Source organism: Oryza brachyantha, chromosome 9, assembly GCF_000231095.2.
Source record: "Oryza brachyantha chromosome 9, ObraRS2, whole genome shotgun sequence".
Classification (NCBI taxonomy): domain Eukaryota; kingdom Viridiplantae; phylum Streptophyta; class Magnoliopsida; order Poales; family Poaceae; genus Oryza; species Oryza brachyantha.
Genome location: NC_023171.2, coordinates 13,995,034 through 14,058,075, shown reverse-complemented (window position 1 = coordinate 14,058,075; position 63,042 = coordinate 13,995,034). Strand labels below are relative to the sequence as shown.

Sequence of the window (63,042 nt, the reverse complement as noted above, 5' to 3'; positions counted from 1 at the left end):
GAGGGCTCTAATTCCCGTAGGTTTTAGGCCTTGTTTAGTTTTAAAAAAAAAATTTAAAACCATCGCATCGAATTTTTGGACACCTAAATAAAGCATTAAATATAGATAAACTAAAAAACTAATTGCATAGTTATGGAAGAAATCTTAAGACGAATCTTTTGAGCCTAATTAATCCATGATTAGCCATAAGTGCTACATTAACTAACATGTGCTAATGACGGATTAATTAGGCTCAAAAGATTCGTCTCGCGGTTTCTAGGCTAGCCGTGAAATTCGTTTTTTCATTCGTGTCCGAAAATCATTTCTGATATCCGGTCAAACATTTGATGTGACACTTCTTCCAAAAATTTTCTCAATCTAAACACCATCTTAATATAGTAGATAGATTGGAGCTCATCTGCTCATGTCAACGTAATGCTGGGAGATTGTGATTGGTAAGTATAACAGTGCTGCTCATGACAAAGGGAAAAATTATAGTCCGTGGTTTGCTAGCATTAGCCTTCCTTTTGGATTTTGTCTGCGACTCGGATGCTTGCTAACGTGACCATGAGAGCACGTTAGGACTTCAGCGTGAACAAGCAAGGTGTCACTGTCCACATGAATTCACTTTCACGCCCATGACCCATCCCGCACATCTTATGTAAAAGCAAAAGAATATATTATATTGAATCGTAATGTAATTGTTTTTGCGCTTTATTTAGTTCTAATGTATCTTTCCTCTGCTTTCAGAAGCTATATGTAATGATTGTTAAAAGATGAAATTACTTTAGGATAAATAAGATGAGATAACCATGTTTTGGAACAGAATGAGAATGGCAAGGGGTTCATCTTTTTCTTTTTAAAGTAAAAGTCAAATGACATATTTATAAACGAACAATAATTTATAAATAAAACTTTTATATCCATAATTTATGAATAAAACTTTTATATCCATGTCATAGCTATATAAAAAAAGCTTAGAAAATAAACTATAATAAAAAACCCTTAAATTAACTTCAAATCTAAGGTTAAAATTTTAAATTTTAACTAATAAGCCTAAATAAAAGCGAGAAGACAGGCGCCGGTATTCTTTACACCTATCCTTGTTGAGAAACAAATCTTTTGTTAACTGCAGACCCCCGTTCAAGCAAACAAGGCACGATTGGTAGAAGAGGCATCTCTGATCTCTCTTGGCTACAGAATAAGCTGAAGTCGACTTCAGGCTCTAGGCTTTGCATCAAGAGCCCGAAGATGAGTAACACTTTCTCATATCAAAATATAGCAAGATTAACAGGAGCAGTAGGAGTTTTTAAACTGAATGTCATTATAGCCCATGATTTACTTTCTGCTGACATGAGTGCCTCACTCAGGGCATTTTCAACCCATAACACTAGATATGGTTTTTATAAACTTTTTATCATTAAGAAACTAGTACTAGACACTACTCTTACAATGCAAACATCACTATTCCACACTTAAGTTTAATGCTACTTATCTTACATGATATCTTGGATGTTGTGTAGAAACCATGTCTCATGCAAGACATGGTTTCATTCTCTTTACTTATTTATTCACTTATCACATTATTTTTTATCCTACGTGATAACTTATTTAATACTGTAGAAACCATCCTAAGTTTAGGAATGCCCTCACCGCGAGCTAGCAGCCGAGGAAAACCCCATGATTCTGTCCACAAGCCCAGCAGCACGCCGACGGTACAAACGAAACCGCACGAGCCCCAGGCGTGCTTCCCTAGCTTTTCTTCCCTGGGTCACACAAAACAAAACACCCTCTTGCATTTGTCTCCCTGTTTAGTAGATTAGAAGCTAATGTATAGTTAGGTCCCTTTAATTCGTATAGTCAAAACACAATAAATTCAGAGGATTTTAATTCCGAAGGGAAAATTCCTATAGAACTATTTGAAACAAAGGATTAAACTATACCATTTCCTTCAGAATTACTATACATTGAACAATCCTACGAAAATTTAGAAGGAAAATAAGTATGAGGTTGTTTTTAATTCCTAGTATTAGAATTTGACGAGCATGATATTCTCTCTTTACATTTTCTTTTTCTTACTCTCGTATTTTCGCATCCTTCTTGTTCAAATAGCCCTTAATCTAATGGAAAACAGACCATCGCTCAAGTTAATTTAACCCCGATCTATTTCTCCGATTGCATTACGGTGAGACAATTTTTATCAGCAACTAAGCAAGATTCTGAGACAATTTTGTTGTTTCTGCTGTGTAACTCGAGTGACTCTGCAGAGACGAAAAATGGTGGTTTGCCATTGTCGGAGAAAATTCCCCCGACAGCCACTCGCACGAGCTGCACTGCTGTCGGCGCGGCAGGCGCGACACCCGCTGCCGCCATCGATTAGCTCGAGCTTTTCGGTGTCCGGCCAGCTAAAGCTACTATAGCTAGGACTGCCTAGGAGTAGCTAGCTAGCTAGCTGCTATACATATAGCCGAGTGGAGCAGAGGCGGGAGAGTGGTGGAGAGGAGTGGCGGAAGGGAGGGAGGGAGAGAGTGAGCGAGCTAGCTGCTGGTGGCAGGGGAGATCGATCGATGGCGGAGGGGAAGAAGGTGAGGAGGGAGGAGGAGCTCGTGGAGGCGGCGCTGGCCGCGGCGGCGGCGGCGCTGTTCGTGTCGGGCGTCAAGAACCTGGTGCCCGCCGTGCTCGTGGCGCGGTGGTGGCCGGCGTCGCTGCTCGCCACGGCGCCGTCGCCCGTGCTGTTCCTGCTGCTCCACGTCATCATCGCCTCCATCGTCGTGGCGTCCCTGCAGCCGATGCGGGCGGCGGCGACGTCGGCGTCGGCCGCCGTCGCCGGCCAGGACGACGACGCGCGGTGCGGCCGGGAGGAGGGCGCCAAGAAGGTGAAGAGGAGGAGGAGCAAGAGGCGGGAGGGCGCCGAGGGGACGGGAGCGACGACGCTGGCGGTGGAGCCGGCGCTGGCGCCCATCGCCGACGCTGACTGCTGCATGGCGCTGGCGGTGGTGAAGAGCGGAGCGGAGACGCCGCCGCCGGAGCCGCAGCAGGAGGAGGAAGCGGATGGGAATGCGGCGGAGGAGGTGAACAAGCGGGCGGAGGAGTTCATCTCGGCGTTCCGCCACCACCTCCGGGTCGACTCCTTCTCGTCGGCGAGCCGGCGAGGCGGCGCCAGAGCCGAAGCCTTCTGCTTTTGACTGAAAAGATGCACCGTGCCAAGTGCAAAGTGCAAAAACCACGCTTCTTGGTTTTTGCACATTTTCTTTCAGTCTCTTGCTGTTTCTCTCTCTTTTTTTTCTTTTTTTCCCTTTATAATCTGAGAGACTGAGATGTAGTTACTCTTTTGATATCAGTTTGATGACAACTTAAGACATGCTTGGAGCCTTGGGAGTTAGAGCACTTGATAATCTGTTGAGAATTGGTGTGCATTAGGTTGTTTCAAATTAGAATTGTGTTTTATACAACCCTGCTGTTAGTGGATTTGTGTCAAAGACACAAAACCTAAAGATAAACAATTGCAAATGTTTCACGATAAATGAAGTTGAGATAACTCTATATGCCTGTTTTTTCTAAAAAAATAATTATATTATCTATATAACTATACTAAGCAATCAATATTAACTAAAACATGAAGGGATGAGCATTTAGGCTTCGCTAAGTGAACGGGGGTTATGATGATGTGGTCTACAATTTTAATCTTTTTTACTGAATCTCCAAAGCCATCTGCATCTTTGCTCGTCATCTTACGTAGTCTTGTATCACTATTTTGGTTTGCTTTGCAGAACTACTGTGTAAAGCAATATGTTTTGGCATTTATGGAATATGGGTTAGGCGACTTAGCCCACACTTTCTATCAAGATCCTCTCTCTTATCATCTCATGTTGTTGTGTTTGTTTGTGAAACTGTTGCAACTTGCAACACAATGCATTTTGGCTTTTTTTTGCACAGTATGCATGTTGATGATTTGGCTTATAGTTTCCTCTCATATGCAATGTTGACATATTATTGATAGCTCGTGAAGTATCGAAGGAGGTTGTTGGATGTGGTGTGTTTAGCACAACTAGTGTATCATCCATATAAAATGAGTGTGCAGTTATCAATTGGCATGTGATTATTTGATATAGTTTGTATCTTTACATCTTGGAAAGGTTTTAAAAACATCAGTCTCCATATAAGAGTGAGAGGGAGGTAACATAGCTAGATGGTCCATCATCTCTCTAGTGGAATTTCAAGCAAACCTTTATTGACGACAACATAAATTTTCTCTTGTATCTAATGGAACCGAGATCAACAACCCGATGAGCATGCAATCACTTTCATTGAACACAAACTTAGAATATAATTAAACATGTAGCTAGCTATTCGAATGCATGTGTTGTTTATGTCAATTGATTGAGGGGATCTTGCATGGAAGAACAAAGGCAAGAGATAAAATGGCCACCTTTATCTTTGGAGTTGGATATGTGACTCGGCTCGAAAGAAACACAAATAAGATAAAAGGAACCAAAATAATAGTGAGGAAAAGTACCATTATATCCTAATAAATCAATGGCTTAGATCATTCATAATGCTAGTAGACACAACCGTAAAGGACCTAAAGGTGCTCAAAACTTAAGGCATGCCTGGAGTTGTAGCGTTTGATGGTCCGTTGATTCGATGTGCATTAGAAGATGTCTAAGTTTGTATAAAAGAATAATTGTGTTTTCCACAAATCTTTTTAATTAATGGATTTGTGTCAAAAACACAAAGGCCCAAAGATACATAATTGTAAATCTTAGTGATGTTCTTTTATAAAACTATAATTACATTATATATATAACCATATCAAACAATCAACGGTAGAAACTAAAAAGTGTGAAGGGATGAGAGTTTGGGCTCCACAAATGAGTGGCGGTTACAATGATGATGCATTCCACGGTTTTCATATTTTTATGTTAAAATTCCAAGGATCATATGGCCTCCCCAGTAATCTCACATAATTTTGTTTGATTTCCTATGTAAAACCATTGCAAAATAATGCATTTTGGGGATCAAGATATCTGGGAATAAGGATAAAGAAAGCAACTATCCGGTCCTCACCCCTAGGAAAACAAAAAATGATTTGCTATGGCTGATTGGGATGGATTCCTAAGAAGGTTCATGTTCAACACAATAGACCACTTTTTATACAGAACGTGTGTCGGTGAGTTGGGGTTTTTTTTGTTTTTTCATGGAACATGTGTTGGTGAGTCAACCCACAATTTCAATCATGGTTCTCCCGCTTGTCACCTCACATAATCTCGTATTATGTTTGGATTGTTTTGGAAAGTTGTGGCAACACAATGTGTTTTGGCTTTTTTTCATAGGACTATGCTAGTGACTTGACCCATGTTGCTTGTTATAGTCCTCTTTTGCCATCTCATGCGATCTCGCAAGGTTTGTATTATGAAACAACCGTAATGCATTATATTTTGGCTTTGTTTGCATGCAACATGGGTCATTGGCACAACCCATTATTTTCTTTATCTACAAAATGGCATGTTGGTAATACCATGCTACCTTTACGAACGGACTGCACAAGTACTGCTTTTCTTGCATTTCACGGAATACACCCATGGCTAGTAGCTAGGCCTTAAATAGGAAGAGTGTGTGTCCCATCTCCTTTTATTTTTTATGATACAATAAGTACATGGAAGAACATATCTTTTACCCCTTAAAAAGTGGTAGGCACACAATTTTGATGCATATTTTTTTAGATAATGGATTATATAATTTTGATGCATATTTGGATATAGAATCAAGCTAAACACACAACCAATTGCCAAATTATGTATGGCTCGTTGAAGGTAGGTAGTCGTTGGTGCGCTTAGCACAACCTCTGCATTGTCCATACGGAATATGCATGTAATTCAATTGCCCTTTCTGAATTAACATAATCTATATCTTTACATATGGGAAAAAAATAAAGCTAGAAGTCACATACAAATGTGACTATGTGAGGGAGAGTTAACATAGCCAAATGACCAATCTTACCTAACAAAACATCTAGCAGAATCATGCCCTTTATTGTTTTACCATCGAAGAGAGCCACGTACACACACATTAACCCACAAATAATCGAGGGATTTGATCATATATTCTAGGGAAATTTTGCACATCCTGACTGCGTGAAATTAGTTGGAGGACAACTCAAAAGCCATGTTTTTTTTAGGGGGGGAGACATTACCGAAAGCTAGAAATTAGTTGTAGGACACTGTTTGTCAATGTGCAGAGGGAGAAGGGAAATTTTAACGCGAATGGACCAAAATGCCTCTTTCCTGATTTAGTTGCCCCAACTCTCCTAACTAAATCGGACAAGGGTATTTCCGTTTATTCGCATAAAAAATTCTCTTCTCTGTGCACATCGGCAAGCAGTGTCTACACTAATTTTCAGCTTTCGGTAGTGTCTTCCCCCAAAGGGAAAACTTGACTTTTCTTGGTGTCCCCCAGCTAATTTTGCTAAGTCAGGATGTCCGAGCCATAGTAAAATTTCCCTATACTCTATTTTAGAAGCAACATTAAACCCTCCCATCTACAAATACGGGATTGCCAAACTTAATATTACGCACATTAAGAGGATGAATCCTCGATTTAAATGCAAAGGAGGTGTATAATCAAATTTGATAGAAGTATTCTCATTACTGTAAAGAGGGAATTTATTAGACCCAATGCAACACATTTATTGTTCCAACGTGATTATCACAAAACCGGGGAAGTTACTACTTGCCCGCAGTTTCGGGGAGACCAGATATCACGATAACAGGAGATATTGTAGACACTACATCGGTTACCACTTCTACACACTTCCCAAGTTGATATGACCGGCTACCGCTTCTAGAGCCTTCCTATCCCCTGCTGATTTCGAGCATAAAAGCCCCCCTTTCTCCCCTAAGGCAGCCCACTCCAATTCACCCTATCATTTCTAGGGTTTGTTCCATCAGATCTATCATCGATGGCTGACGCGGCTGTGTCGAAGGCGAAATCAATCACCCTCCGTAGCTGCGAAGGTGAGGTGTTTGAGGTGGCGGAGATTGTGGCGATGGAGTCACAAACCATTAGGCACATGATTGAGGATAAGTGCACTGACAACGGCATCCCGCTCCCAAACGTCTCCGCCAATGTCACGCCCAGAAATTTCTCACATGAATTTCTAAACTTAATTGTGTATTAAAATCCCTGTCCAGGACCAGCCATGGTACACAAATAGACAATGTTGATTACATAACCATCGTTCTTAGAAACAACTGAAAATGACACTTATTCTAACGAAAATGCAGCGGAAAAAAAAGTAGACTAGCTCCAGCAGGTACAGCTCCAGTCCACAGGCAAAGCTTCGACGGCAGACCAGCTCACTCCTGAGAATCGCCTCCATCGAACTCAACTTCTAGCTCTGGAGGGGGAAAACGGCTTTGGCCGGGCGGGGAAATGCGGCGGTGCTCGGGCGCAGAGGACGGCGAACGGCAGAGGGCGGCGACGGCGTGGCTCGGCGGCGGCAACGGCGCGACCGGCGGTGGCGACGAAGAATGCGGCCGCACCAAGAGGAGGGCGACGAAGGACGGCGTCGGCTCGGGGAGAAGGCAGCGACAGCGTGCCGGACCCGGCGACGCTCCGGCGGCGGTGGGGTCGCTTCAGCAACGGCGAGGCGAGGGTGACGGCAAGCGGAGAGGCGACGGCAGTGACCGGCGCGCACACGCGTGCGGCGACGGCGGCAACCTTGGCGACAGCGCGCGGAGAGGAAAAAGGGAGGGTGAGGAGGACGACGGCGGCTTACCAGCGGCGAGAGCGGGTGCAGCGAGTCGGCGACAAGGTGGAACGCGAGATGACGGCCGGCGGCGGGTTCGATCGGCGACCGTGGAGGAGATCGGGCGCGGCGGCGGCGAGTTCGGGTGCGACGTCGGCTCAGAAAAATGGGCGGCGGCGCGCGGGAGAGGGGGATTTATAGGGGAGGAGGCGCCGGCTAGGGCGGGACGGCCGTTGGAGACCGGGTCGGCCACGGCGTGGTCTCGGCGGCGGCCATTGCGGGCGGCGGTGGCGCGTAGTCCGGCTCGGTTCCGGCGCGGGGAGGAGAGGCGGACTTCGGCGCGGTGCGGACGCGAGCGCGGGCGAGCTAGGCCGACGGCCCAGGCAGAGGGAGGAAGGCGCGCGTGCGGAGAGGGGGCGGCCGAGCGGGGAGATGGGCCGGCTTGGCTGGGCCGGCCCGTGAAGGAGGAGAGGAAAAGAAAAGAAAGGAAAAAGAAGAAGGAAGGAGGAAAATTAGACTTCGACCCAATTTGGAGAGGAATGGAACAAGAAAGAAAAAAGAGGAAAAAAAGGAAAGCCCCACTTTTACCGAATTTTAAATTAATTTTTGGGCAAAATTTTATACTTCTGTAATTTGAGTTTAAATCATGTTAATCGATTTGGAACTTCGATTTAATTAAATTAATTTCTGTAGGGAGATTTTTTATGAGTTAATTAAACCAATTATTATTTACGAATTAAGGTTTAAGATAAAACTCCGGGTGTGACAGCCAAGATCCTGTGCAAGGTAATCGAGTACTGCAACAAGCATGTTGAGGCGCGTAGAGGCGTGGCCGCCGACGGGCGGGCCTCCGGTACTGCCGTGGAGGCAGACACCGGGTTGAGCAAGGCCATCAAGGAAGAGCTCAAGACGTTTGATGCCGAGTTCGTCAAGGTCGACCAGACCACACTCTTCGATCTCATCCTGGTGAGAATTTTACCGTGCACTCCTTACTCCCTTCAGCTTTATTTCATCTGTATCAACTGTGTGATGTGATGAGGGCTAAATTGTGCATGTTTTGTGGTTATGTGGATCTATTAAAGGGTGATGATCATCTGATTGCTAGTCGATAGTTCAATGGAAATTTTGGCTAATGCCAAGAAAGAAAAGAAATAGAGAAAAAATTGGGAACGACTTCATGTTTTTATATAAATAGTAATAATATGTGATGCTACCGGTGTAACACTTGTAAGTGACATTATGGTTTATGAGCTTGGAAGTGCATATGTTAGGTTTGCGGATATCATGGCTAGATATTAGAGGTTTTGTATTTAACCTTTTTTTTTCATTCAGTTGGCAATTTAGGGTTTTCAAATGATGTGTTGTTATCATGATTTTGCTTCATATTCTACTTGATACTAATTGTTTGCCTAGGATGAAGCTATTTACCTTTGGAGGAGTTGCTAGAGTGATTAGAACTTCTTTTTGTTTGGATAATTTAATTTTATTGTGTTATAGGAGGTGGTGACTAATTATGGTATTTGAAGGGTCTTGGTTACTGTTAATCATCTATAGTACCATGTTATAGGAGGTGGTTTTAATATGTTTTGATGCTTCCAAGTTCATTTGTAGCTTGTTGATGTCCCACCTTTTTCAATTTATAGCTTGTTGATGTCCACTTTTTTTAAGTATGTTGCAATCATAAATCTATATTTGCAACTTAGGCATTTGAAATTCCAGAAAGGTTGAAACGTGTTCACTCCTATTAGCAGGATTGGTTGTTGTGAGTTGTGACATGCTTGGAAGTAGAAGGATGTGTTCATAACTCTGTACTTAAAGCAAAATATTCATATGTTAAGACAAGTTCAAACTAGTTAGATGGTGTAGATGTTTTGGTTTTCTTAGTTTTGTTTGGCTCATAGCAAAATGTCGAGATGTTAATACAAGTTCAAACTGGTTATGGTAACACGAGTTGGTTGGATGGTGTAGACGTTTCAGTTTACTTAGATTTGTTTGGCTCATACACCTATTGTGAATCTGAGCTTTTTAGGTCTCTTTTGTTTAGAAAATGTCTTGCTATATATCCAAATATTTTAAATGTGGGTCTAACATATTTAAAAATGGTTAAATTGGTGTTTGTTTTGCCACTTGATAGAGTTGTTATTTGCCATGCTTGTTCCATATGCAGTTTATTGGCATGTACTCTGTGGTGATATATACGTAGAAAACATGTGCATATTATTGGTATGTACTATGTAGTAGTGTATTTCTGTTGATAGTATTTTAGTAATTACCTATCTTTTTTATTTTGTACAAAATAATTGGGAATGATTCTTCTGCATCGTATTAAAGGTATTCAGTTCTCAACTGGATGTAATGTACCATATTGCTATGCATGTCAAACTAAATTATGAGCCCTTTAGTCCTCTCCATTACTTAGCTAGTGGAATATATTTTTCACCTTATTTTGTGCTCACTGATGCTTCTGTTGTATCCATCTTGGTTGCTTTTAATTGTTAATGTACAAAGCCAAAATACCCTTCAAATTCATTTGCCTATTCATGTTGACAGGCTGCCAACTACCTCAACATCAAGGGGCTGCTGGATCTGATATGCCAAGCAGTGTCTGACATGATCAAGGGGAAGACACCAGAGCAGATCCGCGAGACATTCAACATCGAGAACGACTTCACCCCCGAGGAAGAGGAGGAGATCAGGAGGGAGAACCAGTGGGTCTTCGAGTGAAGCACCCCTAGAAGCAAGAACAGTCTCATGCGAATAACCAGCAGGAAACGAAAGCATCTTGAAGTTATGAAATGTCTCTACCTGAACTGTTTGAAGTTGTAACAGGTAGACTATGAGTTTGCTCCATTCTCTTTTGTGCACTCTGGAATGATAGGAGATTTGCTGGTTATTCTGCTTTAAAGTTTTGCCATATTCTGGTGTTGTTGCCTTCAGTGCTCATTCTGAATTAGGCGACACCCCGGTTCAGTTCAGCTTTCCAGGTGGGTCTCAGCATGTTTTGACTTGACTGGGATCCTAGGGAGTTCTACATTTGGATGACCTGCCCCAATGCATCTGGTCCAAATTTGTCTTGAAAAGACAATTTGTCATATTAGGTTATTAGTCATACCAAATTTTAAGTATTGAAACTTAATTTTCGAATTGAGTTTGCGGTTGTTTTATCAAATTGGCTTTTAAACCACTAATAACACATACAAAAGTTTTAACCATGAATTATTTTTGTTGCTTCATTCATTTTTGCACGACTTATCAGTCATACCTTAAACAATCAGAGAGAACATAAAAGGAGCATTTCAATAATTCCTTTCCATAGTACTCCCTCCCATCGTGTTTGTTTGACGTTTCAGACAAGTATTTTACCTTGTTTTCTTTGTAATTTCCTTGTCCTAAACATCAATTAATTCTGCCCGGATGGAGTATTTCAGAGCGTCCAATGAATTTCACTCCATGTACAACCATGCTGAAAAAGAGGCTCTAAAATACAGACATGTTGTACAGCTAGTGTAATCCACTGTATATCACTCGACAATGTAACTCGTTGCTTGAGTACAATGTACAACCAGTGGAATCCACTGTATATCGTTCGACAATGAAACTAGGCTATCAGCGTCTCAGCACTATACTGATCTCATCGTCTGAGCTTACAACGTCAAGCTCAATTGTTTTCTTTGGAGAGCAAGCCATCTTCATTTTCTTGGTATCTTGCTCTTGCTTATGCAATCCAGGTTTGGGTATTACTTTGGTGCTACAAGATGCAGGTCTACATATAATGAAGCTTGCTCAGTTTAATATCACTGGTTGAGGAGAGCATAAAGACTACAATAAGCAGACCAAGGGACACATGGTGAGTTTGTGGCCCAACCTTTTGTTTGAGATGGAACTCGATGTCTGTGGATTGGTGGAACCATTGCTGGACAAATTTGATTCCACATTACCTGATCAAATGCAGGAGAAAATCAGTTTGGAGTGCAAAGCAACCATAGCATTTATCTTTCATTTAGTTGGTGCTACTTTCGTTTAATTATAATAACTGGAATGGGAAAAGGCAGATTTGTTCTACCTGTCACATGGGAAAGGAATCTTATACCCTGAGACTGGTTCTTAGTAGTCACTCGATCTGCATTACTGCAAAACAAAGGCAGAATCCATGCATAACATTACTTAGATGGTGACTGCCGTCATTTTAAACTATTCATTTGGTGATTCTTCTAGGTACCATAGTTCCAGGCCAAAGTTATTTCCTGAAACAAGTCTGTTTATATACCATTTTAGAACCAGAATTAAAACATAACATATTTAGCATGGTAATTGATAACTGCTAATCAGCCATCATTCTAAACTATTCATTTGGGGATTCTTCTAGGTATCATAATTCAAAAGTTATTTCCTAGAACAGTTCTATTTAGATACCATTTCATGCCAGACATGACCTCCAACAGATTTTAGCGACAATTGAAGTCTGTTTATTTTGTCTAGGAGAACAATTGTTTCATTCACCATTGAGGTTAACTTTTGTGAGTTTCCATATTTCAACGTTGTTTCATTCACCATTGAGGTTAACTTCTGTGAGTTAAGAGGTCAATTTTTGTCAGGAGAAAAAACAGGAAAAACGTGAACAGACAGAACATTATGCAAAGGTGGCAGCTGGGACAGTACTTTATACCTCAAAGCTCTTTTTAGCCCGTCTATTGACATCACTTTTACTGGTTGCAATGGATTTCTTGAATTGGATCGTTCTGGGGGAGGATTGACCATGTAAATCCCTTCTGAACGAAGTTTGGAAGCAAATTTGAAGTTTCTGAAAAATGTACAGAATCATGCAAGGCTCAACAAAGATATCTTAGTAGTACTGCATTAAGGGAAAAGGATACAATCCTTTGGGGTTTTACTAAGTCACTTACCCACCCTTAAGCTCTACTCTTCCAGTAGAGTACTTCTGTGAGGTTTTCTGCCAACAGGGAATAAGCGAAATGCATCATGTGACATGTTCATCCATTTTGAGTTTCAAGATGCTGGAAATTACAATGTCCTTACCGATGAATGAAATTTGCAGTATGATCCTTTACGCCTGAAAATGTACAGTAACATATTCAGTAAGGTCCAGAGCTACATCCATGAAAACCAAGCATGCATATCCAATTTGGGGTTCAGATGTAAAATTATTTCGCTTGGGCAAGTGTAAAATGCTAAGTATAACCACATGTTAATAGAAATCTATGATAAAAATGGGTGTTCAGTTGCAATTTGCTTTCATGGATGAAAATGCATCTGAAATAACAAGAGGATAACCCACCCAGGTGAAATGAAATTAGCTTAATTGTGTATATTAAAATTTTGTTAATACCCAATCCATCCAGAAAAACATTTCACATTTCTGTCTGCGGTCTGTAGTTTCTACATCTTCCTTAGAACTATAGGTAAAGCAGATAGTATAAACCAACAGGTTCATATTTTCAGACAAGTTGTCATCGTTGCATACTTGTTAATGGCCATGGTGCAGCCCATCCCATCTTTCCTCTTCCCCTTGCAGATCCCAAAATCCGCAGAGACTCCCATCTTCATCATCTGCCCCACGGAGGCCACGCTCACGGAGAACCCTCTCCCCTGCGAAACATGCAGACCAGCATCACTCTGATGAGCACAAAAAATCGTTCTTCAGATCAAAAATGAAACGAAAAGGCAATGGAGGAATTAGATGCTACCCCATTGTCCATGCGGACATTGCCGTTGAACAGCGCGAACACCGCGCCGACGGCGGCGCCGGAGTGGTGGGCGTGGGCGTCCCCGAAGAGGAACACCGACACCTCGGAGTCGTCGAGCGCGCCCATCTTCCAGATGCTGTACTCCTTCCCCTGCGCGCTCACCCGCGGCGCGCCCTTGTCGAGCACCACCCCCGCCGTCGCCCAGCAGCCGGAGAAGCTGTCGCCTCCGGCCAAGTTCCTGCGCACGCACGAATCGATTAGCACCAACACCCAAGAAACCGAAGCGTGCGGGCTGGAGCCCAAAAGAGAGGGGAAAAAAATCAGTACTTGATGGCGGAGATGCGGACGAATCGGATGTCGGCGAAGCGGTTGGTGATCTCGAGCGGCGAGGCCGTCAGGTTCCTGATGCGGAGCCCGGAGGAGGCGTCGACGATGGTCTCGGTGGATTTGGGGGGCTTCTTCCCCTTGGGAACAGAGGCGGGGGCGGCATCGAGGTAATCCTTGACGGCGTCGCGGAACACGGACATGTCGGTGCCTCCGGGGCGCACGGGCCTCGGAGGGGTGAAGGCGGCGGCAGCCGCGTCGGGCGGGGCGGCGGCGCGGCGCGGGGAGGAGGGAGGGGTCTCGAGGACGGCCTCGCTGCCGTCCGCGTCCAGGGAGAGTAGGAGGTCCAGGTCGTCGCCTGCGGCCGCCATGGATGACGCAGAGGCGAGGCGAGGCGCCGCGTGGAGCAACCGAGCAACACTGGAATCCGCTGCGCCCTGCCGATTGCACAGAGGAACCGGATCGGATCCAGAGAAGATGAGGAGTGGAGCAAGCGAGCAGGGGGGGATTGGGAGGGAAGAAGATTTCGGCAGCAGATGGAACCGTGAAATTTTGGAGGGAGAGGGTTGGAAATTTCATTTAGAAATTAGTATATTTTAGTTTCTAGATTAAAATATACAAGGGCGTTTGGTCTAGTGGTATGATTCTCGCTTTGGGTGCGAGAGGTCCCGAGTTCGATTCTCGGAACGCCCCCATTTTTTTCTACGTAACTTTAGTTTTTCACCCTTAGTTTTCTAAACGTAATTTTTTTTCTAAACATAATTTATACGAAATTCAGATATTTATTTTAGCGGTAGGATTTGGATCTGTATCGATAATTGTTGCTGCTGAGCTTATTTAATATTAGCATCGCCGTATGATACAACAGCAATACATATTGGTCGACAACCTGAAACACAGTCCTACATCCATTTTAAAATATAATTATTTTTAGTTTTGATACAGTAAGGATATCTAATCATTGTCTGAATTGATTGTATTCTATTTCTAACCATGTGTTTTTCTATGAAATTATTGAAATGATTAATTATATGAATTAGTACAGAAAACTTATCTTAAGGGAGGAAAAAAACTTTTTGGCAAAATTTTATTGAAATGATTTAATTATATGAAATTATTGAAATGATTTAATTCTATTTCTGCGTGAAGGCTGATTGGACTTCTCTGCGTAAGTGATCAGATTTGACCGGGCCCTCATGTCAGCGAAAGCGCAAGCCGCCACCGGCAACTCTCCGGCCTCCTCCAACCATCCCCGCCACGTCAACCACCTTCCACCCCATGGCCGCGCCATCCCACCCACCAACCCCCGCTCCATCTCAGCCGTCCAAACTCTCGATCCAACGGTCAGTATGGAATCCACACCTCCTCCCCTCGGCTTCCTCTCCCACCAACTCCACTCTCCGCCCGCCTCAAATCGCCCGCTCCGTCGCACATCGCCACCGCCCGCCTCCCGCCGCCGTCGCCTTCGCCTTCGTTGCCCAGCTCCGCCACCCACCCCATGGCGGCCGCGGCATCCTCTCTGCTCGCCGCTGCCGCGTCCTCCTCCTGCGCTGCGGCTGCGCCGTCCGCCCGCCGCGCCGCACGCGCGAATCCGGCTGGGTGCTCCCTGCCCTCGCCGTCTCGCGCCCCCTGCGCCCCTCTCCGCGCTTCCGCGGCGAGGGCCCTCCGGAGCCGTGTCGTCGTCGCAAGCGCGGCTCCCGCTATGCAGCCGCCGTCGGCGTCGAGAGTCTCCACGGTGGTCGACGTCGACCTCGGCGACCGGAGCTACCCGATCTACATCGGCGCCGGCCTGCTCGACGAGCCTGACCTGCTTCAGAGGTACGCGAAATCAGAAAGGTTTTGAGCGGCTGCTGAATTGAGTGTGGCCATTTTGTGATCCCTGATGCGTGTTGTTTGCTGCGCAGGCATGTGCATGGGAAGAGGGTTCTGGTGGTGACCAACACAACCGTCGCGCCGCTCTACCTGGAGAAGGTGACCTGGGCACTCACGCATGACAACCCAAATGTGTCGGTGGAGAGCGTGATCCTGCCCGACGGCGAGAAGTATAAGGACATGGTGCGTGCTTGGTTCAGACTACAGCGTTCTGAGAGACTACATGTGTTCAACTGCTTGTGGTTTGCAGGACACACTGATGAAGGTATTCGACAAGGCAGTCGAGTCCCGGCTGGACCGCCGATGCACATTTGTTGCGCTGGGAGGTGGTGTTATTGGGGATATGTGTGGTTTTGCAGCTGCTGCATTCCTGCGTGGTGTCAATTTCATACAGATACCCACTACTCTGATGGCCCAGGTCCTAAGCTTGATCTAGAGCTTTACTACAGTTGGGTACATCTAGCTTGATGCTAACGGCCAGCTGCATTGATTTCTTTAGGTTGATTCATCCGTTGGAGGGAAGACCGGCATTAACCACCCACTGGGGAAGAACTTAATTGGGGCGTTCTACCAGCCACAGTGTGTGTTGATAGACACCGATACACTGAACACATTGCCTGACAGGGAACTGGCTTCAGGCATTGCTGAGGTGGTGAAGTATGGTCTCATAAGAGACGCACCATTCTTTGAGTGGCAAGAGAAAAACATGTCAGCATTGTTAGCAAGGTATTTGGCACTTTTGGAATTCCATGTTGTCTAACTTTTTTTTTCAATTTAATAACCAACATATAAAAGTGTGCGACTTGCTTGTGGTTTGTTTGAACTTTTATGTAGTTAAGCTAGTTGAGCTTCCTTATCCTCTCATATTAGAACATTTGGTTCTGGGTGCATCCCTAATTTTTGAAGCATGTTTTATGTTTTGTTTATATTTGTTGAATTTGCTCATTATTGAGTTTAAGTAACCATATAAAAACACATGTGTTTGTGACAAATTTGGGAAGTTTTTTTATCCTTGAATTGCCATTAAGTTAAATATGCATCATGTCGTGTGTTAATGGCTTGACTGGATAGAGTATCTCAGGTGTTGTGTTACCCTGCTAACTTAGAAACATCATTGTTGTACATGTCATTCCTAGCTCAGTTGTTTAATTTTCCTGTCTGCTTCCTTCTGTTGTTTTAGGTTGCTCAATAGGCAAACATAGATCAATAGAGTTACCCTATTCTTACATTACCGTGTTAGCTCAGAGAATTATGAACTCTAATTAGGAAGAATATTTGCACAGTCTAGTTCAGCTATACATTATCATGCATAGAAGGATAATGCTGAAATATGCATAATAGCTTTTCCCCACTTATCAATTGTAATTCCTACTTGTAGAGAACCAAGTGCTCTGGCCTATGCTATTAAGAGGTCATGTGAAAACAAAGCTGAAGTGGTTGCTCAGGATGAGAAGGAAAGCGGTCTTCGAGCAACACTTAACCTCGGTCATACATTTGGCCATGTATGTATTATAATTAACTAAGGTTTATTTTATTCTGAAGTAATGTCGATAAACATTATAATGCATTGCATGTTTAATGCTCGTATGAGTTGCTAGGCTGGTAAAAGTACAGATTTGTTTCTTCTGCTTAAATGCTGATGGGGTTATCCTGTGCTCCATAAGTGACACTGGCACATTATAAAATGACAAGAGGCCTTGAAATCGTTGTTTCAGTCAGGGACATGTTCGAAATAGTATATAACACCTTCCCAAACTATGTTGCTTTATCCTAAAAGTTCATGACTGTAATAATCAGAAAAGAGTTTGTTCACAACAACTTTGTTGTATCATTTTCATTTATTCGAACTACATATTTTGAGTTATGTGTGGCATCAAAATATGAAATGAAAAACTAAATAAACTAAAAATCACTATTCAAATATATGGGTGCAAAAACTAGTAACTTTGATTTGACTGTGTGTAATATAGAGTGACATGGTATTGTGGCCATATGTTTGAGAAGAATAAAGTATTCTCAATTCAAATATTTGGGTGCTAGAAACTAAATAGCCATACCTCAACAGTTTGTTTTATGAAGCACACAATATTTCCTGATCACTTTATTGGATTGCCAGGCTATAGAAACAGGAATTGGCTATGGAGCATGGCTCCATGGGGAGGCTGTTGCAGCTGGAACAGTAAGAACACCTGAATATTTTTATAAAACCTGAATTTCATGATTTTGCATCATTTCATTACTTATATTTTGATTCTGTTTCTATGATGCCACCACTCTAGGTTATGGCAGCTGACATGTCTTACCGCCTAGGTTGGATAGATGACTCAATCAAAAAACGGACAATTGACATACTAGATCAAGCCAAGCTTCCAATTACACCTCCAGAGGCCATGACAGTTGAGAAATTCAAAAGTATTATGGCTGTAAGTACTTTCACACCTTGACGTTTTACAAAGTGGGTCACCTTTTGTCACCAAACAAATCGTTGGATATCCTATTTTGTGCCGTTTATGCATTGGTATAGCAGAGCTGTAAGCCTGTGAGCTTGGACATCTCAAGTTGTTTTCTCCCATATTCAAAAACAGCCTTATTGAATTCTTGAATGACTGTATCAGGTCGATAAGAAGGTTGCTGATGGATTGTTGAGGCTCATCCTCCTGAAAGGACCTCTAGGAAGCTGTGTTTTCACTGGCGATTACGACAGGAATGCCCTCGACGAGACCCTTCGTGCATTCTGCAAGAGCTGATTCTTCCCGGTTTGGAACTTCAGTACTGTATACTAATAGGCTACATTATCATTTCAGAGAGGAGACTGCATTGTATATGTATGCTTGGGTTTTTTTTTTGACAGAAATTAATGGAGAATGTGGATAGGGGATGGTTTCTGGTTGTAGCGCGTAACGATTGATCACTCGTGATACGGCTGTCCCCATTGACAAGGAAGGTTTTACTGCATTTTCCTTGTGGTTGCCAATTCTTTCACCGGATTTAATAAAGATGTTTCTGTTTTCTTTGAAGGGATAATTTGATCATCTGCCACTTTTTTTTTAAGGTATACACGTTTAGAACACCTTGCTTCATGCATGCTTGATAATCGAAACCAGAATTCGGAAGTGATTAATTCCTAACGTGACCTTGCTTTATGGTATCCTCCACGTGCACTTTATCTTAAGGTGAAGGAACTGCGAAATACGAAATCTGACGCTACTTGCTTGTTCTTTTGGGACGAGGGACTTCTTGTCTTGTTTGGATCGCATCCATTCTCAACTTTGCGAATTGGATTGTTTCTGTTCTCTTTTGAGATGAGGGAATTGTTTGAATCGTTGCCCCTCGGCCGCAGGAATAGTACCGTACCGCCAATTTTAGTTATACAGGAGCCACATAAAATAGGGTACACGTGCATCTCTCCTGCCGGGTCTGGTGGCGCGGGCCTTTGAACCCCACGCTTTGGGGGGCTGGAGTTGGATTGGGTTTGCTATGCTGAGCCATGCAAATAGCTGAATCGGCGGCCTCACACAAAACAAAAAATTGTTTGGCGTCGAGGTTCAGTCCACTAACTCTACTTTTTTTTTCATTGCGCTATACAAATATATTTTGGACAAAAAAATTGTTTGGCGTCGAGGTTCAGTCCACCAACTCCACTTTTTTTCATTGCGTGAAGGATGGACAACCAGATCTAATTTTCTATTCAAATATCTTTTTGCAATCAGCCCCAAATCCTTGATGTGGCAATAAGGATTCTCCTCCGGGACTTTTTTAGGCCTCTCTGATTCATGACTTTCTAGGGTTTGAATTCTCATTCATAATTCACACAACTCTAACCCTCCTATTATGTAAGATGTAGGACGTGGTAAGTAGGAGCGGCAGTCCATCTCTCCTAGGCTTCTAATTGCTCGTGAAAATATTTCCTATACTAGGATTTTTATTATTGCGCAACTGTCGTGTTTACCACGGTAACTGGTGTCTCTGTGGGGACACAACATCAGTTAACGGTGGTAGCACCATGTGAATTTGAACCAAATTCAAAAAATTGAAAATATTTGTAGATTAAAACATAGAAGGTTCTTGGAATAGATATGTATTTGTAAAGTAGTTCAGTGATAAAGTTCTCTAAAAATAACAGTTCAAATTCAAATTCTAAATCAAAACCGACTAAATAGAGAAAATTGAATAAATGTTTGAGGAGACTATCATAAATTGTCCATAGTTGTTTATAAATTTTAGAAGACCACTGGTATATGAGACGTGTTATCATGGATATTTGTGACCCTCCACACATACAGTATATCTCTATACGTGTCATAGATAATATTTGGTTGTATCCAGGGACGGAACCAGAAATTTATTAAGCTTATGGCTTAACAATGAAATATATATCTTTTGAATAAGTTTTAACTAAAAAATAGTAATTTTCCAATGCGATTTTTGGGCTAGGCGTGGGGCTCCAGCCCAAGCTGCCCCACGCATGATACTGCCTCTGGTTTATTATTTTATCATGTGCACTATAATATTTGTATAGTAGATACTATAAGCATTCTATCAATTGATATCTTATTATGGTACATGCATTCTTAATTTCAAATGTGTTGTATATTTATTGGGAATTGTTATTTATACTTATTTTAATATCAATTAGCAGAGGTCATGCCACATTTTTCTATTAAAAGCTGATATTGGTACACTTACCAAATACATTATAGTATTTATTTATATTTTTTCCATATTTTTCATACTTTTAAGGTTTTTTCTCATTTTTACTTTCCTCATACCAAACAAACCACATTTTTGCGCCTAAATTGCGCGATAATCGTCTAAAACTGCCCGGTATGAGTACCGAAAACCACAAAGAATTTGCACGGACAGCGGAGTTTGAATTTAAAATTTTGAAAACAGATCTGTCACGGATTCCATGATTTTCATCGCGATAACTGCTCTACCGGCCTACGGCGGTAACGACACAACTCATAGTTATGTAAAACCTGGGTTAGACAAAAATATATGAGTGTCTTTGTGTTGGTAAGAATAAATGGATTAATATTTATCGCAAGTATATATATTTGTAAGTTGTTGCCTTAAATTGTCTTTTTTTTTGCATAAATCTCTTATCTTTCCCTTATTTTCACGTAAGTGTGCATACTTTATAGTCTATGCATAGACATGACCACCGAAGTTCCCCGCCGCCCGACGAAGATCTCGTCGTTTTCATAATATGTTATATGTAGAGTAATTAATTCACATACGCACACAATTGTGTAAATATATATTTTAAATGTTTTGATACTCTTCATAAATTTTTACTAAAGGTTAATGACTTATTTATAAAATAACTTTTAATAAAGTGACAAATCATAAAATTATATGCACATACCACCTTTATCTATTTGCTTCTATAAGGTTATTTTTAGTTTTTTTTCTTTCATTTTTTCTAGTATCTTCTCTCTTTTTTTTCTTTCATCTTTATTCTAGCAGCTTATTCTCTATAAATCTCATGAATGTTTCTTTTTCTTCTAGTATATTTTTTCTCTAGAAACCACATGAATGTTTTTTTAACCACGATCCAATAATATTAATTCACCCACTTTTGTCTCTATCTTGTAGGGAATATCACCACTTTTTTTTCATTTATTCTTATGCTTATAAGCCAAATTTGACTTTTATTTTTTTCACCAATATTTAGTTTTTAACATTGACTTTTAGATTGCTAGACTTAGACCCTGTCAGCTTAAGATTATTATAATCTAAATTATTGAGTCAGATTATTATAACCTAGATTGTTATAATATGTAGTAGAATAAGTGACTGTTTGGATCCAGAGACTTTTTTAGTCCATTATCAAAATTAGAAGTATTAAATATAGACTGATAACAAAATTAATTACATAAATAAATGCTATTTCATTTGATAAAATTCTTAAGCATAATTAAGCCACGATTAGCAAATGTTTACTGTAGCATCATATTCGCTAATTATGAACTAATTAGGCTCAATAGATTCGTCTCGCAAAATAGTCCAGAGTACGAAATGAGTTTTATTAATAGTCTATATTTAATACTTATAATTAGTGTCCAAACATTCGATGTGACAGGGACTAGAAAAAGCCCCTGTGGATCCAAACAGGGTCCATGTGGATCCAAACAGGGTCTAAGTTGCGAGTTGTTTATTTTCTAGATTATTATAGCCTAGATTGTTGGGTTTATAAGTCTAAAGAGAGTGAGGTAACATGGTGGGTAATTTTTCACCCAATAAGCTAGAAAAAGCTCACCTAAATGAGTTTATCATATTATAATAAATTGAGCTCTAGATTATAATAAACTACTTTTCATATTATAATAAATTGAGCTCTAGATTATAATAAACTACTTTTCAAAAGTTGTATGTTTCTTTAAGCTTACTCCCAATAATCTAGATTATAATAATCCCGAGCTAAAAAAACTATGTACATAAAATTTTTATTTAAAATTATTTTTATTTATAAATATGCATTATTCATAAAAAGACAAGCAACCATCCCCTCGAACCGCTAAATAGTGAATCCGACGGCTAAAATGTATTAGATAGTTTAGCATGTTATGGTTGCATTTTAGATAAGAACTTTCGCTTATGTAGATGGACATGCCAATGGCAACCAACCAAATGACCCCAAAAGAGTTTTGTCATTACCATTTTTTTGGGGTATGTTTGGGCACTAAACCGGACACACCCGAGATCTGCCAAACCCAGAACCCAAATTGTCCTTCTTGCAACCTTTTCACCTATGAATACTGAACAGGTTTGCATTCAGAGCTAATCAACAAAAGATGAACAATAAATCTTCTGGTTTTCAGGAAGACGGTGACACAACACAAACATCGTGCTCATGGTTATTTCGGGCACGTTACACGCTGCACCAACTGCAGAACAAAGAACACACCTCGATGGCATATTGAGATGCATGGCTAAAGCCGGAGTAGCCGCCGGAGCTCGTCGGTGGCGCCGACGTCCACACCCCCGCCGCCGCCACCGCCACCGGCCACCTCCACGGCGCACGCGGTCGGCGCCTTCCTCCCGGCCGCAGCACCGACCAGCAGCGACGTCGGCATCGGGACGCAGCTCGGTGGCGGCGACACCGAGTACAGCGAGTCCGTCGTCGTCCATCCCGCCGCCTCTTGCTCACTCACCGGCGCCGCCACAGGGATGGGCGACGTCTTCTTGGGGCTCGGCGCTGCTGCGGCGGCGGCGGCGGCCTGCCGCGGCTTCTTGGCACGTTGCACCAGCCGGCCCGCCGGCCAGGCGACGTGCTGCGGCGGAGCATGGAGGCTCACCGGCAGCGGCAACAGCGGAGGCTGCGGCGGCGCCGGCGGTTGCAGGGACGGAAGTGTCTTGGTTGGCTGGTCCTTGATGCTGTAATACTGCTTGGACGCCATGAAAGAAGGCGACTTTGCTGACGAGTTCATCGATCTAAAAGCGCTCTCCATCGACATAGACCAAAATCTAACAAATTTCTGGCTCTTGAGTAGAGTTAGCTAGAAATATGAATGAAACGACCTGATTTGTGCGAGTAGTTCAGATAATCTCGGAGAGTAAATCGAATCGAAACTCTTCAAGACTATACTAACAAAAGGTAATTAAATAAAACTCCAACCAGCAAAAATTGGCAGAGTTGTATCGAATCGAAAGAAGAAGATAAAAAAAAAGAAAGAAACAAAGAAGATACTTGCTTGGTGATCTCAATCGACCAAAACAGATCGAGATCGAAGCAGCTTAGTATTTCTATATAAAAAAGGAAAAGGAAAAAAAAGGTTAGTTGAAGGAAAGAAGATGAACAAAGCTGAGCCTATAGCATCATGTCAAGACACCATCTAGCATAAATGAAATTTCTGTGAGAACGGGAGGGTCTCTTCTCTCCGGAGTATAAATAGCCGAGAGCCGTGTCGTTAAATGCAAAGAGAGCCGTTGGGTAAAGTTCGCTGGCGTTGTAACGGACACCTCCGTCGCGTACTCGCGTGGTAGGCAAGGCAAAACGTACGTTTCTCACGGTACGTACCGTGATGCGTGCGCGGTCACCTTTCCCTCCTCTGGTCTTCTCGGCGCTGACGATTTGTTTGGTTTTTCTGCAGGCCGACAGGTGGCGCGGCGGCCGAGGCGGGGCGGCGGCCGGCCGAGGGGAGGGGGCCGTCCGATCGATCGGGGATCGCCGACGCCGCGGGGGCAGGGCTGGCACGTGGTTGGAGGAGAAAGCCAAAGCAAAGGCTTAGCCCTCGTATAGTTGCCAAAATTTTTTGATAAAATGATCACGTTAAATGTCTGATAAGATGTTGGAAGAGGTTTTTAGACACGAATGAAAAACCGAAATTCACAGCTCGCCTGAAAACCACGGGATGAATTTTTTGAGCCTAATTAATATGGCATTAGCACATGTTGGTACTGTAGCACTTATGACTAATTATACACTAATTAGACTTAAAAGATTCTTCTCACGATTTTCTCTATAACTGTGCAATTATTTTTTATTTTTATCTATGTTTAATGCTTTATTTAAGTGTCAAAAGATTCGATGTGATGTTTTTAAAAAAGTTTTGAAAAACTAAATATGGCCTTAGACCATCCCAATAGCTCATTTATCTCATTCTTCATCCTGAAAAATAGAGGATAAAGACTATAATCTGAGCTCCAACAAAGCAGCCATTCTATTATTTATTTTTGGATGTCATCCGTATTAAGAAAGAAACTTTATATTTGGATGATCTCTTTTCATCCTCCAAAGAGAGGTTATATATGTGAGTCATCTGGTAGAGTACAAAGAGATATAAAACATAAAACTGTTTTAGATAATTATTTAAATAAAGATATATATGACTAAATTTAAATAAGCTGTTAGGATGCTCGTTTTTTTACTTGGTGGTGCAGGTCCACGGCAACGTTGTTGGTGGTGCAAGCGAGGGATACATACGGGATACCTCGCCGTCTATTCACCCTCCTGCCGCCCTTTAGTGCCTGCGCCTGCGCCTGCGCGGGGGCGTGTTCGGCCCAACAAACTGCTTTGGAAAACAGACTTCCCCCCTCTTTTAGCCCACTCGGCCATCTTCTCGTGGCCCTTTTGGAGGTTAGAAACACTGGGTTGATAGTGGGGCGATTGTTTTTTTTAAATAGCCAAACATTATATTTATAAATACAAAATAATTTATTAATAAAAATTTTAGCTACATATTTTTAGCGATCTAAGAACCAATGTTGAAAAACAAACTTCGATGAAACCCCCTCAGAATCAGCTCTAAATTTAAGGTTAAAAATTTAAATTTTAGTTTATAAGCATGAGCACACGCGACAAGATGGGATGAATCTATAATCCATCCTACGCATACCAACATTGAGATAAATATACTATAATATATCTACTATATCAAACTCCAAGAAATGTTTCCCTCCGTTTCTTGAACCATAGTATATATTTTTCTCTCTACTTTAGCAAACTCTAATGTGTTAATCGGTTGAAATATAAAGTCATAGTCGGAGGATGATATAGAAGAAGATAAAATTTCTAGGACAAATGAAGTATTTCATTCCAACTTTTAATAAATTATTTTGTTCACTTTTTGACATATGTTTGACAATTTGTCTTATTCAGAGAAAACCTTACGTAATTATATTGTGATTATATTTATTACTATTGTAATTATAACTTATATTTTTATATATTTATAAAAAAATTAAATAAAACGAATTGTGAAATATATAAAAGAAAATCAATGATATCACCTGTTAAAATATAAAATAACTACTCGAGGAATGGGGACTGTCCTCGACCCTGTACTAGGAGAGATAATAATCAGGAATCAGAGAGAGGGGATTGGGTACAGGAGTTTGCCCTACCTGGCTGGTGTTTGGTTCTTTAGTCTTAGGACTAAAATTTAGTCCCTGAACTAAAATTATTAGTCCCTACTGTTTGATTAGAGGGACTAAAAGAGACTAAAATTGCATCATATATAGAAAATTTAGTTAGAGAGCAGGTGTGAAAGGAAGTTTTAGTCCTAATAAGTACCTATGGAAGGGACTAATAGACTAATATAATTTTAATCCCTTTTAGTCCATCCTGTTTGGGTTTTTAGGGACTAAAGTAACTAAAATGGAGTGCCTAATGAATTAGTCACCTAAACCAAACAGGGCCTTAGTTTTCAAATGTTTTTTTTCCAAAAACATCACATCGAATCTTTGGACACATAAATAGAACATTAATATATAGATGAAATAAAAAACTAATTACATATTTATGGAGAAATCATGAGATAAATCTTTTAAGCCTTATTAGTCCAGGATTAGCCATAAGTACTATAACCCACATGTACTAATGATAGATTAGTTATGTTCAAAAGATTCATCTCGTGGTTTTCAAGTGCACCGTAAAATTTGCTTTTTTATTCGTGTCGGAAACCACTTTCGATATCCGGTCAAACCTCTAACGTGACATTCAAATTTTTTCCAACTAAACACCCCATAATATTGATAGGTCTTGAAAAAGGCGACTGCGAAGAGGTAAACACATTTCATTCTCACCGAGAAAAGAAGGTAGTACCATTGTCAGTTGCTTCGAAAGGGAACAGTACTATGGTTGTGTACTCCTGCCAAGCGTTTAGATCCAGTACAAGTACGCTCAGACAGTTCGAATCTGACGTCGTTTTCATCGGAGAAATGGGCCTGAAGCTCGTCCAACGATTCCAAGGGGCTTATCCACCATTGCCGACACTTGACGGCTTCAAGGAGGTTTTTGCGTGATTCCACGGAGCAGACAGCGAGAGCTATTTTGTCATACGGGAGCCACTATCGTATTTTCTCATATGCTCATGTTTATAAAATAAAATTTAAATTTTAATACCTACATTTAGAGTTAATTTTAGATTTTTTAATCATAGTTTATATTTCAGTATTTGCTTTAGATTACTTATTAAAAATGCATATATATATATAAGTTTTATTTATAAACTATTTTTTATTTTTAAATATATTGTTCTGTTTTTTTCTTTCGAAAAAGCCAAAACGATGTTGTCCCATGCAAAAAAAGCCAAGGATCCGACGAAGAAAATTGAAAACATTGGATACCGAGAAGCATCCACGTCGTTATGGCTCGATCTGTTGCAACGGCCGATCAACGCGTTGTCGTTTGTTCTACAGTGGCGAAAACAACGCCCCGATTTTGACTCATCTCGTCGGGTCGTGTGATGAACCGGACAACCCGTGGACGGTGGTAGACTGCGAGTGCGAGCCACTAGCCCATGCAATGCAGACATCTGTTGGCCAGGATGGAACGCAGGGAAGGGACGTGTGCAGTGCTCTTGTTTGTCGGTTGGCACTTGGGCACCTGTCAAGTGCCAACTTGCCATGGATCCGAACTCCGATTGTAGCCCGTGCCAGCGAAGATATAATTTCAAACCCTTAATCAAGACCATGCAATTAATCAGATCACTTTTACCCTCTCTATATTGTTAGGGTACACACGGTGGATGTAGTTTATTTATAAGATTTGGTATGGCTAATTCCTTTTACAATAATAAATAAACTAGAGGTCAAAAGGAAGTAGACGTGATATGACATTGGATTCGTACTATATGCATAACTTCTTCTGACAATATTCATGGATGTGTGCGTGGGATGACCAGTTTGACTTTTTTTATTACATATAAAAAATAATTCATGAATAAATTTTTATATACATCTATTAAAACTAAAAAAAACTATATAAAAAATTTAAAATCAATCAGATAAAAAAATTAACTTCCAGTTTATAAGTAGTACCATAAGCGAAAAAAGTCAAGTGTCTAATTGAAAAAAAAATAAAGAGGTGAACGGTGGACCAGCCCGGGTCCCCACAAGTCGGTGTCACACTTCACACAAAATCATCCCTCTCCATTTCATCGCTAACCCCACCTTGGATCGCGGCGCAACGTGCCTCCCTCCCCTCCCCTCCCCTCCCCCACCTCTATCCCTGCCAAAAATCCATTCGATTTCGATCCCCTCCCCTTCCCCTTCCCCTTCCCCTCCCCGCGCCCCGCCTCGCCTCGACGAATCCGATTCCGAGCACTCGGAACCGTGCGAGGGAAGGCTTCTCTCTCTCTTCGCGGCACGCCCGGATCGCGGACAGCTCCGCATTCCATGGCGTGAAATCGAGGGAGACTAGGCGAGGAGCGGCCCCGTGGAGTCTGGTTCGTCTCCTCCTCCTACTCCTACTCCTTCGCGTAATCAACGTCGTCTCCCCGGATCGACCGGATCGGTCGTCGTTTTCGCGGTGGGCGCGATCTATGTTTTTGCTCGTTGTTCGGGTTTCGGCTCCCGCCCTTGGATTTTTGTCTCTAGGATTGGACTTTTTTTTTTGAGTTTGCTGGGTGTTTGTCCGGTTGCCGCTAAAGTTGTTTCTCTAATTTTTTTCACGGCCTGTACTATTGTTTTTGATCCGTGGAATGAAATCGTAGGAACGGATTGGGTTGATGCGGGAGTGTTTAAATGCGATGACCATTTTTTTTCAGTACATTTTCGTGCGCCTTTTTCATATGTTGGCTGTTACGTTGATTTGACGTAGTGATCAAATCATGTCAATCTACGGCAAACATGTAGGAAATGAGTGAATTCGGCGAACTATTTTGCTTCCATTTCGAATTACCTTTCATATGGTGTAAGTATGGATGTGTTGTTTGAGCAGTATATGAGCACTGCAAATTTATGAATCAAGCCGTAAAAAAATGGTGCAGTTTGTTTCATGTTTTCGGTTATTTCGATTTAACCGAACAGGAGAAAAATTCCTCTCGAATTTTATTATTTTTCACAAGCAAATTCTACCATTATAGTTTGTTGATATCTTCAATTTGGTGCATTGCAGATTTGATATAATTCGAAGCCCACCCCAAAAGCAAAGATTAAAGCACCAATCCCACCTCGAAGCAACAAATAATTTGTAAAGCACACCTTTGAGGTTCTTTTTCCTCCACCACTTCAATCCGACTTTTGTCTCCTCGCGTAATTATTTAGTGTGACCAATTGCAAATTTGGGTGGTGCCAGCCTATACCTGTTCTGAAACCTGAGCGTCATTTTTATAGTCTACAAGTATTCTCTTTACTATAAGCTTATATCTTCTTGTTACCAAACCAATTGGCGTAGCTGTGCTTAACTTTGTTTGTATCAGTCTCTTGCATGTCGTTTTCACTTTTTTTTTTGTATAAAAGAACTTTCAACGTGTTTTGTTTTTGGTGATCTGCCGTTGATGTTTACTTTCATATTGTCGTATAGTGGAGAAAAATCTTAATTGATGGATCCCTCCAGTTTCTAATGTTGGAAGTTGCTCCATGTTGCATGTGGAATTAGTTCAAATCTGATTTGCTCTGAATTTTATTTATGCTGGAAATGTTTTCATGCTCTCTCAGACTCTCACACAAGAAGCTGAACTGCTGAATAAAGTATTTGCAAAAAGAAAAGAAAAGGAGGAACTAGTTAGTGATAGGGCCAAGGAGGTTAGCTCGCTCGTTGTTCTCTCATGATTCAGCCGAATGAAGTGTTTCAACAGATTGATTTACCTGAATTACACCTTTTGTTTCATCTTCTGACATGTTTTGCAACTTTAGGTTGAAAGCTGCAATAATTTGGAGGTACCAAAACAAGTTTGAGATGGGTGTAGTCAGTACGGTGCTTGGTTTCTCTGGGTTTGGCTTTGGATTTTCGGCTGGTATTGTCATCGGGTACTACCTCTTCATCTACTTCCAGCCAACTGATGTCAAGGTGCACATTTCTATTTCGTTGATTCTCTTCATATTGTCATATAATAGATTCTTGTGTTGTGAGAATGTGTGGTGCTGTTTTATTAATATTATCCAATCAAAATGGTTTGGAACAATCTTGCTCTTGCTGTTATGAAGAATAACTTGGGGCAGAGAACCATTGACAGAAACTTTTGTTCTTTCTAAATTCCTAATTAACAACTGCAGACTGCTACATATGCCCTTATGAGTTTCTATTGTTTTATTTGGGGTTTAAATGCTCTCTTTCATCATCTCCAAAGAAAGACTGTCTTTCATGTGGTGTATGGTGACCTATTTAAACTATATATATGCATGAACATTTGCATTGGTGCCATATGTACTGCAATATCACACATTTGAGACTTTCTTGGTGTAGTGTCCGTACTGGTGTACTGCATGGGGGTAATATCTTCCTCTGATTGTCTCTCAGGATGTCAAAGTTCGCCCACTTGTGGAATATGAGTCAACATCAATGGACGCCATTCTTCCTGAAATTCCTTTGTGGGTCAAGAATCCTGACTATGATAGAGTATGCTTACCCACTCCTTAAACTATCAATCACCCGCTGAAGAAAAATTCATGCACTCAAACAACATCATTCTCATATTCCTCCTATTCGTTGTTAGGTCGATTGGCTGAATAGATTTTTGGAGATGATGTGGCCCTATCTCAACAAGGTACTCTTATATTGTAGACTGCACCAAGTCACCAATAATGAAATGGATCTCTGATTGATAATAGAACTTTTATTGTGCATTCATCCTGTAGGCGATCTGCAGAACTGCACAGGATATTGCAAAGCCAATCATTGAAGAGAACAGACAGAAGTATAAACTAGAATCTATTGAGTTCGAATCACTTACTTTGGGTAGCTTACCACCCACCTTTCAAGGTTAGTTCTCCTTTTCTTTGTATGTTTACACACATGCATCTGTATTTTACATGTTTTTGAGTCCTTCCTTCATTTCTTGAACTAGACTATTCAAAACAAGCCATGTATCTGACTTTCAGTATGTTGTGCAAACAGTTGTGCTAATCTCAAGTTGTTTTATGTTCAAGTGTAGTCAAATCAGCCCCAAAATATTTTATAGTTTGCATCTCTGGAGATGTAGAATATGAACACATTCTACTACTTTGTTCCTGCTAAGTTAGTATGCTTTTTTTTAATGATTGGCTCTATGAATTAAACACTCATAGGTTTATACATCCTATTTGTTTGTTATTGTGAACTTGTCACATGTACATCACCAAACACTCATAAGTTTATACACCCTATTTGTTTGTTAGCGATGCTCTATTAGCTCTCTTCATACCATGGCATTGCACAGAATCAATGTGACCCTACTTGCCCCTCCAGGAATGAAGGTGTATGTCACAGAAGAGCAAGAGTTGATAATGGAACCATCTCTTAAGTGGGCTGCAAATCCCAATGTCACTGTTGTTGTAAAGGCTTATGGGTTGAAAGCAACTGTCCAGGTATTAATTTTTTTCTCATGATCTGAAATAGTAATCGGTATCGTTATGCTATAGAATTCAGCTAATTAAACTATTCACTTTCAATGTGAAATTATTTTAGATTGTAGATCTGCAAGTCTTTGCTTCACCTCGTATTACTCTGAAGCCATTGGTGCCTGTATTTCCTTGCTTTGCAAAAATTCTTGTTTCTCTCATGGAGAAGGTCTGATATCTGATCACTTGTATTTACTTGTAATTTTATCAATCTGCTGATTACTTCTTACTAGTTATGTTGGTTTGGCAGCCACATGTTGACTTTGGGCTGAAACTTCTTGGAGCAGATTTAATGGCTATTCCTGGTCTTTACAGATTTGTTCAGGTATTCCTGACTCCTAATTTGGGGTTTCTTATGTGAAAGTTTGTCTGTCTATGGTGTTGAAATTTTCATTAGTTTGCTAGAAATAGGTGAGGCGTGTTATTATTGAACTACTACAATTCTTTTAACATTCACAGCGAACTTGTAATGTGGTACTGCAGCTTGCTTCTGCTATTGGTCTACACGTATTTAGACTTAGATCCATACACATTCTTACGTACCCAAAGTAAGAATTTTCTGGTTTATGATAATTTCAGACGCTATAGCCTGGACTTGATATTATTCTGCGGTATCTTAGTTATTACAGTGGATGTGCCACATTGCGCAAAACTGGATTGCCTCACTCCATTCAGTACGAGTAGAATATTTTGACCACTCCCGTTTGTGCATTCGCAGGAGACCATCAAAAAGCAAGTTGCGAGCATGTATCTCTGGCCAAAGACACTGGAAGTTCCTATATTGGATCCCTCAAAGTACCATTATTATCACTTAGTCTACTCATTGTTTTTATACAACTTTGAGATGTCATGTTAATGGTTTCCACATATTTACAGAGCTTCTAAGAAGCCTGTTGGAATTCTACTTGTGAAAGTTTTGAGAGCTCAAAATCTTCGAAAGAAGGATCTGTTGGGTAAATCAGACCCGTATGTGAAACTTAAGATGTCAGATGACAAGCTTCCATCCAAGAAAACAACAGTAAAGCGCAGCAATCTTAATCCAGAGTGGAATGAGGATTTCAAATTTGTTGTGACAGATCCTGAAACTCAGGCACTGGAAATTAATGTATTTGATTGGGAGCAGGTATGGATTGCTTCCACTATTTTTTTCCCGGTTTTTATTTTACCAAAGAATACAAGGTTGTTTCTTTTGATGTATTCAGGTTGGCAAACATGAAAAAATGGGCATGAACGGGATTCTGTTGAAAGAACTTCCCCCAGATGAGACTAAAGTCATAACTCTTAACTTGCTCAAGACGATGGACCCTAATGATGTACAAAATGAGAAGTCCCGTGGACAACTCACCTTGGAGGTGACATATAAGCCTTTCAAGGAAGATGATATGGAGAAAGATGGCGTTGACAGTGCTGATGCGGTCGAGAAAGCTCCTGATGGTACTCCAGCTGGTGGTGGATTGCTTTTTGTTGTTGTTCATGAAGCTCAAGATCTTGAAGGAAAGCACCACACAAACCCATATGCAAAGATAATTTTCAAAGGTGAAGAGAAGAAAACAAAGGTATTTATCTTGTAAATATTATTCACTCCAGCATCTCAACGGAAATTGTTTGTCCATCCTCAACGAAATTCTACCTCTCTTAGGTAATCAAGAAAAACAGGGATCCACGGTGGGAGGACGAATTCGAGTTTGTATGTGAGGAACCTCCTGTAAACGATAAACTACATGTTGAAGTTCTAAGTAAAGCTCCAAAGAAAGGTTTGATACATGGCAAGGTATGTCTTTTGTGCTTGGAAATTCTGCCCCATGCCATGATTTTACTTTTTCGACTTGTGCATGATGAATATCAGAAGACTTGCTGATGGATATTTTAATTTATTCAGGAAACCTTGGGCTACATTGATATAAGCCTTGCAGATGTGATCAGCAACAAGCGTATCAATGAAAAGTACCACCTCATAGACTCCAAAAATGGTCAGATTCAAGTCGAGATGCAGTGGAGAACTTCATAGATATCGTGAGGAAATAGGTGAAATGCTTGAGCTTTGCGAGGTACAGGATATGATACATTTGAATGTTGTTGCTACAAACACAGATTGGCCAATACCTGTGGTTGAGTTCTGTAGATACTTCCTTCTTTGTGTCCAGACACCCGTTTGACCTTGTTGAGATGTTCCGTTAATTTTTCAAAGTTGTGTTGAGAAAAACGTGGTAGACATAGCCATATTACTGACATCGAAAATGGAGTTAGATGCGAGATGTAATGACCTGTTATCCTTCAATACAGATGAACACTAAATTCTGGCAGAGTTGAAACTTCATCGGCTTGCTCAAAAAGCCAAGTGACTGCACTTGCCAAAATTCTATTCCAGTACGCGTGATTGCGTGAATATGCAATTGGGCGTCTTAATTAATGCAAGTGACTGCAGTATGCGAAATACTGTGTCATCTGTTCTCATCTACTAAACAATATGATTCTTGAATTTGCCAGATTTCACATCCCGAATCCAAGAATGGACAATCGCCTCAGAGCTAGCCAAAAAGATGAAGAACAAGGCTTCAAGTTCGTTCACAGCAAGTAAATGAACTCGAGGCATTCCTGTGCCTGCCTAAACTATCTTAGTACCTTAAGACAGAAGGTGATAACACAGAGACGGTTTCTAAAGTTAAAAACTCTTCCACCTGCTATTCTACAAGAAGTCTAGAACTGTATACACTTTATACAGTGACCTACCAAGTACCAGCACAGCACGAGACGACGACGTCTCAGGTCAGTAGCCTCTTCGCATCAAGGATCCGGTCTGAACTCTTGAAGTTGTACACCGACTCAAACGCTTCCATGCAAACGCTGGCGAATCCCGTCATCGCCTGAAAAACGTTGGGGAAGCCCGTCTGAAGGTTGTTCAGGGTCATTGCTCTTGTGACCCCGATGCTCTTCTCATACTTGCTCTTCTCCTCGTCTGCCCGACATCTCAGAGCCTCCACCTTCGCCCTCTTGTCTGATACTGGCGACTTCCGAGACATATCCCCGAAGCCGCCTTCAGCACCAGAGTATGGCCCATACTTGGACTCTAGGGATCTTAGTTCCTCTGTCTTCTTCTCCAGTTCCTTGAATGCAGACTCGGACCTCTTTTTTTGCTTTTGCTCCTCAGCCTGTTGTACAACCACGGCATGTATCACTGTCAGGAGAGTTTTGATCCCTTCCGAGGCCACCTTGTCGGGGATTCGATCAATGGCTAGCTGCCATTCCTCGCACAAGCTGTAGATATCGGAGTTCTGATGACCTTTACTGTGTGGATCATGGTAGCTTTGGAACAAGGAGAGGCGAAGCCATCCGGTCAATGAGTAGACATAGTCTCTCTGGGACTTAACCAGACTGCAAAATGCTGAGTACCATCTGTCGACCTCGATCTCAAGCTGTAGAGCTGCTTGCCGGTGGACATTGGAAGTCGGGTTAGTGCTCAAGGAATTATTGAGATACTCAAGCTGCTGCACCATGTGAGTTTGTACTTGATGACACTCATACATGCCCCTCCACATGCTCATCAAGCTGGAATTCATGCATAAAAAAAACAAATACATGAGAATGGAAAAAAGACATAGCCATTGTGCTGAACAAAGGAAATGTATATCCAGAGAATAATTAATGCAACTGATAGTCTGATAGTATGTGGACTCTGAGAATACTTATTTACAGGGAAACCACTTCAGCTGAAGCAGGGGTGTCAGCTGGTATTTTCGTATGCTAGAATTTGAAGCATATTGCAGTAACATTACTAGGTGGGTATTGCTGGGTTATGTTTACAGCAGTTCACTTCAATTGGGTGGGGCTACAATGTATTCAACCAAACTTTGTGTAGCTTTTCCCATCTTATCACTGAAGAGAAGACTATGCAAGGAGGTATATTTGCAGCTAAATTGTTAAAATTGAAACAAAATATTCCAAAATTTAAATGCATGCTGCCGATTATGCAGTCATGTAAAAGAGGATATAATCAGTGACTCCCTCTGAAATGGAGATCTAAAGGGACACTGACTAGTAGCTCAATAACCTTTCTGTTCTTTTATGGACAACTAGTGTTCTCCCAGAAACAATGAGCTAGTCAGCAACACTACTTGAAGTCAGCCATATGACAAACAACAACAGGCATGTATAAGTAACTTCCGTCACCATTACACAAAGATGTCAGCTATAGATGGGCAATGATGACTAGGAGATCCTATGGACAGGCCAAGTCTGACCAAATCAATGTACAGGAGATTCAGTCAGAATAGTCAAAACGTGGAGATCCCACCAGCTACTACACTACTGCATTGCTCCCTCCAAACTCCACTACTTCAAAGCTGAATCATATCAGTGAAAGGTAACTCGTACAGTGGCAAAGGTACCTTTACATGAAGAGAAAGAAAAATGCAATGGGGACGTGAGCTAAGATGGTAGATGCAAAGAGTAAATAACCAGTGACACTACACTACTACAGTCGAGCATGGCAAAACCGTAGTATGGCCCATATGTGCCAGTCTACATCACACAACCATGCTCATATGCAAACAGGCAAAACGACAGCTGCAAGTGGAAGTAAAGAACATGTGAATAGTCCAAGACTAATAGAGAGGTGAATGAATCATTGTACTGACCCAGCAACCAGCTCAAGAAGCTGAGGAAATAGCTCGGATTCTCTCAGCCTCATTATCTCAGAAGTGGTGGTCTCGATGGACTGCGTGGCAACAAGCATTTTGGAATCCAGGCTCTCGACCTCCATCTTGTTCTTCTCCATCTTCAAGTAGTCCACACCCTTCACCTCCTGCTTCCTCAACAGCCCTATCTTCTTATCATGTTCCTGCTTAAACCCCTCGTAACTCTGCGCTAATTCGCAGTCAGAGAAAGTGCAAAGGAATCTCTGTTAAGTAATTAATTCTACCAAAATAAAAAGAAGAATTCTATCTTCAAAGTAATATAAGGTCGGCTTTCATGATTACCTACATTGAACAAACATAATTTAAAGAAAAAAAACTATATTTACCATGACAAAGAAATTAAGACAAATCCCAAGTTATTTGATCCAGGAGTACACTCAGTGAGATCAATAATTTGAAAAACATACTTGCACATGATTTTAGTTTTCTCCATTCAGCAAAGCCTTCCATGGTAGTAACAAAATTAGGATGCTCCTTGTACTTAGATGCACTCCAAAAGCATAGCGCATATCATACTTACAGAAGCTACTGAACCCTGACGCACAGGGAAAAAATATTGCTACATGGAACAATAAAGCTAGCAGTAATGCAGCATACATGTGCATTACGCATCACTAGTACTTGTGCCCACAAGCTGCTTTTGTTCAGACAAAACTAATTGCCACCCCATGGAATCATGTTAGTATCTCCCGTCACAGCATAATAATCAAACTGAAAAAAGGACGGCTCCTCAAAAGCCCAAACCACTCATCCACTGAGATCTACTCCAACTGTGCGGAACATTTCGACCATCATGTCCGTTCTTACTACTACTACTTCTTAATTAGTAGTGAGAAAGCAAAAGTTCAGACCGCTGTCAATAAAGTTAAAGATCAAAAGAAATTATTATTACCTTGACCTCAAGAAACAGCTTCTTCTCCCAGGCGTAGAGCTTCTCTACGGTGGATGAATGGCTAAGAATTCCACTACTTCCGCCATTGCCCATCCCTTCGTCTCCTCTTCCAAACCTCGAGAAACCACTGCTGCCTTTACTGTAGCCGGTTCCGCCCCATGACCATCCCATCGGCCGCAAGTTCTTGCTGTAATTCAGAACCTTCCCTGCAGCATTAGTCGATTCAGTTGCATGCAACAAATAATTTATCAGAAATAAGTGAAATGTGAGCAAGATGGAGATGAATCGAGCGAGTGATTTGGGGATTGTCTTGCCTGGGAAGCTGTGGTTGGTCTCAGGTGGCTCGCAGTTAGGGGCCTCGAGCAGCGCGGCGACGCGGGCGCCGGCGTCGGCCGCCTTGAGGAAGTACTCGTCGAGCTCGGTGGCAATCTCGGCCAGGTCCTTCTTCCCCGCGCCGCCGCGGGGCACGGCGACGACGGTGAGCTCGCTGGCCGTGGAGGTGGTGGTGGTGGCGGTGACGATGGAAGGGGGCGGGGCCGCAGCCGCCGCGACGGTGACGACGGGGGCCGCGTTGGGGGCGTCGATGGTTGTGGCGGCGTCGTCCCACTCGGCGTCGTCGGTGGGGGAGCGGGAGGAGGACGGGGCGAAGGGGTCCCAGAAGTCCCAGCTGGACGGCATTGGCGGCGGCGGCGGCGGGGGCAGGATCGGCGACGCGCTGATCGAGGAGGAGTTGGTCGTCCACGACGTGGTGGTCGGCGTCGGGCTGAGCGGCGGCGGCGGGGGGGGCGGCGGCGGAGGCGGGGACGGGGGCGGCGGAGGGGAGGGCGGATGCGGCGGCGGCGCGGAGCCGTGGTGCGGGTGCGGGTGGTCCGCCTCAGCGCTGGCGAACTGCAGCAGCGCGGCGCCCGTGGCCCGCAGCGCCCGCAGGTACAGCGCGTGCGCCGCCGCCATGTCCCTCCTCGCCTGCACCAGCTGCTTGGTGTACCGCCTCCTCGCCTTGCACCTCGACACCGCCTCCTGCCTCTCCAGCCTCGACTGGCACAACCCCATCACCCCGTCCCTCCCTCTTCCGCTTCCGCTTCGGATAGAGATGGAAGACGACGGCAGAGCGGCGTTCGATCCGACCCCTTTCGCACGCGTGTGCAGCGGGAGAAGGAAGAGAGAGAGCGAGGAGTGGAGTGGAGGAGTAAAAACAGAGCATGGCATGAGATCTCGGGCAGTGTGCATGGGTCTTCTTCCCCACCACGATTCCCCAAACTGCCCTCGCACCGTGCCGCCGCGAAGGCGACGCGTGCGAGGGCAGCGTGGGGCTTGCACACCACCAACGGTCGTGCTGCTGCGGCCGTGCCGGTGCCGGTGCCGGTGCCGCGGCCGCGTCGGTCGCGCTGCGTGGGATTTGGGATTTCGGTCGGGCGGCCGGTTTCGGCACGCCTTTGGAGCGGGTTGCGCGGGTTTTTGCGGCTTTTTTGGGGCAGTGAGGTCAGGTCCTCTCGCGGCCCCGTTGGCTCGTTGCTGTTTTTGAGCATTCGTTCTTCTCTCTCTCTCTCTTTTTTTCTCTTCGGAAAAGCGCTTCGAAAGGAACGTTGCGCTGCGCCGAGGCCTCGCTTCGCTTCACGCCCGGATCGTCTGTTCTGCAGCTCATCAAACGTAGGCTATTTTTTTAAAAAAAATAGTAATGCTGCTTTAATAATTACGAGTATAATCCATTTTAAAGTTTTTAAGCTAATATTTAATTCCAACCCACTGCTCCATTTCCCATAACAATTATGAAGGATTAAGAATAGTTTTTAAATAAAACTTATCATTTTAAAACAAACATTACAGAAAAATACTGTAAAAACACAAAATCAGCTTTAAAACTAAGTTTCTAAAATTTAAATTTTAGCAACAATAACCATAGAGCAAACGATACTCCTATTCCCAGCAGTTGAGAAACATCACAATTATTCAATGCTCTCCCCGTGATTACAATCGCCGGCAGTTACTCGCGGTGGGTGGGCTCGAATTCGAGAATTTGTCGCCGGCGCATGCATGCGATTGCACGGCCCGGCTTTTTATTTGAACTGCCTTTTTTCCTCCAATGGAGGCTGACGCAGTCACGCACGCAGACGCTGCTGCTTTGTTTGCCCCCCCCCCCCCCCCTTTTTTGGGTGAACGCTGAGCTCTCGAAAGAATGCACTTAATTAACTTTTTGTCATTCTTAAAAATATCATAAACATATTTGTCATTAGACCCACATGTTATAGACACATGAGGGCCCACGTGTTCATAGACAGCGGGTGACAAATATATTATGTGTTATTTTTAAAAGTGACAAAAAGTTAAATGCCACCCGTGCTCAACCCTTGATTGCAGTAGTTTGTTCGTTTTGCTTTACTATAGCATTTGCAGCACTTGCTTTGGTTGATTTGAGGGGAAAAAAAAAGAAAAGAAAAGAAAACAAAGAAGAGTACATGGCCGGGACGATCTGATCGTGCAAGGGTCATGTCCCGTACGAGCTTGGATCGCTGGAACATCATTGTTAGGACGGTACGTCATCCTGCACGAATCATGGCGCCCGACTTTAGATAGAGTGAGTGTAAAGGCTGTCAGTTTGTCCATAAGAAATCTGAAAAAGGGAAAAAAAATCTCTAAGACTCGATGCATTATTGGGAGCTGTTATAGCCTTTTGGCCCATATCCACAGCAGCCAGGGTTTATTGGGCTTGATTCTGAATGGGCCTATGTATTTCGGCCCCGACTCAAGTGGGCCCATCAATGGGCTAGCCCAATTGGCAAGGACAGCCCATCACGTTGTCTACTCTCTCAAGTCTTCGACGGTTCAACTCCTCGGAGACCACGCCCTTCTCGCGTTGTCTCCAGTCTCCTCCGCCCGAGTCGCCGGCGGCGGCGTCTGCCGCGCGGCTGGCCATGTGGCTCCGGCGGTGGACGCGGAGTACCTGAGCCAGGTCGGCGACCTCCCCGCCCTCATCTTCCCCAAGGGCTTCGCCCTCTCGCGTCCGTAAACGATCCTCAGTCCTCACCCCTCTGGCCCTCTCGTGTCTTCTCTGATTTGGTCCATTTACTCGTGCGGGGTTTGATGGTGATCGATGGATCGATAGGGTGTTGGAACGAACTGGACGAGGAGTTCGTCAGTGCTTGGGTGTCTGTAGCAAGGAGTAGCTAGTGGGTTAATTCGTCAGTGATTAATCTGTGTGTTTTCTTAGCCTACATGGCAGCCATATTTGTCCTTGCAGAATCACACAACAGTGCAGTTTTATTCCAGCAAGGTTGATTAATGGTTCAATTCATTCAGCATTAACATTCTGAACATTCACGATTTCAGTGAGAGTGCCAGCTTGGGTGTGGTCATACTCATATCTCAACTGAAACCTCTGCTCCCCCAATTACCAGAAAAAAAATGGGATACAGCATTCATACTGTTAGGAAACATGTCGCTTACCACATAGAGATGGTATGCAACTATACCATTTTTGAATTCCCAAGAGCTCTGTATCTCCTCATCCTGCTAACTCTCCTAGTGTGGTTCCTAGGATATTCCAGTAGGAATTCCATCTCAACAGGTTCTAGGGGAGCAACCTTGTTCTTTCCGGCCCGGACAGATTGCATTTCCTACATTCCTCCAGGACATACTTCTGAACTCTTGGAGGTGGTGCATTACCAAAGGTAGCAAGGGGGCCACACAGATTTGCAAGCAATTGAACTGCCTTCTTGGTTCGGAGTGCCACCAGTCCACCACATCCTACTAGGAGGAGAGGCTTCAAATATTGTCTACGGAGAAATGGTGAAAATAGGTGAACTGTTCTCCATTGGGAAGTTATGAATGTAACCCATTCCCTAGCAGTACAAAAGTATTTTGATCTTTAGTTGTATGATTGTTGTCTTCTCAGTCATTTGTTATGTATCCCCCATGAAGTTACTATGTCTATTTTACTTGTTAGATAGTTCTTTTGCCCTTCTCTTTTTCACGTGGAGACTGTCTTCTGTACTTTCAGATGGCACGATGCTGGCACATATGATGCAAAACAAAAAACTGGGGGCGCAAATGGTTCAATTAGGCATGAGGAAGAGTACACTCATGGTTCCAATGCTGGACTAAGATTGCCATTGATCTCCTTGGTTTGTACTTTGTTAAATCAATGTGCCTGCAGCTATATAAATTTTAATACTTGTCTGCCCTTGTGAAATGCTGTAGGCAATGCTCACATGATGCTGACCATTTTAAGCGAATTAATTGAAGTGTTACTGATCTTGTTCCTTATTGCAAGTTAAGCTCTATTTTTATCACAGGACATCTGACTCCTACAGTAGGCCAGTAGCTATAGAACATAGTAACAGTGGTCTCTTCCGCCTTCACTTGTTATTACACCACTTTATTGCATGAGTTTTACTCCCATCCTTCCTTTTGTATCTCGAGGTACCGGTACCTCGCATTATCAAATCGTTTCTGATTGTTGAATCCAACAGTGCACATCCTACTTAGCTAGATCCAATAGTGAGAAACGATTTGGTACCTCGAGATACCTCGAGATACAAAAGGAAGGATGAGAGTAAAACTCTTATTGCATAGTTCGTTCTTCTGTTCAGAACACTATTGGTTGCCAAGCCTTTTACTTATCATCTTCACTGTTTCTTTAAGAAATTGAGTTACGGTTATCACTTATCTGGTTATCACTTATCTGCGGTGGCCTTTTACTTATCATCTTCACTGTTTCTTTAAGAAATTGAGTTACAGTTATCACTTATCCGAATATTACGTGTGCTGATAGAGCCTATTACAAAGGTACCCTGGGATTCTCCATTGTGTTTCTTGTGTCTATATAGCCAAAGGAGTAATAAAATTTCTGAGATTGATTAGATATGAATTTTTGCATGTTAGTACCTTATTGAATTTTATGATTCATTTGTCCTTATAGGGTGTAGAAAGTTAAACATTGATCTAGAAAATTGCGATAGTACATAATTACATCCAATACAAATATAGCATCGGACAATTTTGGTGAAATATATACAAAGCTTGAATCTTGACAAGCACGGGTGGCTTAAAAAACTAGCAGAGGGAATAATTTGCGATTACATCATTGCTTTTGCATGGTTCTGAATGGTAGAAACGGAATATATTTTCATGAACTAACTGGGAATTTTACCGCTCAGCTTGCTGGAATGGTTTACTGGCTGGAGGTCCAACCATTGGATTTGTTCCTGGAAGGTGGGTAAATGAAATTGCATTTCCTTGTATATGGATGCATTATAACTGAAGTTACTACCTTGTACACTATGCAACTGATTTGTACTGTAATCAGGACTCAGCTGCTTGTCCCTGAGAAGGACGACTTCCTGATGCAAACAAAGTTTATTACTAAACACTTCTCTGAATATGGATACATTCTTGTTGAGAACTTGGAATCTTTACCTAGTTTTTATATTTTGATTGGTGAAGTAATCCACAAGAAGCATATGCCCTCTAGTTGAAGTATTGTTGTACCTGTACTGTTCATGTTCCTTAATGATCAGCATGTTACAGTAGTGGTTGGTTTACACGAACCATCAAAATCCAACATACACATTTGTTCAGGGCCTGTTCTTCTGAGAGCAGAATATTTATTCTTCAGGTTGTGTTTTGATCATGATTGACTGCGTGAGGTGATTGGCCAGTCTATTGGCCTTTCTGCATGTCATATTGAAGGCTACCAATTCTCAAATTTACGGTTTACCTTTGCAGTAGGCTTTGTGGAAATCTTGAGCATCTACTCTATTCTATTATTTTATCTGCTTGGTCATATTTTTGACTGAGGTATACATTTTGATTACTCTTTCTTGTTTTTCTGGTTAGGTGCACCACAAGAGACATCTTTTATCAAATGTGATTGACTGACAAGGTATTATAACTCTATCTGGTGACCATTTTATTCTCCATTTGAAATGTAAGCACATGATAATCATTTGTATCATCACACGGCCAGGATTATTTTTTTCTTTCAGGGAAGGGCATATCCTGAAAGATCTGGATTTAACGGTGCATGGACCAAGGAACCACTTCACAACTCATACTTTCTGTAAGTTCAACTTTAAGCCTGACCGTCTAGTATTTGCATTGGGAAATACTCGTTCCGAAAATAAGATTATTTTTGCTTATTCTTGTTTGTCCAATAATAAGTTTATCTTTGATGCAATCATTGCATTTAAGTTTATGAAAAAAAACCAAAAATATCTTGAATAGATGAAGTAGGAGACAATTGTATTGAGATGAGTATTCTGGTATCTAGGACTATTTATCCGAGTATGAATACGTCATCATCCACGTATTAGCGCAACTGGGCCTACACCAAGCAGCGATCGTTGCCTGGCAGCAAAAAAAGGAAGGACATTACCGTATATCTCTGTTTGTCCGGTTGAAGGTACAGAGACACAATCAAACTCTGATCGATATTGATTTATAATTTACTATACAACAAAGATCAAGGAGTCACCGTATATTAACCGGAGGAATAAATAAATTCTATACCTATAGATCATGACAGATTCAAATTGATGGAAATAACTAAACAAGTAATGCTTGAACTTTGCAGCGATACGAGAATATAATAAACAAATCGGCCTGACAATTAATTATTATGTTCATATCTTTTTCTATATAGCTAGAAATTACCACATTAATTGAAGAAAAAAAATAAATATTTGGACCATCGGATCAGATTATGTTTAAATTTTAATGGCTGATATTTTGGCCGGGTGTTCATTTGTTGTCCGATTGAAGACATAGAGCCTTAATCAAACTCTTATTACCGATTTGTCTGGGTGTTTCTTTGTTGTCCGATTGAAGACCTGCTTTGTCTAGATTTTAAGAAAAATCCGAACAGTACTTCCATACAATCTGACGTATAATAAATTACTATTTTCAATTGGTATTGTTGTATGTTTTTGACTCAACCAAAGTAAGGCAACGGATAAAAGAAGTACCAGCCATACAGGCCAGCAAACGAAAAATAAATATCACGTCATTTGATTGATTGATCAATCAATCATTTGATGATTTTTTAGCAAAAGTCATCCGATTAAATATTAGTAAAAGTTCCAAGCATTATTATTATGTAATGAATGTATTGTGATGGGTCACTATTGATTGTATACATATACTAGAAATATGTCGATGAGTTGCACCAGGTCAAGTTTATTTTAATTATGTAAATTAATAATATTCAAAAAAATAAATTGCATATTAAATCAACAATAGTAAATTATGGTCAATATATAATTGATTTGAGACGTGTAAGTTACATCCGAAAGCTAATAATAAATTATGCTCAACATCATAAGGTAACTAAATAAGATAGGTGGTCTTTCGATAATGAAAAAAAAGATAGAGAGACACTTGCAAGTTATCCGAGTTCTACTTTATTTGATTATTTAATTTTTGTTGTTAATTATATCTCTACTTGGACTTTATGAACAAAAACACGTGCATTGCATCGGTCAAGTTAATTTAATTATACAAATTAAAATAAATTATAAAATAAGTGTTAAAAATAAATTACGCATCGATTTAGAATAGTAAATTGCAGTCAACATACAATTAGTTTGAGAAGTATTCGTTGCACCAAGAAGCTTATATTTGAGAATATTAAATTATATTTAACATTATAAAAGTTAAATAAGATGAGTCGTATTTTGACTATAACGAAAGATGGAGGCACGCTAAACCCTATTAGCAATTTTCAACCAAGTTCTCTAAGTTCTACACCCTTTGATTTTTTATTGAATAAAAAATATTATTTTTTATTTTTTACCAGTAAAAAAATGCTGGACACATCCTACTCAGAGTTTTTAAAAATAACTAGGGAAAGAAACAAAAATCATATATCTTGATTGTAAAGTTTAGATCTGCTATAAGAAGAAAAAATCTATAATGTTAGATCATAATACATCTAGATCATAAGTTCTAAACCATTAGATCATAATATATCTAGATCGAAATGTCGCTATAAAAAAGAAAAATCGACACCGTTAGATTATAATACATCTAGATCGTAAGGTTTATACCGTTAGATCATAACAATCACCGCTGCTATTGTGTATCAGGCAGAATCAAACAAGGTGATGACCACAAGTAAGCATAAAGAGTGCAATAGCCATGGAACAAACTTGAGGATATGATAGTAGAAAGCAAGCTTGATGATATTAATGTCTAAAGTGGAGAGCAAACTCAAGAAGATGACAACAAGATAGCAACCATTACAGTGGATAGATAAGAGAGCATCAACCAACAATAGTGTTGAGTGAGTTCAAGTGGTGGTAGTTCATAAGCTCTGACATAGTTATGGTTCCAAATTTACGCCACATTATGTCAATATTAATATATGCTTAAATATCAAAACAAATAGATAAATATTAAATAGAGTTATACTGAAATAGACAACAATTAAGATAAGTAACAAACATATGTTTTGGAATTTTAAAAACAAAAAAATAGAAGTAAAACGATAGGATCTAGAATAGAAGTAATAAAGCGAATAAAAAGGGGCAATATAAATATTGCTAATATATCATGACCATCTTATTAATAATTCTAATGAGTTATCTTGGAATTTGGAATCGAATAAAAAATCTATATTATGCTTAAGGAAAGTAGATATAGATAGGGACTTATACTCTTAAAAAAATTACACTAGCTTCTTAAATTAAAAAAAGGTTTTTTTTGTTACGTAGAGAAATCCAAGATAAACATTGTCCATAAGATGACTTAAAATCTAGCCGCGCATCTGCGCGGGTCAACCTACTAGTTTTTTTTGCTTTAGTTATTATAGATGGACGAGTGATAAATAAAATTGCTATTTTGAAACCGATGGAGTAGTGATGACTGATAACAAAATTGCAGGCTCTTTCTAAACTGTATTCTCTCTACAAAATCAGACACGGTCCTACCGATGCAGAACCGGATCCTCTGCAGTCAACTGCAGAGAGCATTGTCGCTGACGTGTGGGTCTGGCGCCTCCTGGGCCCACATGTTAGTGGCGGTTGCAGAGGGAAGTTGACTACAGGGGATTGGGTGAAAATTTTGGGTTGCAGTTATAACTTCAGTTATCAGCAATAGGGAAGATATCAATTCAGAAACTGAGTGGACAGGCAGCATAAACAAACGACACTCTGTTATTCAACTGTTAACAAACTGAATTAGAACAAGATATGCAAATCCAATCGTGTTCTGTTACAAGAAAGCCTTCTGGCAAAGTGTCAAAAGCTGAAGAATGTGAATGATTGATCAGCTGTTATTAGGGTGTGTTAAAAATCAAATCAAGAATCATCAGCAGACTAAACCCAATCAGGATCCTAATTTAACTTAGCGGCGACATGGAATCTTCCAGGAGAACAAGCACATCTCCTTCGCGGCGTCGCCATGGTCCTCATCAAGCCTTGGCTGTTGTGAGTAACAAAGAAAAGGAAAAATCAAGAACGAAATCAGAAAGTGTTCAGTGTCTGTGTGATGTCTTGGAAGATCCTGAGCCTCTTCCCGATCTTCTCCTTCATCGCCGGGCTCGTGTCGCAGCAGCTCGCCGGCGCCAGCGCCGGTTTGCAGTTGCCGTTCAATTCTGCGGTGGCGGCGGAGTCATCGAGGACCGGGGCCAGGACGGCCGCAACAAGGGCCTCGTCGAACGCGCTGTGGTCGGGCAGCTCCGGCCATCTTTCCTCGGCGGTGAGTGACTTTCTCCTGCCGTTGTTCTCGTCGTTGCTCGGTTCTTTCCCCCCTGGCCCGGCTGATGCTGTGGCCTTGTCCATGGCGTTGCCGGACCGTGTCCTCTTCAGGTTGCCCATTGGATCGTGCACCTGCGGCTGCGGCGTCGGCGGCTTCTGTTGCGGCTGCTGCACGTTCTGTGGCTTGGTCGCCAGCGGCGGCATGCGCAGCGAGTAGAACGGCTGCGCGTCCACCCTGAGGATGTTGGGCTGCAGCGCGTGCGCGGCCGCGGCCGCCACCTTCTTGTTTGCGCCGGCGCCGGCGTTCTCGTCGGCGAACTGGTCGCGCGGCATCGGGGCCGGGGGCAGCATGTGGTCGATGCACGGCTGCGGCTGCCAGATACTGGAGGAGGAGCCGAGCATCAGCGCGTCGAAGAGCCAGCTCTTGTCGAGCAGGTCGGCGCGCGGGCGGCCGACGAGCTTGGCCTCGAGGTCCCGGAGCATCTCCTGCGCGCGCTCGTAGGCCTTGAGGTGCGAGTCGGCGCCGCGGAGGCCGTCGACCCCCGCCGGCCGCACCTGCTTGAGCACGTCCTTGGCCTCCAGCACGCGGCCCTGCTTCATGAGGCAGATGCCCAGGTTGCACATCTTGTTGTTGTCCGGCCCGATGAGCAGCGCCCGCCGGTACGCCCCCTCCGCCTCCGTGTAGTTATCCTTCTGCATCAGCGCCCACCCCAGATTGCCCTGCACATCAATGGCAACAACAAGATCGATCAGCTCGACCGCCAATTTGAATTCTTCGCAGATCAATCCATCCATGAGATGAGAAATGTGTGTGGGATCTTACAAGAAGTCTGGTTGCCTCTTGCTCCAGGGTGACCTGGAACTTGCGCCCCTGCGACCGCGCCGTCTTGGTGCGCTTGCCGTTGAAGGCGAGGCCCTGGTGGATGAGCTGCAGCTTGTGCTTGAGCAACGAGATCTGGTCGTCCAGCCGCCCGCATCTCTGCTCAGATTCATCGACACGTATCAGCTGCTGCGCGTATTGCCGGAGAAGAGAAGAGGGAAGAGGGGGGTTTGACTTGACGAACCTTGTAGAGGTCGAGGAGGATGTTGTCGAGCGACTCCTGCGCCTGGTCGGAGCAGCGGCTGCGCAGCGACTTGATTGCCTCGATGGCCTCCTCCGCGCGGTTCTGCTGCTTCATCACGATGGCCATGTCCTTGAGCGCGCTGTCCACGCGGTCGCCGGCGTTGATCGCCGCCCAGAACAGCGCGATGGCCTTCTCCGGATCCTTGTCCACCAGCTGCAGAAAACGCCAAATCCGTCAGCCCCACCATCAAATCCATCCAACGCAAGCAGATTCAAAACTCGCTCAGCACGTACCTGGACGCGCTTGGCACGCACGTACGGCGTGTCGCCGACGGGGACCTTGTGGGCGACGTGGAAGGAGTCGGAGTTGGCCCGGAGCATGGCCGCCGCTGGCGCCGCCGCCGCCGCCGGCTTGATGGGTGAGCAGGGGGCCGACTTGGTCGGCCGGAGCCCCACCGCCGCGGCGGCGTGCCACGTCTCCTGCTGCTGCTGCTGCATCATCGTCGTCGACCCGAGAACAGAGGAGGCAGCGGCGGCGGCGGCGGCGGCGGAGCTAGAGGAGGAGGCGGCGGAGCGGTTTGTACACTACGACATTGGATTCCCTTCCACAGGAGATATATGAATCCAACAGCTCGCTGCCCGACCGTTGCCCAAGTAGCCGTTTGCAAAAACTAGCCGTTGGAAGCTTCCCGGGCCGGTTTGACGGGCCGGACAGTGTCGGCCCATAAAGTGAGAAGTCGAGGCCCATTTACTTTTTATAATAGGATTTTGGCCCATTTACTGCAGCCTTCTTAGCCCATCCCAACCTGTTCTCTCGTGGCTGCGGTGCTCGCCGCCGCGGCGGCGGCGGCGGCGGTGGCGGCAGTCGCCGGGCCGGCGCGGGGATGTCAGGGGCAGTTCATTGTGGCGGCGCGGTGGGTGTGGATGTATTCGTCATCTCCCCTGGTGAGCCGGGGGCAGCAGGGGTGAGGATGGCCCGTCTGTTGTTCGACGAAATGCCGCAGCGCAGCGAGGCATGACACGGCTGAGGCTTAAGGATACGCGCCCATCATCCTGGTGGTGTACATCAAGCTACGGCGGCGATGGGCGTGCGGGGAGAAAGCGGCTGTGTGCGCTCGTGCAAGCGCCAATGTGAGTGGGTAAGGCGACTCCGTTCATGCGGTGGTGCAGTGACATGGGCAATGTGTTAACGCTTTGCTTTTGTTGTTCGTAGGGTGTGGATTGATCGCGTGCAAGATCACCTGTATGAATGAGGAGCAGAAATCATCCTAGCGACTTCCCAGCTCTAATGATTGCTTTGAGGAGATTTGTCTCTGCATAATGTAAGTAGTCTACATTTGAGTTCCAGAAATGCTTAATCAGTTACTGTGTTCAAAATTATGTTCTTATATCTGATGAAGTTGGTACTCGGTGGTTGCCTAATGCCTATGTATATTTGCTGTCCTAGGGTATAATAGCACCCCTAATATGTCCGTCTGTATCGATGTGTACAAAATTGTCCCTGTTCTGTAGAACCCATTTTGTGATACAGTGGTAGCTCTGGAGTCATGTACTCGTGCCTGTGACCAACCAAGTTGCATTTATTGTCTTTTCTTGGAGTTGTACGTTGACATGGCCCATGTGATACAAATGAAAAGTCACATATGATGCTAAGTGGAAATGAAAGCCAACTGCTAAATGCATATTAAGAGTTAAGTTTGTCATGGGCATTTTTTGACTTTGTAGGCTTTTCTGGTTTTCAGTACTACTACCATGCCTTCATCTTCCATTTCTGAATAGAATACTTATTACAAGGAGCAATTCTTTTGGAGAATAAACAATCAAACTCGACTCAGTAACACCGATACAGATTGTAAATAGGAACAGAACACCCAATTCTCCATTAAACCTCCCTCTCCCCCCTCAGTATCAACCACATTTCCGTAACGTTATTGCAATCCCTTAAAATAAATGGTAAAATATGCCTTAATAAATGTGCTAAATGTCTGTGAGGCTCCATATTCCATGCATTCCTTTTATGTTTATAGAGGACAGCTGAAATGCTGAGGAGTGTCTGGATTCTGGAGCTATAATATTTGCCCTCTTAGGCACATGACATACTGGCATGCATACCTTAGACATAAAAGCGCTTCAGTATAGTTTCAACAAGCCAATTGTCACCTGTGCTCTTTCTGTATTATAAGATGAGTACAAATTTACACTTGCCTCTGGATTGAATCTACATATAATGGTTGAGACTTGGGAGGAGCTGCAGGCGCTGGAAGTCCATGATCAGCTATATAGCTGAACCTGGGAAAATTGTCAGTAATAACGAGGGCGAAACTGTTCAAGGAGGCAGATGTACAAAAGGATGTTTCACCGGAGAAGTTTCTTAGGAAATTATGTTCAATATTTATGCCAAACATATAGCAATTGCCTTTATGTTGGCTTCACTAGTATTATACTATAATGGGGGTGTTCTTGCTCAGTTGGATGATCAAACATTTACGTACTGTAGAAATTACGTATTTCTCAGCATCTCATTTGATAAAATAGTCAAAGTTTTCGGTGCTGTACTAACATATAGTACATTTTTCCTTTTAAGTGCATGTGCATTCCCCAGGATTTCCTTTGGGTATTCCTGGGCCAATCCATTATTTAGCCACCAATCATACCCAGCAACTGAGGAAATGCTATATATTTTATTTGTTTCATGGAAGATACATCTATACTAAGCCGAAAATGAGCTGGGCTAGCAGTAGTTAAAAAAGGACAAACTGATTCACTAGAAAGGAAATGATGGCTGCTATTTGTATTAGCTGATGGATCAACCTGACCAAACATTGTCTAGCTAAATTTGTAAATCAATTATTGTTTTGTTGCTTTTTCAGCTTTATTTAGTTATAGTATTATTTTTATGCTAAGTTGGAGTTATAAAACCATGGTCTTATGCTGCAATTTGCCTTCTAGTTTCACATACCATTTGTTGGTACCAGCAAAGAGCTGTACGTAATTACAAATTTGTTCCATGGGCAGCGGAATAGTTGATAACAGGATGGAGATGTGTCTAACTCCTTTTTTAAAATCAAATCTCTAAAAGCTAAATGAGTTTCGGAATTTAGGATACATGGACTTCTGACTTCTTCCTACAACCATTGCTTCTTTCATGAGTCCAAGTTCACACAAGTCTTGATCTTTTCCATGTACTCGTTGCAATGAAAAAGAAGTATTTTTTCCCACTCGTTTAACTTTGAAGACAGTCAAAGTGTCTTGCAGAGTGCAGGCAGAACAATATTTATAGCTGCTATACCTTTTTCTTGTATTTTTAACATTATTAAATTTAAATTAGTTCGCAATCAACAATAAACTCAGTAAAATCTGAATTTATGGTCAACCATTGGAAACTACTGGCTGATGAATTTGGCTTGAAGTCCAGGAGACCAACACCACACCTAATCTGCTAATAGCCAATTGCATGGAAGAATGCAAGGACTGGTAGTTAGAGAGAAGATTATGGGTGAAAAGGACGATGGCACTGGGAGTTTGGAGCTTTATGCAGGCATATAAGGGGCATGTAGTTTGGGGAAACAAAGAGGGAGTTGGGGAGAGGAGTTATAGATAGGTGTTGTTGTGCTGGTGCATGTGGTGGGGATAGCTAATTGCCCATGCCCCCCCTTGAAGAGAAAACAACAAAAGAGCGACCTAGACCTACCTCTCTCCTTGCCTTCTTTCCCTTCCCCCTAACTCAGAACAGACCAGCCTGGAGGAGGAGGCTTCCACCACAAGTGTGTGGCTAAGAAGTGGAAGGTAGAACAACTGCACATAACCGACACCACACCTCAGCTACAAACCATTTCCCTACCCTCCTCTTTCTATCTGCCTTCATGCTTTCTAGAACTAGTGCCTACCATTTAACAACTAAAGAACTGAGGCTAATACGTTATTTTTCAGTGATTGCGCCCCTAAGCTTGGGTGAGGTGGTGATTAGGGTACAACCAAAATGGTTTACTTGATTAAATTTAATGCACCAAACTGGGAGCCTATTTAAGAGTGTATTAAACTGGTGGATAACAAACTGACAGGACACTGAACTTGATTTATGGCCAATTATCTTATTGCTATTTAGAAACAATAATGATGATTAGTGATTGATAACTATGCAATTAAGTAGTTTGGTGACTAATGCTCTTAGTTGATTTGTGGTTTGCATGAACAGAAAATTGACAGACGACCCTTTCTGCGCATTGATGAAATGAATTTTCATATAAATGACTTGTTACAGATTTAACATTAGCCTTTTCGTGAAAAGTGATACACAACACCTGTCTATTCTACTATATTATAAAACAAAGTGCAAAAGAGCATCCATGTCTGCTCTTAGCTCTTAAGGCATAGAAATTACGATGTCAATGAGGGGAAGAAATAAACCTACACTGTTGGTTGCTGGTGGATCTAAATTAAAATGAAGAATTCACTTTGAAATATAATTTATAAAAACCTTTATAAATGTTAAAAGTACAAGCTAAAGAGTTCATGTTAATTACATTACAGAATATGTGAAATTGCCATTGGAAGTAAAACCTGCAGTTTGATTTCCAGAAAAAATCAAAGTAAACCCATCGTTAATTATAGTTCTGAATAAAATTGAACTAATTTGAAGTGAGTCTAGCATGCTAGTTCGTTAAAAAGTGAAATATTTCTTAGTTTTGCCTAAGTTCCCCCCATATGATCTTGAATCAGCAGAAAACATCGCACAGATGCCAATTCAGTCTACTCATACACTAAAAAGAACAGTATTGGAATTGGATCGAGGGTTGTAATCACTCGATGCCAGCTAAGAAATGAAGGTGGTGATATCAGGAACTTCAACATTTCCTATCATATTGAGGACCATTGTGGAGTGTGAAGTCCCAATCATTCTGGCCCCAACTGAAGCTAATGGTTTCGGATATTTCCTCTCCTTGCACCCAACCAACTATGGTCCATAGTTTGGTAACCATCCACAAGAATATATTAGGTATACAAATAATATGCAAGTCCATCTGGATTTTGTCATGGATATGTAAGTTCCTCCTAACTAGTAGCATTTATGGGTCCATTGAAGTATCTAACCAAGTCATAATTTCATCTGCCTCTTGATGTCCACGGCCTTTAGTAGACCAGTACATATTAATCTGTGAACGTTCTGTACTCTGCTAACTTGCGTATCTTCCTGATAAGCAACTGAAAAACACATGTTAAAGAAGTGGAGGGGGTCCAGGTCATAGTTGATATTCCTATTAGGGATCAAAGATAATTTTAATCTATCACCATGCAGTTTTGTCTATATAAATAATGATCTCATATAAATATGATATCCATGATCTGCCTTGTTACAGAAAGAAATATGAAGCAGGTGCAGGACTGATGAGTTTGGTGAATTTTTAATCTAGGGTTGACCAAACAGATGAACCAACTTATATTAGAGTATAAAACAGAAAGTTCCACATGAAATTAATTTGATGGGATCATGACAATAGCTATGATTCTGGAAGCAGAATTATTCTAGAGAAAATAAAGAAATAAGGTGGGTGGCAAATAATATTGATTTATGCAGTGCTACTGTGACATACCTATTCCGGTTTATCATAATTTATTGAAGAACAAACAGGGAAAAAGTCTATGATCAGGGTTTCAGTTGTTTAGGACCTCATCCTGTTTTTAATAAGCTCATGGGTTTGTACTGGTGAACCAAAATATTTTCCTTTGTTAAACGAGAAACGCTAGAATTTTAGAGCTGGTGAGATCAGAGCATTTTATTTTTTTAAAATACAAGGATGACCCGTATACAACCACTCTACTACTATGTGCGTGGTAATACAGCACAGATCATTTTCATGTTGACATAATTCTGTCGGAGAATGGAAACAACCTCCATGGACTCATCTGATATTCTGTTCTGCTCATGTAGGACACCCAGACTGCACTGAATCTTCGACACAGGAGGTAGCAGCAGCAGCTCAGGCAAGTGGGCAGCATCAGAGAAAAAAAGGAAGTAGCTAAACCTAATTAGGAGCAAAGCAGAGAGACCATGGAGGGAAGGAGGCACCAATGGTGGTGGCGTGGTGGAGAGGATGCAGTTAGTTAGCTGTTAAAACCGAGAGCGCCAAAGGGATGGATGGAGGTAGGCGTCAGCCATCAGGCTGCTGGCAGCGTCAACACCATCATCGCCGAAGCCCACGGTTGGCGCTGGCCGCTTACCTCACTTTACACCTACCTTGAAGGTTTTTATCAGGCAGCAGGCTCCACGGTTGCTGCCTGTGTGTCCTGTGCGCTGTGGCTGTGCCTTCGTAAATAAAACTGGTAATCCAGTGCCAGTGATGAGGCCATGACCTGTGCAAGCAGGAGGAGGAAGAGGAGGCCTACCAGCCTAACCTTTTTCCCACCAACTCAGCCTCTAGAAGACCTCCCCAATCGAGTCAAGTGCCTATAAAAATCCACCCACCCATTGCTGCGCAGCAGCAGCAGCAGCAGCAGCAACAACAACTTCCACTGAAACAACCCACCGAGACAGGGAGAGCAGCAGAAGGAAGGAAAGAATCAAGAAAGCTTGTTCAGTAGCTCGTCGTCGTCGTCATGGGGAGGTCGCCGTGCTGCGAGAAGGCACACACCAACAAGGGAGCGTGGACCAAGGAGGAAGACGATCGGCTCATTGCCTACATCAAGGCGCACGGCGAGGGTTGCTGGCGGTCGCTGCCCAAGGCCGCCGGCCTCCTCCGCTGCGGCAAGAGCTGCCGGCTCCGGTGGATCAACTACCTCCGGCCTGACCTCAAGCGTGGCAACTTCACCGAGGAGGAGGACGAGCTGATCATCAAGCTCCACAGCCTCCTGGGCAACAAGTACGTCCCTTCAAGATCATCCATCATCTCAAATTCTCAATGATAGTGTTTCCATGCATGCGTATGAGTTGTATGAGTTTAGATTCCCCGCAAAAAAAAGTATGAGTTTTAGATCATTAAAAAAAAAACTCGTTCTTTTATACTGTTCTGATTGCTAAAACGGTTGTTGCTGCTGCTGCTGCTCCTGTATGTTTGATACAGATGGTCGCTGATAGCCGGGAGGTTGCCTGGGAGGACGGACAACGAGATCAAGAACTACTGGAACACGCACATCAGAAGGAAGCTGCTGAGCCGGGGGATCGACCCGGTGACACACCGGCCGATCAACGACAACGCGTCCAACATAACCATATCGTTCGAGGCGGCGGCCGCGGCGGCGGTGGCGGCGGCGGCGAGGGACGACAAGGCCGCCGTGTTCCGGCGAGAGGATCAGCCGAAGGTGACACAGGAGCAGGCGGCCGATTGGGGCCAGGGGAAGCCGCTCAAGTGCCCTGACCTCAACCTGGATCTCTGCATCAGCCTCCCGTCGTTGCAAGAGGAGACCATGATGAAGCCGGTGAAGAGGGAGGCCGGCGTCTGCTTCAGCTGCAGCCTGGGGCTCCCCAAGAGCACAGACTGCAAGTGCAGCAGCTTCCTGGGACTCAGGACCGCCATGCTCGACTTCAGAAGCTTGGAAATGAAATGAAACATCCTCCAGAATCCTCTCTAATTTTCTTTGTTTTGTCAGCTCTCTAGGTGAAAACACTGGGTGAAAGAGAGATAAGATGGAAGTGCTTGTGCTTGCCCCTGTCTGTCTTGCCCAAAGATCTCTGCTCTCTCTCTTGCTGCTGCTCCATTTTGTCTCTGCTGTAATTACTATGTTGACTAATCATGACAAATAATACTTGATGCTACTACTCAATTATTCAGTCAGCTCACTGTAACTTAATCTTAAAATTCTCGGAGAGGCTAAGCTTAGCTTAGATTCAGTGTCTCATGGGACGCTTTCAAGGCTGGGCCATCGAACCAGATCTTAATTATGGTGATTTAACTTAACATCGCATGTGACCATCGCCTAATCCTGCAGTTTTTGATAAAAGTGCCCCGTGAGTTAGACCACGCTTTACGACCTGCTTTGGCTGCACACAACACAAGATTGGTGTGCTTTGATGCCTCCTTTTCGCTGGAATGTACTGCATATACTGTTCCTGCTTCCATGTACACGGGGAGAAATGGTTGCATCGTTTTCCTCGGCTCTTTTCAAACAGTGATCGGGACCCCACTTGGAAACCACAATTTCTTCCCTTTCAACTGTATCGTCTTTTGTGAATTACTATACTAATATCATAAAATTTTCCGCAGTTCAAACATCATATCAGAATAGAATTTACAGTAAAATTGTATGGTTTCAATCCCACAATTCACTTAGTTTTCGACCAGTTTAGGGTTGAACCTTTTAAAACTTTAACTATTATTAACCTCTAATATATTTATTTTGAAGGACATAGGAAGTACTTAATAGAATTAAACATTTATTTATTTATTTATTTTATATATCAACTAGAGTGACTAGTATATGTTGTCTAGAATCATAAAATAACCTGGCCTAACATTCTTAGTAGAGAAGAGAGGATTTTAATATTTACTAGCATCTTTTTTTGTCATCACTGTTGGTAATGGAAGGGTAACAAAGCGTAGAAGGAAGGTAGCTAAGCTTGGGAGAGCTGGATAAAAAGGACAAAAGAAGAGCATTAAAAAACGAGGCTTGTTAGGTATAAGGCCATGCCTTTTGGGAATCGTCCATTCTTGGCTTGGGGCAACCAACCAACCAAACTCAACTCCAACTCGGCGCGTCTCCTCTCCTCTTTCCTCTTCTTCTCTCGGGGCCTGGCTTGGCCTACCAGAAGAAAGCGAAGCACCGTTTTTTTTTATGTATTCTCACTACTGCAAACCTGCTGCCCCCACAACCTTCGCTGCTAGTACGCCATAAATATACTCCTTTCTCTTTTTTTATTTGACCTGCTGTATCTATGTTATACTATTCATTTTTTTACACACACATATATATGTATATATATATAATTATAAGCCAGGCTTAAATTAATTTTAGTAATAAGTCATATTCCAGTAAAATAATTAATAATTTGTAAACTTTTGAAATAAGATGAATTGTAAAAGTAAATATAAAGGTCAATAACATTAAATATAAATATGGAGTGACTATCATTATTAGAGTAGACCTAGGCCGCGTTCGGTAAGGGGATAATTGAGGGTTCGTTGTCCGGCGCAGAAAACATAATAATAGATTAGTACATGATTAATTAATTATTAATTATAAAATAGATTAATATGGTTTTTAAAGTAACTTTTCTATAGAAATTTTTTATAAAAAATACATCGTTTAGCAGTTTGGAAGCATGCACGTAAAAAACAAAGAAATTAGAAATGGTGGTAGCCGAACGCGGCCCCAGTCAACAGATTTTTACAATAATAGATAGCCTCTCTTCCTCACATTACTAAAAGATTGCTTTACATCTATCTCATATGTTTAAACTATCTATTAAATCTATTTTAAATGTTTATTTATTCTGTAATTAAATTGCTTCTAAAAGTATTACATGTATATAAGTCCATTCGACAAAAGATAATATTTACTGGGATAGACTATAGTGCTATTTACGTGTAGTATTTTTCTATTAGGATTATCATCAGTGGAAGAATCTCAATGGTTAATAAAAATTCTAGTAGTTGATGCAGTAGGATAAATAAATATTATGATATTATTAGTAAAAATAAATAGTCTAAATTAGATATACTGACGGTTGTAGATAGTAATGTAAAAACACCTAAATATTACATGTATTTAATGCATCTTAAATATAACTGCATTAGTTATGTTCATCTAGATATGAAAATTTAAAAGTTCTCTAGTTTTTTGGTCACTAAAAAAAAAAAAAATTCCAATAACATTTAGACAGTCTAGATGCATCAAAGATTTGTGATGGCTCTCCTCCTCTCTTTACACACAACAAGAACTTACCTCCTAGATTCATGACTATTATTGTACCTCCCTGCTTGCACACTCACCCTCCTTTCTCTTGCCGGCACCAATGCTTTCTTTGCATTCCTTTTTCATATCTCCTTCGGTTCCGTACTCATTAGACCCATCGTCTAACCTTATTGACCTAATATGTATCATGTGTCCTAGTCGTTAGTTCTACTCACCGTCCTTCGTCAACCCCCTAACTTTGATGATGTCTCGCTGCTAGCTCATGTTCACTTATCACCGTCGACTTACAAAACTTTTCTTGCATACATACAGTCAACCATTTTTCCATCCCGACCCCATATCTCTAACCTAGTATTATAATTATAACCACCTCTGTGTCAATACAAGTGAAACCATTATTATCATAGCTAGAGAATGAATCTTAGGAAATCTTAATATAAACATTCAACTTAAAATTTTAAGCCAAAATTATATAATTCTTATTTTTGTGGTTAAATATATATATAACCACACCAGTCAACCGTGTCGAGTGAAAAGGGAAGAATGGAGTAAACAAATAAATAGACGCGCATCGCCGTCGCTGGTATCCCGCACGCGGTTGGCTGCTGCTGCCGGCTGCCAGCTGCCGTCGTATATATGAATGTGATCCGTGGGTTTTGCTGCTCGTGTGGCGCTCGCGATAGGGGAAGGGTCAGGCACGCACCAGCTAGCTACCGGTGCGTTGTGATGCAAACCTTTACTTAATTACTGCGACCTATGCTGCCGTTCTACCTAATTAAGTGCTTCATGTCAGGGTTAGAAACGACAATTCTGACTTTGCCATGGAGAGGTTAAAAAATTTGTAGATTGAAGTAAGTATATATCATTAGCATCTTTTCGCTTCTGCTTATAAAACTAAAATTTAAATTTTTAACTCTAAGTTTAAAGTTTACTTTGAAGTTTTTTATCCCAGTTTATTGTTCAACTTTAAATTTTTAATTACCTTGGATAAGTATAAAAAAATATTTATAAATTATTTTTATTTGTAAATATATCGTTCGGTGTTCTAGTAAAGCCAAAAGATCACTCCGGGCCAAAAGATCACCCCGGGTGTCGATGAGCTGCTGCTGCATCATAAGATGGAGAGGATATACTCTGGTAAAATTAAAATTTCTATCCCCTGCTCTTATCCCTGTCATTCCCCACCAAAAGCACAAACTATACCGAATTACTGATCGATGCCTATCAAGATAGGTAAAAACCAGTAGTAGTATCTATCAACAGTGGAAAAAGGCTAATAAATATGCACTAGTTAAGTTTGTTACTACTACCTTGAACACGATGGTAACTGGTAATCAATGCAAAGGCTTGAACTCATCGAAACCCTAATTAATTAACCTAGTAGCGTTGTAGCAGTAAGTGATATTACGCGCTCTATTGTAAAATATAGCAATTTCTAGATGATGGGACAGCTATTAAATAAGCTATGTAAAATAAAATAGTAAATGGATGTGATCAGTGAGATAACATAATATAAAGAAAATCTAATATAATATGATTATGATTTATTAAGATGAGAATTATAAACGGAGGAATTGCTATATTATACTCCCTTTTGTAAAGAAACTACAGCTTTTAGCTTTATGGCATAAGAATTTGTCATAAAAATAGAGTGGAATCCGCTGGACCTATTTTATACTATTTCATCTTTTATTTACCTTCCATTAAATCTGACTTTACCTGCTAAATCTATTTCGAGAATAATAAATACTGAACTATAGAAATCGTTCTACGACCTCTGCTTCATATTATCAATTATTTTGTAATAACTAATTTTTTTAGATTTGATCAGATCTATAGAAAAATATACAACCATCCTTAATATCAAATTAGATTAATTAAATCTACTATTAAATATATTTTTACAGTATATTTATTTTATATAAAAATACTGATATATTTTTATAAATTTAATCAAAGTTTAAAAAAGATTTAATCAGACATAAACTTATAATACAAAATGGAATACGTGTATTCTGGGTCAAAGGGAGGAACTCCCAACCGACGCGGCTCAGGGAGGAATTAAACGAGACAGACTCGATGTCAACACCCAACACTGTCGCAAGTGAGCAACAAACTTGACGAGAGGAGAGCCGATCGACCGACGTCCAACCGAACCGGTGAGCTACAGCGACGGCGCCAGGCCGGCGCTTCTCGACGACGACGGCGAACCGCAGCTAGCAAGGCCGGCCACACGCGTAGTACGGCAGACTGGAGTGAATGCACAGGACGGACGGCCGGTGAGCCGCCTGCCGGCATAAATATGGCTCTAGCGCCTAGCGGCGCCGCCGCCCGGCCGGCCGGCCGGTGACGGTGAGGACGAAGCTGGAGCCGATCGAGCTCGCCTGCCTCGCCGTGGTTGGTAGCCAATCCCATTTGTTAATTGCCGACATGGACACATCTCCCTGGCTCCAATTGGATACTCCTATAGTAGCTAGCTCCATGCTGCTGCTGCTGCTGCTAGCTACTAGGATCAGCTCGCTTTAATCAATCAGACCATCATGCTGATGACTGATGGGTAGTTAGAGCTTGGGGACAGTTCCAGATTAGATTAATTATCTTGCATTAAACAAGAACCTTAATTAACCGGGCCCTCTCCCCATGATTAATGAAGAGCCAATCCGGCAGCATCTTCCCACACACCAGCTGCGATCTCTCTCTCTCTCTCTCTCTTGAGTTAATGCGAGCTCTCCAGTGCCTGCTACCTGTTTCTTTGATCTGCCTCTTTTGCTTGGTTGACAACTTGAATTGACATCGGATCATGATCTGGTCATCCATCGATCGACTGTTTCTTTTCCTGTGTACTCTGATCTTACTACAGCACACAGGTCGATCTTCTATTGAAAAAAAGGCATTTTTAAAAAAAATTTGAACATGAAGAATAATACAGAATATCTATGAGCTGGGGGTTCTTTTGCTGTTTCAGCAGAAACAATTAATGGATATGTCACAGTTGAAAATCTACCGAAATTATTTTTTTGAAGGATCAATCTACCGAAATTATTATACACTCCCTTAGGCCTTAGCATTTTCATCTGCGATAATTATAAGATTATCAATAATAGTAAGAAATCTTTATAGTTGATGCTAGTTCATCCTTTGTGATTGTGTAGGAGTAGGGAGTACGCGGTGGTATGTTTTCTTTTCCGATCATTGTCATCGTTGTAACTTTTTTCTGTTATATCGGTATAAAACATTGCACCGTCTGGTATGGTTTGCTTCCAAAGAAAAACTACTAGGCCCGCGTTGGCAGTAGGCTTGCTTATCCAGATTCTCCTTTTTTTCGGCGCCCACTTCCTAAACTTAAGAATTATTTTTTATGAAAATTTTCTGTAGAAAAGCTGTTTTAAAATATCATATTAATCTATTTATATTTTTAATAATTAATAACTAATTAATTATATATTAATTTATAATTACGTTTTCTGCGCCGGATAACCTACCCAAAGCTCCATCCACCGAACATGGCCTAGATAGAGGAAATAGTTTTTTTTAAGTCAGAATCTAACGGCTCCATCTTTTCGCTTCTGTTTAATTATTTTTATAACCCAAATTTATTTTTTAAATCTTAAATTTAGAGTAGATTTTGAGATTCTTTTTATCGTACTTTATTTTTAGCCTTGCCTTTTATATCACTAAAACACATATGAAAGGTTTTATCCATAAATTATTTTTTATTTATACATCACCCCCTAAATTCTGGTGAAACCACGCGAAGTTCACGCATAACATCCAAAGGAACCAAAGCAATTACCAATGCAAAAAAGGTTCTTAATAATACTAGCATAATCTGAGTTGAGATAGAGCGCTACTGCGACACAAGGGTACCAATTCGATTGATACTGAAATCTCCACGTGTTCCTTCTTATTTTGTGACTCAATAATTTTGTGCTTGGCATGAATTGTGGTTGTATTGGGTCAAAGCAAGTTAGGAAGATTTGTCAATGATCACAGACATCACCCTATAAAAATCACACACATATCCAACATTTATATTCCTACGACCTTGAAACAGTGAACGGGAGTCATGTATCTACTGACTGATCATATTAATGGAACGAAAAGATAAAACAAAAATATTTGATGCAACTAGATGAGCACTGGTTGCTTTCATGGAAAGAGCTATTGGCAAGGATTTTGTCACATCTTTTCTTTATTTTTATAAAAGAAACACGCGTGCCATTTTTTATTTCTGCAAATAAGATGTTTCTGATTCTACTTATAGCTAGCTGCATGGCGATGATAGCAATTGCTTCCACAACTTGAAAAATCTCTGTGTCACTCTTTAAAACAAATGACACATGCACGTCCGAATCTTAAAGCATGAGATTACTTCTTCGTCCTTGCAAAAAAGAAAGAAAAAACCACGTGCAGCTCTAATATCACAAAATGTTTTACATTTTTTTTTCTGGGTTGCTGGTATATATATGATTCCGGTGCATACATAAAACCAAACGAAAAAATAATCCACATGGCGGCTTTCAGTGTTTGGAGACTAAATATATTTTGCCCTGATATAAAGATAAACAATTCGTGCAAGAGAGGAGTCCTTTTCTTTCGCCTACCTACTGTTACATCACTCAAGGAAGCCAATTTTGGGCAAGTTCCAATGGGTAAGCATCAGAAGCTGGCATCAAATTCAGACGATCTGATCTTGCCCTGCTTCTCAGTTAGTTAATTCTTCAGGCTCACTAGTCACTAGTACTTGTTTATTCCACATTTATCTTTCTGTCCTTCAGTTAATTGTTGTCTTCTGCAAAATAAATTCGCTGGGACATCTACGCGCTCGTCATGGTAATTAATTTAGTATTCAGTAGTTGGTCCATAATAAACTATATCGTCGTTCTCATGAACGGGATCCATGTATGAAATATTTTATAGACTTGGACTCTATTTGCATATCTCCTGATATATAATTAATTTAGGTCAGTTGGATTCAGCTTAAAATTATTATAGTTTAGTCTTTAGAAATATGCTAAAATAAACAGATGAATTATCGTGATATATTATCATAATCTAGACCTTATATTACTGTAATCTGATAAGTTCATTCAAAAGTATACTTTTTTAGATAATTAAAATTAATTACATAATTTATTATTACTTAACATGTAACGTAGCCCTTTAACTCTAGTCCAATCAGCACCTGTGGGAGCGACGCACACGGTGGGAGGCGGCTGCGCATTAGGCTCGAGGCAACAAGTTTATTTGTATAAATTCACAAAAGAATAAACAACATATAAAAAAAGTTAAGAGCGACTTCCTTACCAACCTACCAAGCTACCGATAAAAAAAATAACTCACAGTTATTCTACTGTAACTTATAATAATTCATATTAATTATATTAATTGACTCAATAATCTAAATTATAATATAACCAAGCTACATCAAACATGGCCTTAGTAACATTTGAAGTTTAGCATCAAACACCACGTCTTTTCGCTTCTGCTCATAAGACAAAATTTGAATTTTTAACCTTAAATTTAGAGTTAATTTTAGGGTTTTTCATCATACTTTATTTTCCTGTTTTAGCTTTTGTATCGATAAGAACATATATATATATATATAAAAGTTTTATTAAAAAATCATTTTTCATTAATATGTTGTTTGGTTTTTTTCTTGAAAAAGCCGAACAAATCACCCAAGACTGAAAAAAAAAACAATTTCATTATGGGATAGAACATAGCCGTCGGATCGAGTCGCTATTGTGACGCAAAACAACAAACTAATGAAGTGTTTTCATGCGCATCCGTGTCAAGCGTTAGTCGATCAGGCTGTTCATTACGACAAGAACAAGTGAGCTAGAGCCATCACCAATTTCTATCAGGAATATTTCTCCCATTTTTATTTACAGAACACTAGAACTCAAATTTTGTTTTCTGATAGCATGGCCTAAGTTCCTAGACCACTGTATCCTGGTGGTT

The 63,042-nt window shown here is 41.7% G+C and overlaps 8 protein-coding genes, 1 long non-coding RNA gene and 1 other non-coding gene across 18 annotated transcripts; 7 read left to right on the top strand and 3 right to left on the bottom strand.

The window, feature by feature from the left end:
• Nucleotides 1-2,515: 2,515 nt before the first annotated feature.
• LOC102715050 lies at nucleotides 2,516-3,344 on the top strand. Its single transcript, XM_040527875.1, has one exon. It carries the CDS (start codon nucleotides 2,547-2,549, stop codon nucleotides 3,162-3,164), a length of 618 nt encoding a protein of 205 aa, XP_040383809.1. The 5' UTR covers nucleotides 2,516-2,546; the 3' UTR covers nucleotides 3,165-3,344.
• Nucleotides 3,345-6,937: 3,593 nt separating this feature from the next.
• On the top strand, nucleotides 6,938-10,705 carry LOC102704733 (SKP1-like protein 20). The gene is made up of 3 exons (XM_006660845.2): nucleotides 6,938-7,105; nucleotides 8,501-8,692; nucleotides 10,277-10,705. The coding sequence occupies exons 1-3, from the start codon at nucleotides 6,938-6,940 to the stop codon at nucleotides 10,448-10,450; spliced, it is 534 nt and encodes a 177-aa protein (XP_006660908.1). The 3' UTR covers nucleotides 10,451-10,705.
• Nucleotides 10,706-11,222: 517 nt separating this feature from the next.
• On the bottom strand, nucleotides 11,223-14,202 carry LOC102704447 (protein MCM10 homolog). Its single transcript, XM_015840954.2, has 9 exons — nucleotides 13,759-14,202; nucleotides 13,432-13,669; nucleotides 13,209-13,333; nucleotides 12,764-12,797; nucleotides 12,631-12,677; nucleotides 12,393-12,527; nucleotides 11,790-11,854; nucleotides 11,592-11,664; nucleotides 11,223-11,489 (listed from the first exon to the last, which is right to left on the bottom strand). Exons 1-9 carry the CDS (start codon nucleotides 14,124-14,126, stop codon nucleotides 11,333-11,335), a joined length of 1,242 nt encoding a protein of 413 aa, XP_015696440.2. The 5' UTR covers nucleotides 14,127-14,202; the 3' UTR covers nucleotides 11,223-11,332.
• A 174-nt stretch (nucleotides 14,203-14,376) lies between these two features.
• Nucleotides 14,377-14,448, top strand: TRNAP-UGG. Its single transcript has one exon. It is a non-coding gene; the product is annotated as a tRNA-Pro (tRNA).
• A 738-nt stretch (nucleotides 14,449-15,186) lies between these two features.
• On the top strand, nucleotides 15,187-18,644 carry LOC102714768 (3-dehydroquinate synthase, chloroplastic). Its single transcript, XM_015840953.2, has 8 exons — nucleotides 15,187-15,573; nucleotides 15,660-15,810; nucleotides 15,878-16,045; nucleotides 16,127-16,353; nucleotides 17,006-17,129; nucleotides 17,744-17,806; nucleotides 17,907-18,050; nucleotides 18,243-18,644. The coding sequence occupies exons 1-8, from the start codon at nucleotides 15,254-15,256 to the stop codon at nucleotides 18,372-18,374; spliced, it is 1,329 nt and encodes a 442-aa protein (XP_015696439.2). The 5' UTR covers nucleotides 15,187-15,253; the 3' UTR covers nucleotides 18,375-18,644.
• An 8,976-nt stretch (nucleotides 18,645-27,620) lies between these two features.
• Nucleotides 27,621-33,197, top strand: LOC102703612 (synaptotagmin-1-like). Of its 4 annotated transcripts, XM_006660840.3 has the most exons (15): nucleotides 27,621-27,800; nucleotides 28,472-28,564; nucleotides 29,014-29,100; nucleotides 29,212-29,365; nucleotides 29,816-29,914; nucleotides 30,012-30,062; nucleotides 30,154-30,277; nucleotides 30,743-30,861; nucleotides 30,962-31,063; nucleotides 31,145-31,219; nucleotides 31,613-31,689; nucleotides 31,771-32,017; nucleotides 32,097-32,450; nucleotides 32,534-32,665; nucleotides 32,774-33,197. In XM_006660840.3, exons 4-15 carry the CDS (start codon nucleotides 29,255-29,257, stop codon nucleotides 32,900-32,902), a joined length of 1,620 nt encoding a protein of 539 aa, XP_006660903.1. In that variant the 5' UTR covers nucleotides 27,621-27,800; nucleotides 28,472-28,564; nucleotides 29,014-29,100; nucleotides 29,212-29,254; the 3' UTR covers nucleotides 32,903-33,197. The 4 variants fall into 4 exon arrangements, with proteins under 4 accessions (XP_006660903.1, XP_006660904.1, XP_006660905.1 ...); XM_006660841.3 differs by lacking the exon at nucleotides 28,472-28,564; XM_006660842.3 differs by lacking the exon at nucleotides 29,014-29,100.
• Nucleotides 33,198-33,207: 10 nt separating this feature from the next.
• On the bottom strand, nucleotides 33,208-37,646 carry LOC102703332 (protein ALTERED PHOSPHATE STARVATION RESPONSE 1). The gene is made up of 4 exons (XM_040527403.1): nucleotides 36,795-37,646; nucleotides 36,481-36,686; nucleotides 35,529-35,752; nucleotides 33,208-34,440 (listed from the first exon to the last, which is right to left on the bottom strand). Exons 1-4 carry the CDS (start codon nucleotides 37,528-37,530, stop codon nucleotides 33,657-33,659), a joined length of 1,950 nt encoding a protein of 649 aa, XP_040383337.1. The 5' UTR covers nucleotides 37,531-37,646; the 3' UTR covers nucleotides 33,208-33,656.
• Nucleotides 37,647-39,326: 1,680 nt separating this feature from the next.
• Nucleotides 39,327-44,909, top strand: LOC102702968. 5 transcript variants are annotated; one of them, XR_001551098.1, is made up of 9 exons: nucleotides 39,327-39,427; nucleotides 39,805-39,933; nucleotides 40,013-40,273; nucleotides 40,475-40,598; nucleotides 41,634-41,688; nucleotides 42,313-42,358; nucleotides 42,462-42,535; nucleotides 42,746-42,877; nucleotides 44,559-44,909. It is a non-coding gene; the product is annotated as an uncharacterized LOC102702968 (long non-coding RNA). The 5 variants fall into 5 exon arrangements; XR_001551097.1 differs by having other exon boundaries at nucleotides 39,327-39,476; XR_005812412.1 differs by lacking the exon at nucleotides 39,327-39,427 and having other exon boundaries at nucleotides 39,521-39,933; nucleotides 44,559-44,908.
• Nucleotides 44,910-45,602: 693 nt separating this feature from the next.
• Nucleotides 45,603-48,005, bottom strand: LOC102702686 (protein POLLENLESS 3-LIKE 2). Its single transcript, XM_006660838.3, has 4 exons — nucleotides 47,527-48,005; nucleotides 47,234-47,446; nucleotides 46,993-47,148; nucleotides 45,603-46,889 (listed from the first exon to the last, which is right to left on the bottom strand). The coding sequence occupies exons 1-4, from the start codon at nucleotides 47,731-47,733 to the stop codon at nucleotides 45,936-45,938; spliced, it is 1,530 nt and encodes a 509-aa protein (XP_006660901.2). The 5' UTR covers nucleotides 47,734-48,005; the 3' UTR covers nucleotides 45,603-45,935.
• Nucleotides 48,006-48,136: 131 nt separating this feature from the next.
• On the top strand, nucleotides 48,137-54,990 carry LOC102702408 (myb-related protein Hv1-like). 2 transcript variants are annotated; one of them, XM_015841361.2, is made up of 4 exons: nucleotides 48,137-48,363; nucleotides 48,446-48,554; nucleotides 53,162-54,089; nucleotides 54,291-54,990. In XM_015841361.2, exons 3-4 carry the CDS (start codon nucleotides 53,827-53,829, stop codon nucleotides 54,772-54,774), a joined length of 747 nt encoding a protein of 248 aa, XP_015696847.1. In that variant the 5' UTR covers nucleotides 48,137-48,363; nucleotides 48,446-48,554; nucleotides 53,162-53,826; the 3' UTR covers nucleotides 54,775-54,990. The 2 variants fall into 2 exon arrangements, with proteins under 2 accessions (XP_015696847.1, XP_006660900.1); XM_006660837.3 differs by having other exon boundaries at nucleotides 48,137-48,371.
• Nucleotides 54,991-63,042: the final 8,052 nt, after the last annotated feature.

Bases quoted from the DNA above. Each gene is read 5' to 3' on its own strand.
- LOC102702686 (XM_006660838.3), bottom strand. From the start codon at position 47,733: ATGATGCAGCAGCAGCAGCAGGAGACGTGGCACGCCGCCGCGGCGGTG. The intron at 47,447-47,526 runs GTACGTGCTGAG...CGTTTTCTGCAG, and splicing joins TGCGTGCCAAGCGCGTCCAG to CTGGTGGACAAGGATCCGGA. The intron at 47,149-47,233 runs GTTCGTCAAGTC...GAATCTGAGCAG, and splicing joins TCCTCCTCGACCTCTACAAG to AGATGCGGGCGGCTGGACGA.
- LOC102703612 (XM_006660843.3), top strand. From the start codon at position 29,255: ATGGGTGTAGTCAGTACGGTGCTTGGTTTCTCTGGGTTTGGCTTTGGA. The intron at 30,278-30,742 runs GTTAGTTCTCCT...TTGCCCCTCCAG, and splicing joins CTTACCACCCACCTTTCAAG to GAATGAAGGTGTATGTCACA. The intron at 32,666-32,773 runs GTATGTCTTTTG...TAATTTATTCAG, and splicing joins AAGGTTTGATACATGGCAAG to GAAACCTTGGGCTACATTGA.
- LOC102704733 (XM_006660845.2), top strand. From the start codon at position 6,938: ATGGCTGACGCGGCTGTGTCGAAGGCGAAATCAATCACCCTCCGTAGC. The intron at 7,106-8,500 runs GTCACGCCCAGA...GTGACAGCCAAG, and splicing joins TCCCAAACGTCTCCGCCAAT to ATCCTGTGCAAGGTAATCGA. The intron at 8,693-10,276 runs GTGAGAATTTTA...TCATGTTGACAG, and splicing joins CACTCTTCGATCTCATCCTG to GCTGCCAACTACCTCAACAT.
- LOC102703332 (XM_040527403.1), bottom strand. From the start codon at position 37,530: ATGGGGTTGTGCCAGTCGAGGCTGGAGAGGCAGGAGGCGGTGTCGAGG. The intron at 36,687-36,794 runs GCAAGACAATCC...CTAATGCTGCAG, and splicing joins GACCAACCACAGCTTCCCAG to GGAAGGTTCTGAATTACAGC. The intron at 34,441-35,528 runs GTCAGTACAATG...CATGAATTCCAG, and splicing joins CTTCTTGAGCTGGTTGCTGG to CTTGATGAGCATGTGGAGGG.
- LOC102715050 (XM_040527875.1), top strand. From the start codon at position 2,547: ATGGCGGAGGGGAAGAAGGTGAGGAGGGAGGAGGAGCTCGTGGAGGCG.
- LOC102704447 (XM_015840954.2), bottom strand. From the start codon at position 14,126: ATGGCGGCCGCAGGCGACGACCTGGACCTCCTACTCTCCCTGGACGCG. The intron at 12,678-12,763 runs GTAAGGACATTG...CCCTGTTGGCAG, and splicing joins ACTGCAAATTTCATTCATCG to AAAACCTCACAGAAGTACTC. The intron at 11,490-11,591 runs GTTGGGCCACAA...CATTATATGTAG, and splicing joins AGTTCCATCTCAAACAAAAG to ACCTGCATCTTGTAGCACCA.
- LOC102702408 (XM_015841361.2), top strand. From the start codon at position 53,827: ATGGGGAGGTCGCCGTGCTGCGAGAAGGCACACACCAACAAGGGAGCG. The intron at 54,090-54,290 runs GTACGTCCCTTC...TGTTTGATACAG, and splicing joins CACAGCCTCCTGGGCAACAA to ATGGTCGCTGATAGCCGGGA.
- LOC102714768 (XM_015840953.2), top strand. From the start codon at position 15,254: ATGGCGGCCGCGGCATCCTCTCTGCTCGCCGCTGCCGCGTCCTCCTCC. The intron at 15,811-15,877 runs GTGCGTGCTTGG...TGTGGTTTGCAG, and splicing joins GCGAGAAGTATAAGGACATG to GACACACTGATGAAGGTATT. The intron at 16,046-16,126 runs GTCCTAAGCTTG...TGATTTCTTTAG, and splicing joins CCACTACTCTGATGGCCCAG to GTTGATTCATCCGTTGGAGG.